Raw genomic sequence first — 72089 nt, forward strand, 5'->3', positions numbered from 1 at the left:
TTTTTATTCTTTTTAATATTGATAGTATGTCAATTCTTAAATCCATTACTTGCAAAGTTTTATTTGAAATTACATCTTGATATGAAATTTTCACGCTTGAGATATTACTAAAGTACCGTTGTATACTGCTGTGTTAACATACATTAATATTTCATTTTCGTTATTTTAAAAAGTAATTAAATATTCTTATTTTTAAAATAAAAAACTCATAATATTTACACTTATAGACAAAAAAATATTTTTTTAATGTTTCTCTAAGTGTGATACCATTGTTGAATTGATTTTTTGTGTCCATTACAGATCTGGTAAATACAATTTTACTGTCACCTTTAGTTTTAAATAAATTAAGATTAAAAAGAAATTAAGGGAAAATATTGTTAAATTTTGTAAAATTTATAATTTTTCATTGCTATACCTATATTAGAATGATTTCACTGATGCTTTTCTTTTATAAATAGCCTCAGGAACATCACGAATTAATGCCCAACAGTAATCGGCTAGAAATTAGTGTTACATTTCCCTTTATAGCGGCTTTCCGTCATCGAAATGTCTTGGTGGAAACGTTCACCGTGTTCGTCACTTACCTCTCCGAGGTTTTCCGGGAAAAAATCCAGATGTGAGTAGAGGAAATGTATTTTTAAAGACATATTACATCCCATAGCTCTGTATGAAATAAGAAGTTGATTAAAAATATCCTGGTAATTGTCAGATTTTTGTTTGCCGAGAAAATCTTTGCAAACGTCTTTAAATGAAGCCCAAGCTGCACTTTCTACGTTACTTAACATCGAGTTAAATACATCATCTTTGGTCAACTCTCTTATTTGATGACTAACAAATATTCCTTCTTTAATTTTTTTTTCACTTACATTCGGAAATTTCTGCTTGATGTATAAAAATCCGGGACTATCCTTCTTCATTTCTTTTAAAACATTTTTCATAAGTCCTAGCTTGATATGGAGAGGGGGTAAAAATATTTTTTTGGGTTCAATTATGAGCCCTTAATTGAATAAAATTTTTCCCATTTGGAGTTAAGTTGTCTCGTTTCTTCCACTCTTTAGTAACATAAAATTTATCCCTAGCTGAGCTGTCTCATTCGCAAAGAAAACACATGTACTTTTGTATAGGCTAACCGCATGCCTAATAAAATAGCTATAAATTTCAAATCACCACATATATTCCAGCTATGTTCTTTATAATTTATTTTTTCAAAAACGTGTTTCTTCACATTTTATGTCTCTTTCAAATTAATATCATAAGCGATTGGTATGGAAGGATATATTTGTTACCGTTGTGTAGTAGAATCAGTTTTAAACTATACTTGGAAGAATCTATGAAAAGGCGGCAGTCCTGAGGTTTATGAACTTGTCCTAAGTGTAAAATAAGCTCATCAATATTTGTGCAATAAACCAATTATTTTTATCAATAAAGCACTGAGAAAGTTCTTTTTGTCGGCTTAGACAGCCCGAAATTTTTGTTTATTTTTTAAAAAGTAAATTCCAACTTTGCAGCCTTGATCCTAACAGTTCAGCTTGATTTTTTGATAAATTTAAATCCCTAAGTCGTTTAATTCATCTTGTGGTATAAGATGTGGTTTATTGGAAGTAATTCATTCTTGTCTTCTTCAGTACTGCCTGATTCTTTATAGCTGCTTTCGAAATATACATTCACTGGTGGCTCAGGAACAGGAATAATTTCACTGTGAGGTATAAGCCTGATTGCAGGTTGCAATGAAATATATCTTACAGTGTGTTTAGATTTTTTAGAAATTCCAGACACACTTGTTAAACAAAAGTAACAATCGGTTACATGATTCTTTGGTTCACGCCAAACCATAGGTACATGTGTGAGAAATGTAGTGAGTCCCTATGGAAAAGATGGGATATATATTCATGCTACTACTATTTTACTAAAGGTATCTATAATGATAAATATTAGTAATAGCATTAAAAGAATTCGGTAGAGAAAGGATTGTAATATTGTATGTATTATGCTGTTATTTAAATGTTGATTAATTTTTATAATATAGGTAATACTATAAGATGGACGAAGCAGGAGCGATATAAAATGCCGAATAGCAAAAGCTAAACGAGCCTTCAGTAGGAAATATAATTTGTTTACATCAAAAATTAATTTAAATGTCAGGAAAAGATTTTTGAAAGTGTATGTTTGGAGTGTCGCTTTATATGGAAGTGAAACTTGGACAATCGGAGTATCTGAGAAGAAAAGGTTAGAAGCTTTTGAAATGCGGTGCTATAGGAGAATGTTAAAAATCAGATGGGTGGATAAAGTGACAAATGAAGAGGTATTGCGGCAAATAGATGAAGAAAGAAGCATTTGGAAAAATATAGTTAAAAGAAGAGACAGACTTATAGGCCACATACTAAGGCATCCTGGAATAGTCGCTTTAATATTGGAAGGACAGGTCGAAGGGAAAAATTGTGTAGGCAGGCCACGTTTGGAATGTGTAAAACAAATTGTTAGGGATGTAGGATGTAGGGGGTATACTGAAATGAATCGACTAGCACTAGATTAAGAATCTTGGAGAGCTGCATCAAACCAGTCAAATGACTGAAGACAAAAAAAAAAAGGTAATACTAATGCTAGAGGTACATCACACACTTGTTTACCTTTCTCATCTGCTTCATGCAGCAATTATACGAAGCTTGAATTCGGGCAGAATTCTTTAAGCTGAAAATTAAGCTATAAAATTACCCGAAGATGTTGAACTCTGATAACCTAATGATGTTTTTATCATTTATAATAATGTGTACATTTATAATTGAAGCTAATTTATATGTATTAGTTTACAAATATAATTTAAAATTAATTAAGAATTAATTTATAATTAGTACAAGCATCTTTATCTAATTATGTTGAATCTTGAATAATATTACCAGAATTTCAATTTGATCGTAGTGACACGATATCGTTTTATGTGACGTTTATGTTTCCTTCTTTTTCCTGTTTAGCCTCCGGTAACTACGGTTTAGATAATTCTTCAGAGGATGAATGAGGATGATATGTATGAGTGTAAATGAAGTGTAGTCTTATACATTCTCTGTTCGACCATTCCTAAGATGTGTGGTTAATTGAAACCCAACCACCAAAGAACACCGGTATCCACGATCTAGTATTCAAATCCGTGTAAAAATAACTGGCTTTACTAGGACTTGAACGCTGTAACTCTCAACTTCCAAATCAGCTGATTTGGGAAGACGGGTTAACCACTAGACCAACTCGGTGGGTACGTTTCTGTTTCCACTTATTCCTTATCAAACTTCTTGAGTGAAGGCTATTCTTAATCACTTATGCTAAATATCATATTAATTTACTAAATATCTTTTATCGACTTTTCCAAGAAAATTACGATATTTCTTTCGGCGTATGGCACGATTGGGTAAAATGAATTTCTTTACATTTTCATGTACGAGGAGTACGAAAATACCATTCATTTAAAGTGTAATTTCCTTTTATATTCAGTATATATATATATAAAAGTTAGAATATTGTGTTTAGTTTATGCAAGCACTATTACTGAAATGTGTTCCTGGAAATTAATTAATTCTAAGAATGGTTAGTATGTTGAAGCCTTTGTTTGTCTTTTCTGTAATTTTCTTCAGTCCTGCACTTACTTTGTTAAAATGAACATCTGACTCAAGTCTTGCATTCACTTCGTTACAATGAATATGTAATAAAAGTTTCTTTGTTAGCATGTATACTTATCATTGTATAATAATTTTATTAAAAGTAATATCTAATAATAACATTAATATAATAATAAAGTGTATATTTATTTCTGTAAAATTTATTAAGCATAATAAATTAAAAGTTGTTTTTAATAATCATCATTAAGGATAGACTTAACTTAATATATATATATATATATATATATATATATATATATATATTAAGGTCTTTGTATAAAAATTGTGGCTTAAAAATTTCTAAAACTACTACTGAAATTTAGATATGCTGTAGCAGTGTATCTGAAGTTTTGCTTATGAAAATTTGATGAAAATTGGTTGAGTTGTTCTTGACTTACGTTCAGTCTAAGTTCGGAAAAATTTGAGTGGTGTAAGACCCGTGTTTCATTATGATGCTGGAACTTGGAACGTTGATGTTTCTTTATCAGCGGTATAGATAGTTAGCAGTATTAAATCAAATTAAAAAGAGCTGGGAATACAATATAGGACATTCTCGCCACGCAGCTTTTTCCTGATGGACGGCTTACACACACATACTCACCCACACAATTCAATTTGAAATATTTATCATTTTATTTAAATATAATATTTTTTATTTTTTGCGTGATTTTTTTTTTGACGCTAGTACCACCATTTCGCACGGTTGTGGCGGTACTAGCGGCCAATTTAAATATATTATTCATTTATTTAATTCTACCGCTCACCTGTGACGTTAAAGCATAAAAGATGACTACAGTAGTTACACGTCTGTGCTACACTAGCACTCCTTGTGGTGTGATGAGTGGGTGTACTGATGACACACTATATCCACTTAGCCACTAGTTTATATAGAGAATTTTTTTGGAGTTGGGGTGATTTTGTAAAAATGTTTTTGAAAATATTATTATTTTTTGTTAAAAAATGTGCCTAACAAAAATAAGAGCTTAATTAGGCGAATTCTCGAGATTCTGAAGATGAACTTACTCTACAGCCTTATCCCCTTGACCTTTTAAGTTGAAAATTTAATGGCATCAATTCCCCATATATAGAAGTAATCTGCCCAACTAATCTGATCTAAATCGGTCGAATAGTAATGGAGATATAAGGTGATTTAGGGTGCGACATCTAAAACCGAACACACACACACATATATATATACGAAAATCTGGAAAATTTCCATCCGGATTTTTGGTTTTGGGTTCCTTATGTTTCAAAAAGTAAAGATCCGGTGAAAACCGCATATATCAAAATTGGACAGATTACCATAATTTCCCTTTTATAGCTACAGCGCTAGGCGAGAGAGTAAAAGTATTAAAATATTAAATTAACGAAAAGTAGTCGTCTTGAGCAAAATTGCACAAGATTTTTTTTTTTTTTTAATAAAGAAGTATCTGAGTAGTAACGTTTAATGATACCTGCCTTCTGTACTTATTTTGATATTTTTATAATCATTTCTGTTTTATGACACAAATTTTATATTATCACTATTTAAATTACAAAACCATGAATGTTTTCTAATAAATATTAATCTGTATTATTCAATTTTCACTTATAATTATTAAATCATAGGTTTTAGGTAGATTTCATAAGAAAGGTACCTATTTTAATGAGTACCATGATTCGACTTCCGGAAAATTTCGAAATATCTTCGCGTTTCACATCCCCTAGACCCCAAAAACCCCAAAACCACCTTCAGGTCAAAAATTTATATATATTATACTTTTTTTTTCACTTTCTAGTGGATACGATAACTGCCGTAATTTTGCACCAATCGAGTTAAAATTTTTCCTTAAAAATAACTCATCCCATAATTTCGGTCGAGTTTGTTAGCGGCCAAAATCTGACCATGGGAGTGGAAATGGGGGCTTTTATGAAAAACAAATTTTGCTATAACTTTCTTATTAAGTAAAATATCCAATTACTTTAAAGTTCCTATTATTCTTTGGATAAAGGCCTAAAACTTATCAAAGTAATTTTTTTTTTATATCACTACTGGCCCAGAAGGTTGAAAAAATTGGGTTTTGAAGACAAAAAAAATCATATCTTCCTTAATAGGCACAGTATCGAATGGGTTTAAACTAGTCGTTAGTCTTCTAAACATTATCTAAAACTTTTGTCTGAAACAATATATTATATAAAACTTATATATTTAACTTTTTCTTTTTTTTAGAAAAAAGAATGTATTTAATTTGTCACTCTGTTAATTAAATTATGATTTTGAAACTTACAACATTTATAAATTTTAATTTTTTTTTCGACTTTTCCCAGCTAAAGAAGTTAACAATTTTTATTATTTTCCTTTTTTTCTTTTTTAATTTTCTTCAAATGTTTTCATTATTTCTCTGGGTTTTTCTCTTTTTTGTTGTGTCCATTTTGCTCCTTCTCTTTTGTTTTTGATCATCTTTATAAATTTTTCTCTATTTTAATATGTTCTATGGTTATTTTTAAAAAAAATCTTTAGTGATATATTAAATGAAATTATTTGATGTTAATGAAGTAATAAGTTGTAGGCTGTATTTCATTTGAATAATCAGCAATCTAATAACTCCCTTTTGATTAACAATAAATTGATATGTTGAAAGATTTGTAACATATAACTTGGATTATCTTTGATTAAAGAATGCCACAATAAATGAAATCTTCAGATATCCGTCGTACGGAGCACCAAAAATAAAAAAAGATTCTAATAACTTCATTTAGTTCATATTTATATTTAACATTTTTTGATAATTAAGACAAATGAACTAATTCATAATGAACAGAGAAAAATTAATTAGACAGAGAGAATCAATTAAATCTTCTATATCAAGAATCGATACATTTATTGAAGATTTATAATTCATTACTATTTATTATTGTATTATGTACAACCCGATGTGAACATAATTTGAAACTATTGATTCAATAATTTAAGTATAACCGATATGTATAATTAATTTTTTCTGATATTTATATCATACTAGCGGAGCCGGCAATGCTTCGCTATTGCTTGATTTGAGTATATATATATATATATATATATATATATATATATAAATGAATACAATTGAAAGTTTGGTAAAACATTAAAAATATTAATATTAACAACTTCATAAAATTTAACCTTTCACTTTATCTCTTTTTCCCTATTTCCCTTTCAACTTTTTTCTCTTTTTACCTTTTTCCCTTATTTACCTTTTCCCTTCTTCTCTTTTCCCTATTTTCCTGTTCTTTTTTCTTTTCCCCATTTCCCCTCTTTCCTTTTAAATCGGACCAGTAGCGTAAATCGGTCTAGTAGTTTATTAGTCTATAGCAGAAACACATACGAACATTGCCTTTTATATCTATAGAAGAAGAAAGTCTGTTTGTATATTGCTTTCTTTGTTTCGTAAATATCTCGACACCGGCGCCACCTAGCGGGTATAGTTTTTTCAAAACTTTCTCTTTTCGCATAACTAATATGAGCCAGATTGGTCCATAAATACAATTTCTCAAAATATCTCAACTCAAGCTCCACCTAGCGGGTCCATTTTTTGTAAAAATATTTCTTTGCACGTTACTAATATATATTCTAAATATTAACCAAATCCGACCATAAATTTTCTCTAAATATCTCAACCCCAGCGCTATCTAGCGGGTCCATTTTTTGCAGAGGTATTTCATTCCATGTAAATAACACGTATTCTGAATATGAGCCAAATCGGACCATAAATACAATTTTTTTAAATATCCCAACCCCAGCGCCACCTAGTGGGTCCAAACTAATTCAAAAATCTTCGTGGGTGTGCGCAGAACAACTTACCAAAGTTTCATCGCAATCGGATGAATGGTTTAGGAAGGCATAAGAGACATACAGACAAACATTCATTTTTATATATATAGATTGTATAATAAACATTTAAAATCATTTATTATTTCATGTTATTAACTGTAACTTTTCTTTAATAATCATGTTATTATATATCATCTTGGATTATCTTTCTTTGTACAATACAAATTTATAATTATATTGTTAAACTTACCGAGATTACAAAGATTATTTTTATCATTTCATGTTATCACATGTAATATTTCATTACAATATTATAAAAGAAAAATCCTCGGAATTTTTGACGGGCACCTATGTTCAGTTTCATGTCATCCTTATTAATGATAAATGAACTATGCAACTCTTTTCTTCTTACTAATGTAAAGCATATAAATTTGTTATCCTGGCTGAGTTCAACAGCTTTTTTATATTATATATTTTTTTCTTTTCTAATAATATATTTAGTCTAAATTAGTTAGTAAAAGATGTAACTTAAAATGTTAACATAACTTTATATACATTGATTATAATACTCTTTAAATATTAATATTGTACATGTACTCCATTTTAAACTTACCAATGTGAGATAATCTACTAATGATAATAATATTTAAATAAGTGAAAATGTATCAAAATGTTTTATAAATTAAATATATATAAAATATATATTGATCAGACCAACAAGGACTTTATTTAAAGATATTAATGATCCAGCGGCTTAAGTTCTGAACAATGAAATGTGCACTTAGGCACAATTATTCGAACCATTTTTTTTTCTGCAAACCATCCCGATCTTTCTATTTGCGAAGTGGTTGAATTTTTTTTTTGTTAATCTGTTATTATTATTATTAATTTCATAAAGATGACCGTAAAACTACAGTCTTTTCATGTAATTATGAAAGTGAATTTTTCAGTTTGTCCATTTAGTTTTTCATTATTTAGTATTTTCAGAATATATCGGTTTTTATAGATGGGAAGATTTTCCTCAAGATTCTTCATTCATACTTCTCTATTTTTTATACTAAACTTTTATAAAATATTTATTATGGAGGTTTATATTATTATAAACCTTCTGTTTTAACAATGTATTATGATGTTTTAAATTTGCATATCTGGGTAAGAATATTTTGTTAAAAAAATTTTGGTTTGTGCATTGATTTTTTTTTATTCATTCTTCTACAGCTTTCTTTCTACTTTAGTTTTCCATAGCTACAGAGGCGTGTCATAGGCACGCCCTCCGCAGATAGGCCCTCCGGGCGGGTGGTGTCTGGAATTGAATTATAGGTGTTCAAAATTGATTACCTCTTGTGTAAAAATATTTTTTTTGAATGATGAAAACTGATATAACGAAAGTTAAATTAGAAATTGATACTAATGAATCGGGATTTTCCGTTAGTGATCGGTACATTCCGGTGCTAAGCTAAGGGGTACTGTCTCACATACAGACCCATATACAAATGCCCCTTTAGTAAGGTAGGATTGTTTCACCAATGTATTTGAATCGACTACATTTTTATTGGTGCGATTTTAAAGTTGTCATATATTTTAATATAAATATTGTATTTTTTTTCCTATATTTTAATATTTTATGTTTAAGTATTCTTTTTTTATTATTTTAATCTTATGTATAATGGGTTACATTTACATAAAGTTTTAGTAAATTGGATTACATCCCAAATCATATGATAAGGAGTCCTTGGGGAAACCCTCAAAAATTACCACACTAGTGTAATGAAAGCTTTTATTCCAAACACTTATATTTAGCAAGTATAATTGGTAATGTTTTTTCTTGTTTCTGATGTACACCCATTTAGCTACCAGTCCGACAATTAAGTATCACTCAGTCACCTGCCTGTTTCGCCCCCTGTAGAGGCATCCCACCGGGGTCTCCCTAGCATCATCAGGATACACCAACTTCCTCTTCTGGATAGCCAGCCCATCCCACAGCTGGAGAGCTACCCTTACCGTACATAACCTACGAAGCACCAGGTGTGCGTTTCGCACATCTGGTGTTTATCCTACGCACCCGTACTTTCACATCTTGAGGGTCCCCCATACCATTATCGGGTAGCTCCAACCCCCCCCACTCTTGCACGTGGGTGGACCAGAACACCATAGGCATGGGGCTACGTCCCTAGCCCTAGTGGTCGTTACGCTCCGTCCCAGGCTTCATTATTTTAGTACATCCCCTCATGAAAGCAATAGATGCCCTTACCACAAGACTAAGCAATAGTCAGCCTGTACCCCACACGCTGTGTAGGGTAAAATTGATGAACCACGAAAAAAGAAAGAAATATAAAAATAACATTTTGAAATTACAATTCTAATTGATAATGCCCAATACCTACACTCCCAGTTAACCATCTACATATTAAGACGTTACAGTGGTATTTAGGTCTAAAATGTACAATTAGTTCAATCTTCTAATGTCATCCCCATTGTCAAGTAAGTTTACTGCCAAGCGATTTGGTGAAAAGTAAGACGGCGTGTTGGTACTTTGAACTGACACGTTGCATCTCCTCTTGGACGGAATATTTAAAAATTTTAATTTTGTTTTTTATTTTAAGATATTTAATCTGTAAAAATTACATTACAATTATATTAATGATATTTTTAATAAATTTGAAATAAGTGATTTTTGCAGATTTATCACGAATTATTAATTTTGGAAAATAATTATTTTTTTACTTTTATTATTTTTTAAACGATATTTGTTAAAAATAACGATCTATAAATTCTTAATAACTAATCGTAATTTTTCTCAAATTGATTTTATTTTATCTTGTTTGTAGAAGGAAAATATCTTTTAAAATAAGCTTTCAAGTAAATAAGGAAAAAAATAATAATTGTGATGAAACTCCTTTACTGCAAGTTTTTCTTGAGCGGGTATTGATATAAATTCTTTTCCCTTTTCCTTTAACAAAGTAGATATCTGATTGGTTTACTCAGAAAATATGTTAGTATATGTTTCTGTGATATATATAAAAAAAAATTATATACATATATATATATATATATAATTTTTTTTCAAAAAGAAGCGACAAGCTAGGTTTAGTTTTCAAGTTATTCTATATTTTCATGTTGGTATTACTGAAGAGAGCTTTTACTCGTATAAACGATATGATTAGCTTAGATCGTATTTTTCAAATGGAAGTCATATCGTATATTACTTTCATATAGTACCCTATAATACTAGTGTAATATATTCCTTTCTATTAACGTTCATTATACATATATAAAAGTCATGTTTGAAAAAGGAGTAATTCTTTCCTTTCAGTGAATACATGAAGCCTGTTTGTTTTACTATCCTACATAAAAAAAAAAAGAACATTCTTCATCCAATCAACGGATTAGATTTAAATTATGTTTTACTCGTACTCAGGTTTAGTTCTACAATTTTCACGATATTTTTTGCAAATTAAAAAAAATATAAAAAATTGATTGTTATCGTATAACCACAAAAGAAAACAAAATTTAATGTTATTTCTGATAAAGGATGTCCTTTATGATGAAACAAAAAATATGTAACAAAAAAATTTAGTGTATTTGATATATTTTTAAAAATCTCTAAGGGTTACCTCCCCAATTTATGAAATTCATAGACAATTGAACTTCAAAGAGTGAAAATCGTTATAAATTTATAAATATTCTACATATTGATCAGCTTATTTAAGTTAATCATTAAGATGAATGCCGCATTCATCTTAATGTAACAGCCCCTGTTACAATGAATACTTTTAAGTTTATTTTCCTCTGATCCATGAAGTTTTGTTAATTCGCTTAGCGGGGAGATAGGATCAATTCAGTCAATCAGTAGCGTATAATTGATTGGCTATTTAATTGGCATATCATTTTTATTGACGTGGCAATGGTATATTTAATTATGGTACTCGGCACGGCTGATAAATTTTGCACATATATGAGTAGCATAGTAATGAAAAGAGATATTGTTATGAAATAAAAAATGAATAAAAGTACAATATCTTGGCTACAAAATGCGTATTTATTTTTAATACCATCCCCGTTTACACTGATACATTTTTTCCAACGTGTGACAAGTTTTTGCATTCCGTCACTGAAAGATTCTTTCTCGGATCCAAGTGGCCACAGCTTCCTTCATCTCATTGTCAGTGGTGTAATGATTACCTTTGAGATCTCTCTTGAGATGAGGGAAGAAGTGGAAGTCTCACGCAGCCAAATCCAACAAGTATGGCGTATGCGGAACAGGCTCAAACTTCAACTTGCGGAGAGCCATAAGGGAGTTTGCGCGGTACCCATCGTGCACAGATTTTACGGTAACCCAATCGCTCGATAATATGGCCTACTCGTTCTTTAGATATGCCTAACTGAATATCGATGCGGTGCTGGGTGATTCGGGGGCCACTTTGAAGAAAATCTTTCATCTCCTTTCGATGATGCTCGTCACTTACAGAAATTGGTCGTCCGCTACGAAGTGCATCCTCAATTATCGCTTTACCAGCTTCACATTCGTGAAATTTCAAAGCCCATTTATTCACAGTATTCCTGTCAATAGTTTCACCACCGTAAATCGTTTTTAAAGGATGAAAAATATTCGTAGTATTCACATTTTCTGCTGTTAAAAATTCTATCATTGTGCGCGGTTTTAACCGTGTTAACATATTGGCCGTACTCGACTCCATTTTACTTGCTACTGAAAACAGACCGGTTAACGGATTTCAACGCATTATCACAGATTTGTAAAGGGGGACTTAAGCCTTGCCCAGTTCGATAGTACCTTTTGTCTCCGTGTAGCACGTTAGTGTGCAAAATTTATCAGCCGAGCATCGTATATTTAATCAGCAATCATTGACTGTTTGTGAATGTTACCCAATTGTAATTGTTATTACACAGGCAGGAAGGGAATTTGGTTGTTGGAGGTGGGTGAACGCTAATGGTTAGGCTATAATTATGCTTAGAGTTTCAAAGTGCCGGGATATTCTATAAAATCAAATAGCACGTATGCTCAGTTTTTTTATGATAACCCCGTATTCCAAATCTCCACTCTTAAAATATTGATATGGTTAAAGCCATTAAAAAGGGTGTTCTGCCTAACTAGTATTAAAACTAGAATAACTTTAAAAAACTATAAATATTTGATAGATCTACACGAACGCTCACACCCACGCACACACACACACACACACACACACACACACACACACACACACACACACACACACACACACACACACACAATCAAATTTGTGCAATAAGTTAACAATTTTCTTTTAAAATTTTAATTTTATGAATGATTAAAAAGATCTACAACTTTGTTTGCTTGTTTTAAAATAAAAAAAAAACCTTTCTATAATATTATACAGTGAGGTGGGAGTCCACTATTGATTGGTACGACCCCAATCATAAATCATAAACTTTTATTGATACTAAATCTAACCTACAGGCCAAAACGATAGGTTTTTTTTTGATTGAAGATATCAGTTTTCTCCTGGCTGGTTAAGACACGGAGGCTTGTTATAGATGGAAGCCTTGTTCAATAGCCATATATACAACAGAAATTCATTTTTAATAAGACAATAATAATAAAAATTTGTGCTAAAAATCTTTACTTTGTTTTAATACATTATTTAGTTGAATTAAAAAAAAATTATATACATATATATATATATATATATATATATATTTTTTTTTTAAAGATTAAGAACAGCAGCTAAATAAATTAAAATGAAAGTGTAACGCCTAATTTATGTAGAAAAACAGAAATTATTTTAATAGAAATAAAAGTGAAAAAATTAAAAACTTTAACAAGGTTTTAATTTATTAACTAGTAAATACAATTTATTACGTAACTAAAAACAAAGTTTTCGGTAAACATAATTTTTCTTTGTCAAAACTTTTATTTTACTATGTAAAATTATCTTCTTAAATTAAAACAAGAATTGTTTTCTCTTAAACAAGAAATTAATTCTACTCTCATAATTTCTTTGACTATTATAATATACCGAAATTCCTATTTTATTTTATTTTTATTTTTTTGTTTAAAAATAATCGTGCTAAACACTGAAAAAAAGTTATTTGAAACATATAGCCCGAAGATTCTTTTGTCCAGATTAATTTCATCATTAGTTACTATAAAAAGCCTAGATAACACTAGAGAAGTGTTCATGGCAATAAATTAAAAGTTAATAATTGGTTCTTTTATTCTCCTTAGAAGCATAAATTATTCCAGAAAAATTAATATTCTACGGCAAGTAGTGTCTATTTTATGATAAACCCACACAGATTTTTTGAACTAAACATTTTATTCGACAAACTAATCGAAAGCCGCTCTTCTAAAACGTTATCGTTTTTATTAAGCACTTAACGTACTTTTCGGTGAGTTTTTTATATTTGTCCACTACCAGTTCTTTGAGATAAATAGTCATAGTTTTATCCAAGCCTTTAACAACCTCAAACGCTTTCCTTCCAAAAAACTCTTTCAATATATTAAACAGATAATATTCACTACAAGCCAAGTTATAGTTAGGGGTTGGATGATTGAAAATTTCCTTACTTAATTTTACGAGGAATTCATTTCTTTCTGAATGACATGAGCCCTTGAGGTTTCATGGAGGAGCAACAGGCCCCCTACATTCTTCAAGGCGTGCTACGAATTTTCAGTGCGTGCCTGTAGTTTATTGTATGTAGCTATCGAGTAACTTTTCTAGTAAAGTCGGTTATTTTTACACAGATTTGAATACTAGATCGTGGATACTAGTGTTCTTTGGTGGTTGGGTTTCAATTAACCTCACATCTCAGAAATGATCAACCTGAGACTGTGCAAGACAATAATTCACTTACACTCATACATATCATCCTCATTCATCCTCTGAAGTAATACCTGATGTTGATTCTTGGAGGCTAAACCGAAAAAAGGAAAAGCTATCGAGTAACCAAACAAGTCTGAAATTTTCTAAAAAAGACATAAATTAAATTTCAAACTGTTATAAAGTACTTTGTTTTGAAAGATTTAACTCAGATGGACGTACGAAAAACAATTATGTTTCACTTTAAAAAATTATCCGTTGTTTACCCCTGTAAAAATATGGGTTGTTGAATTTCATTCTGGTCGAACATCCATTTAAGATGATGAAACCCGTAAAACTGCTACGAACGACGAAATCTTTACAAAAATCCACAATGGTGTATGGAATGATTGCCAATTGAAGGTACGCGAGTTTGCTGACATCGCAAACATCTCGATAGACTGTGTCCTACATCCCGTTGTGACTTGATTTTACGTGTTGGTTTAGGTATGATAAAGATTTTCGCTTAAGGGATGCCACATTTTTTTAAATTTCTTATCCAAACCTCATTTAACTGAACATTTCTTAAGCGTGATTAGATCTATTTAAACACGATTCCACTGAGTTTCTTCGACTTTTTATAACTGAATTGAAACATGAATTTACCAATACAGATAAAAAACTAAATAACAGTTCAAGAAATAGGTGGGATCAGATAAAAGTACGTAAAAATGTGAAAACGGTTCCAATTTTCGAAAAAGTCATGGTCACGATTTTTTGGGATTCTTGTGGTGTGGTGCTCATAGACCACCTAGAAACAGACAGAACCATCACCGAGAAGTATTACACTTCACTACTGGACCAACTGAAGGGTCCTATTCAGATTAAACGTCCCCATCTGGTTAAAAAGAATGTGTTCTTTCATCACTATAATGCGTTTGAAAACACGAACGGGTTTTTTCCCAAAACCCCATGACCTAAGCTTCGATATACCTCCGTATGCACAATATTTGCCAGATTTTAATCCAAAGATTACTTTCTTTTTCAAAATCTGAAGAAATGAGTGTTCGACGAAGATTTACTTAAAATATTGTGAAAACGCTTATTTTGCAGGGTTAGACAAATGTCATAATAATGAAGGTATTACAAATTTGATAATGTAGTTGGACTAAAAGTATTGAACTGCATAGGGGGCTGTGTTGAAAAATAAAAATTTTGTGATAAGCCTTCTGTTTATCAGGCTGAAAACTTTCAAAACTGCCCTTTACTAATAATATTCTTCTTTGAAAAAATTCCTAATAACTTATCAGATGAAATACGTCAAAATCAGTTTAACAATTCTTTAAATTTCATAAGTATTTTATTAATTAATAAATCATATTCCCAAAGATAAATCTTTACTTTGTGTTTTAAATTGTTCATTTGAAATAAATTGGAAAATTATAAAACCTTACAAAACAGTTTTCAAGATTTTTTAAAATCAAAACCTGGTCATTTAGACTTTTAAACTATCATCATCAGGAGTAGATAATAAAGAAGTAATGTATATAAAAAAAAAAATAGAAAAAAAAATTAATGAAGAAATATAAGTACAGGAATAAATACTTACGAGACACCTCAAAAATGAATATTTTTGAATAATTTTTTTATAAAGTAAAAGTAAAATATACTGAAAATTGTTGATAAAACAAATTAAAACCCTAATCGTGATAGTTTAGCCCGTTTCTTCTTTTTTCTATTTAACCTCCGGAAACACCGCAAGGTATTGCTTCAGAGAATGAATGAGAGTGATATGTATGAGTGTAAATGAAGTACAGTTTTGTACTGTCTCAGATCGACCATTCCTGAGATGTGTATGTAGTTAATTGAAATCCAACCACCAAAACATACAGATATCCACGATCTAGTATTCAAAATTATAAAAGTAACTGCTTTTGAAGCTTAGAACTCTGGACTTCGAAATAAGATGATTTGCGATGACTAGTTCACCACTAGACTAACCCGGTGGTTTAATTCAACCCCTATTAGGGATTATGAATATCTAATAAACTAAATATAAATAGCGTAATAAAAATATAACATTACACAGGGTGGCCACTGAAAACTAACGTGTTAGTTTTCAGTTTTAAATTTTGTTTTTCTTTGTAGCTTTATAGAGCATCTGTTAGGTATTAAAATGCATTTTTATGATGTTTAGAAACGAGTAAAACTCGCTAATTTTTTCTATTCCAGTGAAATATCAATTATTCAAACTCAAAGAAAATACTGGCAACATTTTAATGTCTGAATATCTCTACAATAATAATATGATTCGGAACCTAATCGCCCTGTTTAAAAGAATTGGATCAGTCGACGGTCTTCCCGGAAGAGATCCTAAGCGTACTGTGCACACTAACGAAGCCGAGGAAGCTGTACGGCAGAGTGTACTTGAGGCCTTTACCCGTTGTCGCTCAGCTCGACTAGACATTATCAGAACTCGCTTCAGAAGATTCTGAAACTGGATTTAAAAATGCTTTCAAAAATGATGCAAATGGTTGAAACTTTACCACTCCAGGATACTCAGAAATGCCTGTAGTACGCCATTCGATTTCAATAACTAGCCAGAGATAACGAAATATTTTAACAACTTGATAATGAATGATGAGGTCCATTTTCATTTAAACAGATACGTCAACAAACAAAACTGTAGATTTGGGGTACTGAAGATCCAAGAGAATTACATCAGCATCAATTGCACCTCAAAAAATACACTGTTTGTGCGGTGTTATGGATAAAAGAGTTATCGGCCCCTACTTCTTTGAAAATGAGGAAGATCAGTTAGAATGAATCGACGGGGTCCTATAGCTTGAAAACCTTTACGCCCAGAGGTTGAATATAATCAGAAGGTATGGTCCAACAGGATGGAGCTACTGCACACACTGCCAGGGCGACAATGAATCTCCTGGAGAAGTTTTCGGTGAAAAAATAATTTCAAAAAATGCTGAATTTGTTTGGCCTCCGCGTTCAACTGATTTAACGGTATCAGATTTAATTTTGTGGGTTTTTCTTGAAAGAATGGGTTTACCTGAATAAACCTTGAATAATTTAAGAACTTAAGAAGAACATTCGTGCCGAAATCCGACGTTTAGAACCTGAAACCTTGCGTACAATCATAGAAAATGCTGTGGAAGAGCATTACTTATAGTGTTCAAGGATATTTATAATAATAAACATCATGATTACATAATAGGCCTATACACTACAAATTATAACAATTTATTAATAGCTTAGTCATTTTATAGGTATTCATAGAATAGCTAAGTAATTTTTTTTCGAATTGACATATATATATATATATATATAAGTCATATATATATATATATATATATATATATATATATAGTCATATATATATATATATATGACTAATTCGATACTAATGTAAATTTTCATTTTCTATAATCTGATTTAGTTTAATTCTTGGCGTGTGCCAGTACGAACGGTGTAGTTTCCTTCTGTAATTTTAATATATGTTAGTTGATGATTTGTGTGAATCGTATGTATTTGTTAGTGATTTTTTTTGCAATGACAGAATTTAAATCTATCTAAATATCATAAAATGATAATATAATATTGTGTATAAAAATATACAAATGTAATGAAAACAGGGGGGTGATGGTCGTAGTATTTTATGATATTTTAATACCTAATGACTTAAGAACCTAAGGTTATTACTTGTTGAAGTGACTTGCTTTTCAATTTTGTTTCATTTGTGTGGATGGAAGGTGGATAGATCGTGGGCGGAAAGTAAATGGATGGTGGGCAGATTTTGAGTGGATTTAGTTGGAAATCCTGAACAAATTTAACATAATTTATTGTACGCATTGTTTTATGGAGAGAATAAAAAGCTCCGTAATCGAAATCGTAAATAGTTAATAATGTATACGATTTTATGATGAAACAGTCATAAAGTTAGAAAAATTCGAAAATGACGAACATTTATTACATTATGTATTTAAAAATGTGAAATTTTGATGAACATTTGTTTTGTTAGTATGAGGATAGTATATTTGGTGTTTAAAAACGCAATCAAGGAATGATCTAAATGTATAGTTTAACTGAGGTTAGATGTAGGAAGAGTTTTTGTGTGAAACCTTCGGTGTTAGAGAGAGACGCAGGGATCCGTGCTTCTGCGAATCGATTAATTTGATAGTTAAAAGTTGTAAGTTATGGTAGGTGGTAGTTGGAAGAGTTTATACGAAGGCGATAGTAGGATGTGTAAATACACTAAAGAAATGTCTGCCGAGGCATTTGCATCGGTTGCCTCCTGACAGAGGCCAAACTGATGACTGTGTTTTGTTATAAAGTTTAGATAGTCTAAAAGACGTTCTCCGGTAAAACCTATCAGGGCTAGCCAAGGAGAGGGTGGTTTACGTACAGCAAGTATGTTGCGTACGTCCTGATCTCCACAAAGGAAGATACCCGCCTTGTGACAATCCCGATCGACACACCACTCCTTCCCTTCCCTAACACGAATATCTTTGTTTAGCTGGGATACAGACATTTGAACATTTTTTCGCGTTGAGGGATTTCTTGAAAGGACACAAAGCGCAAACAAGCTTACACTATAGCAACTCAGTCCTCGATTAAATAAGGTGCTTTAGAAAAATACAATTGAAAAGAACGAAACTATATTGCACTAAAGGATGAACAGTATACAACTGATAACAACAGATGGGAGTAGTAACATACACAACCGGTAGAGGCGCTGGTAGTAGCAGCAAAGATAGCCGTTTTAAAGATTTCATTCAAATAATTGCAGTTCGAGCCGGCTTGGTTAGGTATTAAGTTACTCGCTCAGTATTTTAAAATCTAGAAATGTCATATATATATATATATATACACATAAAATATCCTTAATTTGTTTTCAACATGTTTTCAAAATAAGGTTGTATAACTAAAGAAACTGTTATCAAAACAAATTATTATCTAATTTATTTTCAAATTGTTATCTAATTTAGTTACTAAGAATGAGCATCCTGTTATATTTATAGTAACTCAAACCTTGAATTTTTATTAAATATAGTAAAAAGAATGTACGGTTTGCTTTCAACTAATTGTAATGTAATGTAATGTTTCATGTTAATTTTCTAGAAAGTAATACACAAAAGGTTTACTCCAGTCTGTTAACCCATAGATATAAATACAATTAAAATTGTTGTTTAAATTACTTGATTTTGGTTTTTTAAACATTAAAACAACTCATAATGGGTATTCTTCGTTACAATAACAACAATGAACTTTCCGTAACGTAAAACAAAAAAAAAAAAATTAAAATAAAATTATTAATAAAGTAATTAATCAGGCTTTGTTATCGTGGTCAGATGTTTTATGTTAAAATTTTCAACATCCTAATGGATTAATTAGCACCCATTACTCTTTGTAACTTCTCAATTTTCTATTCCTCTCCTTCTTTCTCTTTCTATTGATATCCCTCGGTTTTTTTATTATTTTTTTTTTGTTTTTTAAGCAATTTTACCCACTCCTTTAAGACGTATTCTCAAGTTGCTGATAAATGTTCTTACTTACCGAACTTGAACTCTTTTCATTCTTTACTCATATTTCCTCTTTTTCATTATTATCAATCTTGTCACCTTTTGACATTTTTTAATTAAATCAAAAATCTTTTTCTTTATTATTATTATTTATATATATATATATATATATTATCGTATAATATTACATTTTTAAATAAGCTTTACTTAACAAATGAAAGTTATTCATTGACATTGTTCATGTACTTTTTTTAATATTATGTAATTATTATTTTTACGAAGAGGAATTGAATTTATCAATTACAGACAAAATTACTTGTTTTAATTTACGTATATAATAATCAATTCATACATTTTTCTACAAAAGTTATAAAAAATCCTATTCCTGAATAATAATAATAATCAACGTTTTTTATAGCCTTCATATCTCCCTTTTTAGCCATCCGTAAAAAATTAAATTCTGGGAAGCTGGAATAACCTAAACAGGGAGAAATGTCTAACCTTAAACAGTTTAAACCTTAATATGTTCAAAAAAAAAATTATAAAAATATTATTTTTTTGTATAAAACAAATAGAAAGAAACGTATGACACGAAAAAAATATGTGTAAATGATCTGAGTACATTGTCTAATTGAAGTTAGATACGGGAATAATGTGTGTAAAACCTTCGGTATTGGAAGAAGGGGAATCGCGCTTCCGCAAATCAGTTAATTAGATAGTTGAAGTTTTTAAGGTATAGTAGATGGTCGAGGGTGAAAGAAGCTAAACGAAAACGATATTAAGTTGTGCAAATTAAAAAATTGGCGAAAATGTCAGCCGAAGCATTTGCATCAGTGGGATCCTGACAGAGGCCAAACTGATGACTGTATCATATCAAGTTTAGAGGGTCTCAAAGACGACTTCCGGTAAACCCCATTTAGGCTACGAAGGGAAGGGGTGATATGACGACCGAGATAGTCACAAGGCGGTCTTCCTTTGTGGTGGGGAGGAAATACACAACATACTGACTATTTAAAACATATAACAGAGCCGTAACGCCTGTTCCATTATTTCTAGTCTTAGTTTTTTTTTAAAGATCAATAAAGCGAACCGTATGAAGGACGAAAAGCGTTTTCATGTACAGTATGACCAGGCTAGACGCAATCATGCTGCATTAAAGAACGGCGGAGCGAGGACGACCCTCTTATCGTCTTGTTCGTGGCGGCTGCGGTCACCGTCGACGGGTTCGAACCCGAGAACGGTGACCACACCTGCTTCAGAAAACGCCAGAGAACGGTATTCGAGATGTTTGATGAACCGGAAGGTACGTTGCCCCCCCCCCCCCCACCATATAAACCACATTGACATCGAAGAGAACTGGAGTTACGTTCTCGACGGTAAAGCGAGGTCTGTCTCAAGTCGAAAACCACGTTGGAGTTCTAACGGTCTATCCAAGAACAAAGTTTGAAGTGGAAAGGAATCAATCAGTACGACTTCCGGAACAAAACTTTACGCATTATTAGTCCTATAAAAAAAGTTTTTGTATTACAAACGGAAAAAAATTGTTTTTTTGAAAATAAACATTTGCTTTTTTAGGTCGGTTATGAAAAATACTGATGATGTGGTTCTTTAACCATTTTTGTTCAATTTATCAGGTTAAAAATCATAAGAAACCATCAAGTCTACCTCTTAATTTCGGTTTCTATAATTTCAATATGGTTTTTTTTCTCTTTGCTAGGAAGCTTGACGAAATCTTATGCTAGCCGTAATTCGCTAACGGAGCGTTTGCGAACCCATAATTATATATACTTTTTTCTTTATTTTCAATAGTAAAATGAGCTCAGAAAGCGCCATTAACACTATGCGAGTCGCTCTGTATATCTATATATAGTGCGTACAACGAAAACAGAAGCTTGTATAGAGAAGGTCGAGACTGCATTACTAGCGAACCTGAAAATATTTTCACCTATATTGTACGACAAAATTTATGCATTTTTAATTTATATCTAATTATTATTTAACTAATAATTTATGCCGTTTAATTTATTACTGTTTTCATGTTTTATTAGTTGTAATTCATTATTAAGTGATAAAATTGGCCGCGACGGAAACGCAAGTTACCGTATAATGCGCGCGAAGCCGCGACAGGTATGCTAATATATATATATATATATTCTATTGTATACGTTGCAATTTGTTCAACTAGTGAACAATAAGCGACCCTTCCACAGTCCAATGAGATATGTATAACATGTAAATGACGTGCATTCTTGTACAGATTCAGGCCAACCATTCCTAAAACCTGTGTTTAATTGAATCTTACAACCAAAGTTCACTGGTATCCCACTGTCTAGTATTCAAATCCGTATAAAAACAATTAACTTTTACTAGGATTTGAATCTCTGAACTTTTGACTTCGAAAATCAGCTATTAAACAATCCATTTGCGACGATGTTTTAATCAATAGATCATTAAAATAATACATATATATATATATATATATATATATATATTATTTTAATGCGTTAAACTTGGTGAACATTTTATTCTTTACTTATACAAACCAAAGTAACAGACAATTTTTTAATGAAAATACTTCTTCTTTTCCTTTTCAAATAGCCCATTTTGAGGGCATGCTTAATCAACTTTTTAGCCCATGCTTATTTCGTTTTTCTAGAGTGGTGCTCTTTGTCTTCTTGAGTCCATTTTCTCCCTCTTCTACAAGTAAGTTTTTTCCTCTCCTGAAACTCTAATTCCTGTATTGTTTTTCTGAATGTTGCTCTGTCTTTTAAAATGTCTGAGTCTATTGACTTGTTTACTAGGTCATCGTCTATCTCTTTAAGCCAGGTTATCTTGTTCTTATGAGTGTTTAGTAGGGTGAAGATCTGTTAGTCTGGTGTTCTCCATTCTGTATATGTGTCCGTAGAATTGCAGTCTTCTTTTTCTGATTACATCTGTTATTTTTTCTATTTTGGAATATAGCTCTTTGTTTGATCTTTGTTTAAAATCTTGTCTTGTGTTGTTTCTTGGGCTTAATATTTTCCGTAAGATTCTTCTCTCTATTTTTTCTATTCTCTCTACGTTCTGTACTTTATGTAGTTTTAGCGTTTCTGCCGCATATAGTACTTCTGGTCTAACTACCGTTTGGTAGTGTCTTAGTTTGGTGTTCCAGGAAAGGGATTTCTTGTTGTAGGTATTCTTCGTGATATTGTATGCTTTTTCTATTTTGAGTAATCTATTTTCTGAAGCTATTTTTTCACTATTGTTTTGTGTTATCCATTCTCCTGGGTATTTAAAACTGTCAGTTTTGGCTATTTTATTATTAATACTTATTATAAAATACTCATTTTATTATAAAAAAATTATTATTTATTAATGTTATTAATCTAAATTTTATTTTAAGGTAACAAAATTTATCTTACTTTTGTTATTTCAAATGTACTTTAATTCTAGTAATTAATTTCTACTTGATATTTTTTTTTGCTGCCATCATTAAAACACAATATCAAGTATATGCGGTCACTCTACGGTTTCTAAAATCCTTCATTTAGATCTAGTAAGGGTTTAGCTCATTGAATCCATAATTAATCCATTAATAGAGAGGTCTCAGATTGATGTTTTTATTTTACAAGGGTAAAAATATTTTGGTTTTTAAATTAATTTTTCAGTACACATTTTGAAGGGTAAACATGTTCGGACTTGCTAGACAAATTAAAACAAAAATTAAGTTAATAAAAAAATATGTAGATAATTTTTTGTTTATAATTATTTTATAAATTAAACGAAAACTTAAATTTTATTATAAAATTTAGTTTAAATAAGATACCGCAAAATTCTTATTATTCTTGCTAAAACTTTAAACTTAGGCTGAACTTTACAAATTAATTAAATAATTGTGAACTTAATTTATAAACATAGATTATAGATATTAGATCTTACGTTTATTTAATAAGGGTAAAAGTTGTTGAAAGTAAAATTTCAATATTTTTAGAAAGAAAAATGTTGACAAAGCTTTCATATATAGAAAGTAAAGGAAAATGAACAAGGAATAACATTACTGTAGGAATTTACGCACAACAGAATAAGAAATTCTTAACTTTGAGATTAACTTCTACTAAGAGATAGAACTTACCGTTCTCTTGCGGTATGATTGTTTGTGGAAGGAATGTAAGTTATACTGAGTGTTAGCGGGATATACCGAACTGAGTATACCGTATTACTGAGAGGCAAGTTACAGCGTTATACATAAATCACAAGGGAATTTATATTCGATTCAGTTGACGACACCTTCATAAAGATGAGATTGTGGTAAACCAGTAGAGGGTGAATTTTATCAATTACTTGAATTTGTATGAGTAAGGAAACAAAACGATTGCTAAAGAAAAAGACAGGTAGAGAGAGAGTAAGTGAGAGAGAGAAAGTTAGAGCAAAAAGATGAAACAAAAGAAGGTAAAATCGTTTTCGTTTTTACCTTCTTTTAGATATTATTAATAAAAAGAAAAAAAATTTATTTCTTAGTCTTAATAATATTTTATTGAATTCTAACTTTCTTCATTAAAAATATTTTTTGATTGCAATTTGAAAAGCTTTAGTAATAGTGAAGCGAACCCTGACCGACTAAACATCCCCAGACCGCGACAAGCAACGCAAGTAACCATCGCGTGGGCGAAGCTGCTAGGTCTGCTAGTGTATATATATATATATATATATATATATATATATCCATTTAATATAGATTGATATATATATATTCTTTTAAAACTTAGGAAATATTTCTACCTTAAAACGATCTATTTTTCCACAGTAGGAGACTAATACTTTTTTTCTTATTATTTAATCCTACCTCCCGGAAACAGACACCCAATTAAGCATGAACACGGTTCCGTGAGGTGCCTTCGTTTCTAGCCGCCAGACAAGGATACCAGTCCCCACTATACCGTTCCCAGCCACCATTACCCAGCAATCGGGACTCGGTTCTTTATGCTTCGCCTCTAACGGGCACACCCCCGAAGCGACGGCCCCGCCGAGACTCAGTCTTTTAGCTCAGAGGCTCGAGAGACCCACATTTCATCACCACCGCCCACCCGTGCAAGCACAGGCGAACGGCAGGTCCGTACGGAGCTGTCCCTCACCCCATCGCTTCCCGATATTTCATTTGAATTATTTCCGACACAAAACCCGTCACAGCGTCGAAGTCCACCGGACTGCGTAACATCATTCCTACCACAAGATGCCCAGTTACGGCAGCACAGTCGTGACGTTTTTCGTCCCACCGTGGGCACTGGAATATCATGTGCTCCAGCGTGTCTAAGTCTCGACAGTAGGGGCAAAAGGGGTCTTCAACTCTTCTTCGTCAACACAGGTATAGGAGATTACTACTTGAAATGTACTATAGATACTCGTACTTTTAAAATTAACTGTGAAATAAATTGCATACTCACCATTTAGGTTAGGGTTGTCGTAACCCAATGATTTTTGTTTGTCAATACCCTTTGATGTGTCACAACCCTATACTTTCCATTTAAGAGTTCTTAATTACCCTTTCATGGGGGGCTTGAAAATGTTCTCATACCCATGCTGATGATATTATACTGAAAAATAGATTGTTTTCAGACAGGAATAAAAAGGTTTTATTTTTTTTAGTGTTTTAATGTTGAATAGTTATTTCTGATTTGTTGATAATTTTTGATACTAGCAGTGAAAAAATATTAAATGGTTTCATTTTGGTTAGAGTTGTCATAGCACAGATTTTTTTAATCCAATTTTTTTAATTTATTTCAATGCCCCTTAAAATCTTTTGGCACAATCTTATTTAAAATTTCAATTTAAAATTTTCGAGTTAACAACCTCTATCACCTTCTGTTAACCTTCTGTTGCCTTCTGTATTCTTGGACTGTCGTGGTCTCATAAGAAAGACTAGAATCACTTTAGGGTAGGAGAGTTTGCTAAATCTAATTTTTCTTCTTTGAAAAGTTATTTAATGGTTGCAATAATTTATGATCACCCTACCACACACACACACACATACACACACGCACACTCGCACATGATCACCCTACACACACACACACACTCACTCTCTCTCTCTCTCTCTCTCTCTCTCTCTCTCTCTCTCTCTCTCTCTCTCTCTATCTATCTATCTATCTATCTATCTATCTATCTATCTATCTATCTATCTATGTATGTATCTCACACACACGCGGGTGAGCACACACACAGTGGGTATAATATATTTTTTAAAAATTAATAGTACTTTTAGTTTAATTTTCTTTAGATTATTTATCAGTTTGATTTTCTATTTTAATTAATGAGACTTTTTTGGGAGGAGGGAATTTGAAAGCATCAGATTATCGAAGCTGTATTAGTTATTGATAACCTAATAATGAAGTATCAAAATTTATTGAAAATTTCATAGAATTGCATTATTAAAATTTAATTTTAATTATTATTTTTTCTATTAGCCATAGATTACTTTAGAGCTGTTTTTAAAAATATTAATAGTTCATTTTAAAAATCCCAGTAGTATTTTACAATTAAAAATTTGTAAATATATTATCTGATATAGTTATAAAATGTATTTTAAAATGAAATGAACAATTTCATTATTAAACTTATTTGCGATATTACTTCATCGGAAATTTAGTTTACAGCCATGTATATTGAATATAAATTAACGTACAGATTAATGTAAAATTCATTAAATACCTTCAAACATCCGTTCAGTTGTATTTTAAATTGTTAACACCAGTGTTAACCATTCATTCAATTAAATTTGTAATATACACGACATATATTTATTTTTTAATCTTGTTAAAAAATGTCATTAAGATGATTTTATTTGTGTTTAATGTAGGAAAACAATAGAAATTAATGACATTTTCTTACAAAATTAAACAATTAATACTCATAAATAAATCAGATGAAAAAATTAATATAATTAACATTAAAATAAATAAGGTATTATTTTTAGTGTGGGTTTACTACAGTTGGCATTTTTCCCATTATTATATTTTTTAAAACATTTGAGTTTAGGAGATGGAAGAAATCGTCCAACCGGTTTACTGCTAGCCAATAAAATTCATTTCTAGATCTGATCAAAACTAAATTCCGCCTTATCCCCTTACATTATTCCGATAAGGTTATTATTTTTACACTGAGCTTTCCAGCAAAATTTTCCAAGCAGATTTTCTTCATTAATAAGCTTTACTGCACACACAATTCAACTAAAAAACATAAATGTACCATGATTTTGCGAGTATCACAACAGGCTATTCAAATAGAAGAGCTTCATTAGACATGATAATGGTTGTCAGATAGAAGTAAGACGTTAGTTTTGCGTTGTTTTATATTCAAAAATATTAATAATTTATGAATTTTAATAAAAAAATAGTTAAAATTTTAGTAGTATAATAAAAGTACAATATACTAAAGGAAATATTAACAGAAGTTCCGGCTCTATTTTAATGCCACGTAGGGAATGTTATTATTTCAAATTATAATTTAAAACGATATAAAATTTTAATTACCGTATTTCTTTCTCGTCCGTACGGCTATATACAGAGTGTATTACGTAGTTTTCCTGAGGCTTTCATAAACTATCTGACTCGTAAAAATAATGCAAAAATTTCATATAAACATATGTCCTGAAATGTTTCGTTTGCTAGTTACGGCTAGTGAAAGATTTCGCTCGGATTTTTACTACTCCTATGAAGTGAAATCGTACTAAAATTTTTAGGACGTTAATTACGGGACAAAATTAATGATTTTTTATGGTTTTTGACCTGAAAAATTTAATAAAATATGTCCCACAATCATATGTCCAGTAGTTTTTATGAAAACTGAGATGAAAACCAATAAATTGGGGTTAAAACACTATTTTTTTTTTTATGTTTGACGTACAATTACTATGTTAAATGAGTAACAAATATAGAAAACTTGTAGAGAATTTAATTCTGAAGAAGATGGTTAAGTAGGATAAAACATTGAAAAGTTAGAAAAATTCGAATTTTAGTTACAAACAGTACACTAGACCAAAGTGTTTATACGTACCAGTTTATAATGTGTTCAAAACTGAACCAGCTAATTTTAATACATTGCTTGGCCCCCTATGGAACTACTTTTGTGGCTCTTTTTCTTTTCTTTTCTGTTTATCCTCTGGAACCACCGTAAAGAATTACGTCAGAGGATAAATGAGGATGTTGTGTATGAATGTCGATGATGTCATGTACAGTCTCTGGTTGACCATTCCTGAGATGTGTAGTTAATTGAAATCCAACCACCATTCTTTGGTGGTTGGATTTCAACCACAAAGAATGGTGGTTGAATACTAGATCGGTATCCACGATCTAGTATTCAAATCCCTATAAAAGTGACCTTTACTAGGATTTGAATCTTAGAAATCTCGACTTTGAAATCAGCTGATTTGCGATGACGCAATCAGCTGATTTGGTCATTTTCTAGATCAAATTGGTGGGTCTTTGTTACTATTTTTAGTTCTTCTAAGATGTCCTTCAGTTGCTTAGCCTTATCCATAATGCGGATAATTAATTCGTCACGAGAATGAATTTTCGTTTTGCATACAATATTCTTCATCCATCCTCAAGCAAAAAAATCTAAATGTGTTGGATCAGGTGATCTTGGTGGCGGTTGGTGGAATGTGAACTCCCAACAACCGATCCATTTCTGAGAGAAATGCTGATGATTTAAGTGAGTGGAAACGGGACAATATATGTAGGGTGCATGCCATCGTGCTGGAAGTATACATTGCATAGTATTTTAAAACGGATGTTTATATGAACTTTTTCCATTACTTTCACAAGTAGAATAAGAAATGAAAGTCCCGATATAACTTCGTGATACACTCTGTATACACACACACATATATATAGTGTGTCTCATTTGAAATGCCTTATTTTTAATTAACTGTATCTCTTAAAATATTACATATATCGACATGAAACCAAAATTAAATTAAAGCCTGTCTTATCAAGTTATAACAAAAAAATCACATCACTTCCACATGTGCCCCACTAGTCACACGAAGAATTCCCAGGTAATTTCACTCCATGTTCGTTGAAGCATTTCTGGTGTGAAGGTCGAAATGGCATTTTGAATGCTCAAATGCAGCCCCTTGATGTTTGCTACATTTATCATATACACCCTGTCTTTTATATAACCCCAGAAGAAGTCAAGAGGAGTTATCTCTGGCGATCTGGGTCGCCAGGGAATTCACCACCTCTTCCAATCGACCCAAGAGGAAACGTCTCATCCAGCCTTTTCCTTACCTCAAGGAGCCAGGGTGTGGAGAACCCCATCTAGCTGAAAGATGATTTTTACGCTCAATTTGTGGGAACGCAAACTGCTGCAACATGTCAAGATATAAATGCCCGTTATAGTACCTTTGGGAAGAGAAAGGGTTCTAAAAATAGGGCTTTTTAAATGGAATCCATCAGTTTTTTTTTGACAAATTTCGTCGTTTCACATCTTAAAGAGTCCATTTAAATCAAAAAAGATTTTTTCAGAAGGATAAATACACGTTCTTATGTATGTTCAGAATGTTCCTTAAGTTTCCACAAATAGGAAAATAAACATTTTTTTATGAAGATATCATGGTGCATCAGGAAAAGATATAAAGTATAAATCATTTAAAGGAACGGATCCCCAACGCCATTACAAGCATAACTTCTGTTTTATTATTTTTAAAAAAAGGGAAAGTTTGTTAATTTTGGGAAAATACTGTATTTTTTATGCATTTTTAGCATATTCCGCTTTAAACAGCTTTCTATATTAACTAGATACCGATATAATATCATTCAGGCTTTCTCGTAACCATGTTACCATGTTTGTGTGTGTGTGTATGTATGTATGTATGTATGTGTGTGTGTGTGTGTGTGTGTGTGTGTGTGTATATATATATATATGTATATATATATATGTGTGTGTGTGTGTGTGTGTGTGTGTGTGTGTGTGTGAGTTTGTATACTGTGTAAAATAGAATAAAATCACAAAATTCTGACATCTTTTTTATGATCCAGAAATCTATCGTTTTTATAAGATTCTGCCACTAATTTCACAGTTTTTCAGTTTGTTTTAAAACATCTTTTACTCGATTTCCATTAACTTAATTTGTATATTTTTTTGCAATTCAATTCTTTGATTTTATTCCTTTTATTTTATCCGTACTTCGTTGCCATAATGCGTACACCATCCCTCACAATTAAAAATAAATACATATTATTCACAATCATATTAATAATTTATTTTATTTTTTTTATTCATGAAAGTTTGTTTGTGCCAGTGTAATTTTTCTTTCCTTGTTCTATACTCGTTAATTTAAGTACCTAAATCACAAACTATCTTGTATTTCTGATGTAATTTTAATATTTATTCTTGTTACTTCTATTTTGGTATTTACTTTATCATTATTTTCCTTTTTATCATATTCCATTAGCTTTGTATTCTCTTGTTTACTTTTAAAATGAAATTTTTCCCCAGCGATACATCCGTATTATTCGTTATTGTTTGCATAAGTTCTTATCTTCAGTAAAAAATAAAAAAAATAATATATTTTATTTTTTTTACTACTCTTATACCTACTTTTCTTTTACTTCGTTTATTTATTCGTCTATAATAATAAAAAATAATTAGTATAGTTAGCTATTAATTATATATCGTTCCTTATTTTAATTTTATTTATTCCATCCTTCTTCATTTGCATAATTGTTAATATCCTGTTTATCTTTTCATTGAAGTATTCAAGAATATGGGAAGGGGTTTATAACTCCATATAACTAGTTAAAACCGGGTTGGAACCGATTTTAATGACTAAAATTTGATTGGACCGATTTTAATAAAATTGGTATTATTAAACTTTTTTCCTGTTTAGTCTCCGGGGATTACCGTTCAGGTATTACTTCAGAGGATGAATGAGGATGATATGTATGAGTGTAGTCTTGTACAGTCTTAGTTCGACCATTCCTGAAATGCGTAGTTAATTGAAACCTGGCCACCAAAAAACACCGATATCCACGATCTAGTATTCAAATCCGATAAAAGTAACTGTCTTTACTAGAACTTGAACGCTGGAACTCTCGACTTCCAAATCAGCTGATTTAGGAAGACGCGTTCACCATTAGACCAACCTGGTGGGTTGGTATTATTAAACTTAATTTTTGTGAATGACATTATCAGAATAGAATATTTGTTAAAAATAAATGGTGAACGGCAGGGTACAACTTCTTTATGAATTGTTTAACATTACATAAAAAAGAAAAATTATTTTCCACACGTAAATAGAAGGAACATCGAACTGAAAACAAAGAAGTAATTTCATAAGTTCATTGTCTAGTAATACTGTAACAAGAACTTGGTATAATATTAAAATAAGCTGACATCAAAGTTGTAGGACTTTCCCAACACGCGGTTTTTTTCTGATTCACGGCTTACATACACAACTTAATATAAAATATTTATCATTTTACCTAAATATACTTTTTTTTCTTTATTTAATTTAATGTTTCTAACTAAAGTGCAGGCGCATACCGTAATGTGGTGTGACTTCACTAGCTTCACTAACCTATTGAATACAATTTGTTTTCCTTCGCGTGTATAAACATTACACCACATTGAACTGTTATTACATACATTGAAAACATGTAGTAAACTATTATATTTAATTTTAAAAACTTTCTAAATTTAAAAATTATAACTTGAAACCAAATAATAGACTGAAATTTGCGATCCCCAAAAATAATTTGAGCGACAAGTTATTATAAGTTGAGCGATGGAATAACTTGCATCTAATTTGGGTGACAAAACGATGGAGAAAGTGTTCCCGAGTCGTTTTTTAAAATACAATAATTATTTATTACATACTGTTGTGATTTAGAATCTTCCAAAAAAATTTCATCCCCCCTCTTGCCTCTCGAAATTAAATTTTTGAATAAGGTGAAATATTTACATCTCTGAAAGAAAAATCTAAATTCCAAAATTCACGACTGCAAATTCTTCAGTTTAATATAATTTCATGAAAAACTTTATATATAAGTATTATATATTTTTTTTTTCAAACGAGTGTTTAAATATAAATTTTCATGACTAATATCTCCGGTTTCTGAACTGTCAAACTTTCATGAAATCCTCGCTCCCATTTTTTATCCCCACAAATTGGATTTTAAAAAAATAGTGAAACACATGTCAGTACTATTTCCAAATACTAATTTTCACGACTATGACACTAACACCTTCGGTTTCTGAAATATGAATTTTTATTAAAAAAATTGGCTCACCCTATTCACCCCCTTATAGACGGAGTTTTCCAAAACTTTTTCTTAGTGAAAGCCAATGTAATAGAAATAATATAGCTTCCAAAATTCAACTACCTAGTCTAAGCGGTTTCAGTTATGCACTGATAATTCAATCAGGACACTGTTTTTATATATACTAACATTCCCGTCACGGCTTCGCCCAGGCAATATTGTTACTTGCCTTTCCCGTCGCGGTCAGGATATATTTAGCCGATCATGATTCGCCCTTCCCGACTATCGAAAGGGCTCTGCCCGTTGGACCTCGCTGTGTTCATTAAACTGATGCTTATGAAAATAATATAGATAAATAAAAATTAAACCCTGTTCAATTTATAAATAAAATCAGTATATTATGTAGATTTCATAAGAAAGCTACCTAACATAATGAGTATCATAATCCGACTTCCGGAAAATTTCGACATATCTTCGCGTCTCACATCCCCAGAAGACTCCAAAACCACGTCAGTCCAAAACTCTCTCTCCTCTCTCTCTCTTTCTCTCTCTCTCTCTCTCTATATATATATATATATATATATTTCACTTTTTTGTGGACACGATAACTACCGTAGTTTAGGCCTATAATTTTCAAATTGATACATAAAACATAACGACAAAATTCTCGTTCAAGTTCATGTTAATGGGTATATCGGACCATGGGTATGGAAATAGGACGGCTTTTTCGAAAGAACAAAATACCACTATAACTTTCTTATTAAGTAAAATATCGGATTCGTTTATAGTTACTACTATTCTTTGGATAAGGGCCTAAAACTTATTTAAATAATTATTTTTGATATCGCCAACCATTGGCCCAGGGAGTGGAAAAAATGGGGTTTTGAAGACAAAAAAACTCCCTTAATAGGCACAATATCGAATCGGTTTAAAGTAATCGTTAGTCCTGTAAGCAATACTTAAAGATTTTCTTTGAAACAATTATTGATATACCAACTCTTACGGCAAGGGATGACCAAAACCAAAAAAAACAAAAAAAAAACAATAAATACAAAATATCGCTAAAACGTTCTTTTTAAGTAAAATATCCGATTCGTTTTAAGTTCCTACTATTCTTTGGGTAAGGGCTAATGGGTAGAACAAATTTTAAGAGAATGGGGCTGACCGTATAGTAAACATGAGAAACGTCTTTTCACATGCAACCATTGTATTAAGTAAATTTGAAGTTTTTCTTAACTTCAAGGTGGAAATCTTTTTTACCACCTAATTAGCACTGGTGAAATCTACCTCCGCCTTCCGTCTGCCAAAAGGAATATTTTGTAATTTTTTAGAGTAAAGTTTGATCAGTACAGGACCCGAGACTTTGAGTGATTTAAGAATGTGAGTTTTATAACAGTCGGCCTCCATCTTAAAAATATTAATTACAACTGGTTTAATGTACTGTTAAAAATGTATTTTACTCGGTACTTAGCGTTACCCGACAAATACCATTAGGAGGTGAGCGTACTTCGTTTGTAATTTTTTAAAAATTTTTTAATTAATTTTATGTTTTTTAGTCAAGTTACCCGAAGCAAGTGCAGCCAGTTGCGTCCACATACAATAACTGTAATGGTTAAGCCGGCCGCCCAGTACACCGTCGCACCCCATAAAACCGAATTTCAAAAAACCCAAAAATGGTTTTCAGATATTTACCTGAAGAGTATTTGCTAACCCCAATATAGTCAATATTTTGTTTAATATAGTGGGAAAAAGGGGAAACTTGCAAACGCCTTTCTAATATTTTTTACCTTTCTTCACCTCTTTCAATCAAGGTCCAATTTCGAAAAATCTAAAAATACGTTTTTGGAAATTTATATGAAAATTACAGACCAAAAATAAAATTGATATCTTCATGTGTTACTGAGAAATTAAAAAAAAATAATCGGGTTTAAAAAAAAAAATTATCTAAATCCATTTTAATCCTTTAAACTCAAAATTTCAAAAGATATGGAAATTAATTTTTACATATTTACAAGAAGATTACAGATATCAAAAATCATGTTATCTTTATTTGTTACTGAGCAATAAAAAAAAGTAAATCTTATTGTTACTTCATTTTAACCCTTTAACTCAGAATTTCAAAAAAAGACTTTCTTAACATGTCCTTATATCGTAAGAAGATGTATAAACATTTTCATGATTTTATCATCTGTAGTTTTTAGTTATACTGAAATGAAACGACTAGCACTAGATAGGGAATCTTGGAGAGCTGCATCAAACCAGTCAAATGACTGAAGACAAAAAAAAAAAATTTTTACTTGGCGTTAATGAATCAGACAGGACATGTTTTTATATATATAGATTAGGATTTTGTGAACTCTCAATATCTATTTATGTTCTAGAACAGTGGTTCTCAAACTTTTCCGAGTCGCGGCGCCCTTTTTCAATTAATAATTTCCCATGCCGCCTTAACCTAAGTAAAAGTATGACTACTCGTAAGTAAGAGATAAAAATAAATAAAACTCGTGTATCTTCATTATTTTTTTTTTTTTTACTTTATTAATATTAAATTAATAGTTATAAATGTTTTGGTTTAATTAATTATGAAGCTTTTACAATATTTCGCGGCGCCCCTGTGAAGAGGCCGCGGCTCCCCAGGGCGCCGTGGCGCACAGTTCGAGAATCACTGTTCTAGAATATCAAACCGTTAGATATTAGATAAAGATCAGTTTTTACGATAGTATTTTTATTCTACCCTTTTATTGATTAATATATATTAATATCTCAGTACTCAACCATTTTCTAGAGAGAAAATGTTAAAAAATTTTGAAATATGAGATGTGTTTAAAAATAACGCAATTTTTTCCTTAATACGGTAAAATTTAATCCTTCATAACTCCTTACTTGTATATCCTTTTAAGGAGAATACGGGTAAAAGGGGACTTTAATACAAACAGGATTTACGTTGAATCCTTGGAAACGGTATTGTGGTAGTAAGAGGAAGATTTCAGGGATATGAAGGAAGAAACGGGTGGAAGGAGGGACTAGTAACACGATCTAAGATAGATGCTATACAAAGGGTGGCTGTCCTGCATATATATGAGTATATAGCAAGATTGGTAGCGGTAGCCGACGCCAAGCTTTCTAGTCGTGGTTGGCTGTGGTATCCGCATTTAAATTGAGGGGAATTAGGATGTATTGTTGCTGAGTAAAGTCTTTCCACCGTAATGGACTTAAATTGAACTAAAATCCACAGATCCACAAGATTATATATGTTACATAGAATTTATTTATTACAAAACGTACTTAATTTTACTAATTGATATAAATATTATTTTATTTTTAAAAATGTAGTTATAATTTTTATAAAGCTTTTAATTCTTTAAATCAGATTTTTAAATATTAAATACTTATAGCCAGTTTTCTGATTTTCTCTCTCCTGTTTTACTTTGCTTTACGTACATTATTTTAAAATTAAATTTTTGTTTTTACAAATACCTTAAAATTATATCACTAGGGAGAAAATATTATTAAAAAATTATTAGTATACATCTTTTTTCATAAATAATTTACTTCTTATAATACTATATTAGACACAGCATAAAAAATGAAAATGAAAGGAAACTACTTAACTCCTGTATACTGAATGTACGTGACAGGAAAGTTTGCTGCTGTTCTTAAACATTTGTATGCCACTTATAATTACGTTTTTTTTTTCATTTAACGTACAGTCAACCCGGTTTTGTACAAATTGGTTTAAAATATCTGTAACTTTATTAAATCGCAAAATTATGCATCGTTAGCTGAAATAAAAAAAAATCTGTAGGTCAACTAAAAAGATATTAATTAATAATGTCTCATAATTATATTTATTTCATAGTTTTTATTTCGAAGTACTAAATCTTCTTTTTTTAAAGATAAATAATGGACAGGATTAAATATAACAAGATGATAACCAAAAAATGTAATATTAAACTATCAATTAGGATACACATCTACACTTAAAAAATCTGATGTGGACCCACATCAGATTATAGGCCCCTTGTACGCCTATTAAATTTCAAGTAAATATATTTTTTTTAAATGAAAAGTATGTAGATTCCTATTTCATTAATAACTTCTAATATTTTTTTATTGAATTTTTATTTATCGTAAAAGTTTTTTTATAATCAGAGGTTAATAATTATTAATAAATCAATATATTTAAATTAAATAATAAAAAAGTTGAAAAGAAAAAAAAATGAAATCTGATTCGAACCGTTATGCCCGTGTAAGATCCAAATATTTCATTAATTAAAATTTTATATGGGTATAACTCTGGAACCAAAGAAAATAAGGACCACTTATGAAATATCGTTCAAAAATTCTCAATGAGGGCTTAATACTGCAGTTAAGGAAAAATCCAAAATCCATTTTTTTTTTTATTTTGGGCTTTTTTAAACACTTTTAGTTCAGTCGATTGAAATCAATAGGGGAGATTCCGTTACAACAGTCCGAAACCCAAAATTTCAACATCCTATGGTTAATCGTTTTAAGTTATGCGAGACATATGTACGTATGACAGACGTCACGCCGAAAATAGTCAAAATGAATTCAGGGGTGGTCAAAATAGATATTTCCGTTGAAATCTGAAAATCATAATTTTTCGCGATCACATTACTTCCTTTACTTTGTACGAGGAAGTTCTTTCTACAATACTTGTAAAAAATGTAAAATATTTTTATTTTTGAAATAAATATTATTAACGATTTATTGATTAGTTATGGAAGATAACACTAGTAAGGTCAAAAAATTGAGTTTAAATGTGATATACCTTTAACATAACAGTTATATCATCATATCCTATACATTTACATATTACAGTTTTAATTTAAAAAGTAATTAAAGAACTTTTAAGTTCATAAAAAATGAAATAAATTCATTTTATTTTTTTAGATTGTTAACAAGTTGAGAAAGCTTATCAAGTTAAACTACGTGAGCAGTGGAATGGTTGGTTATCAAACTTAATAAATATGCTTTTGCATTTCGAGTGAACACACACACACACACACACACACACACACACACACACACACACACACACACACACACACACAAATGGCGGGATAATGGCTCAATTTCAGGTAAACTCTATAAGTCGATAGGTGTTCAGCAGGAAACTAGAAAAGTCTTCTTCTTTTTTTTTTTTAATAAGTGTATGAAATGTACTATGCTCTTTCTAAATACCAATTACCTAGACCCCGTAAATTAGAGATCAAAATTGTAAAAAATCTTACTACCTGTATGTTAAAAGTAAAAATAAGTTTTAAATACAGATTTTGGAAATAATTGGTTTGTTTAATTTGGTTTCAAGAATTCAGCGCTGTGATTGGTCTGTTATATATGTTGTGTTCAGATTGCTAAGAAGCATTCAGCTTTATGATTGGTTAAAATAGTTCGATATTGTGATTGGTTAAGAGACAGTGTATTTTGATTTTATCAGAAAAAATTCTGTATTGTTACCCATCGAATGACTTCCATATTTCCGGCAAAATTACAATGAATGTCTAATTTATTTAATCTGTTTATACAATTTTTTAATTGTAATTAATACATTTTTTTTAATGTCATCTGTTTCAATTATTATTATTTTTGTACTTTAATATTTCAATTTTATAAGTCAAGGAAAATTCAAGTGTTTTTAAACGACTTATTGTATATTTTCTATATCGTAATGACAATTATTTAAAGTTATTTGATGTTTTAAGCATTTATATACGCATAAAACTTTATATTTCGGCTGTTATAGACATATCTTCATATTTTTAAGAATTTAAAAAAAATGATAGATTCTGTTATATTTTCCCATTAATTCTAAGCTTAGGAAAAGTAATCCCATAGAATTACTAGACGGTTGTTTTTTTGTACATGAATTCGGCAGTCTTTCTAGAATTATTTTTGGCTTGGTGCTATCTTCACATAAGCTTAAAAAGCTTGTGCGTGAGATATGGAAATGGAATTTTGTAGCGTTTGAAAAATGACATGCCTGGCCGGATTCGAACTCGTGAGTCTTCAAATAAAAGGCCGAGACGCTACCACTCCGCCACGAAGATTCGCTGATTTACTACTCCTAAAAGGCTGTTTTAGATGGTAGCTTATCAAGTTTTTTATGAATTTTATCCATTAAATACGATTATTGCACGATTGCGTAATATATTTTTATACATGAATTGGAATTTTTGTGTGTAATTTGTTGATATTTGCTTTAAACTGAAGAACTGGTAGCCCGAATCTTTCAACTACCTTTTAATTTTATTTGGAATATAAATTTTTTATGATTGTAATTTTTTTTTAGGTAAATCTAAAAAAAAAACTTGAAATTGTAAGCGGAATCCCACGAGTCAGTCCATTGTATAATCTCGGTATGGTAAAATTTTAAATATTGCAATATATCTGTATCACGAAAAAACGAATCTACATGACAGTATCTTCTAAGACTTTAATTCCAAGAAATTAACATTTTTTACAAGAATATTTATTTTTTCTCTTGAACATGAAACGAAATTTTAATATTTAAACCGTTCTACTTCAAATCAAATTGTGTTTCAGAATTACCATCATCAAGATACCACCCATTCAGATGTTCATGGAATTTAGACTGTTTTGTATCTTTTATACTCAATTTTACATGGTGTGTTCTAGGATGAGCTTTGTTAGCATAAAAAACATGCAGTGAACTTAGTTTAAAAATAGATTCTACGATTTAAGAATTGATAATAGATATCTTTGTTATTAGGTAGATTTCATAAGAAAGCTAGTTATTGTAATGGGTACCACGATTCGACTTCCGAAAAATTTCGACATATCTTCGCGTTTCACTTCCCCCAGATCCCAAAACCACCTTCAGTTCAAAAGTTTATATATATAAATTGCAAAAATATCGCAAAAAATTGCACTTTCTTTTTTTTCACTTTCTTGTAGACCCAATAACTGCTGTAATTTTGTGCTAATCACTTTCAAATTTTTACATAAAATATAACGACCCAAAATCTCGGCCGAGATCGTTAATGGGCAAAATCGGACGATGGTTGTAGAAATGGAGGGCTTTTTCGAAAAAGAAAAACCGAGTATCGCTATAACTTTCTTATTAAGTAAAATATCGAATTCGTTTAAAGTTCCTACTATTTTTTGGATAAGGGCCCAAAACTTATCTAAGTAATGTTTTTTGTACCACCAACCATTGGCCCAGGCTGTGAAAAAATTGGGTTTTTGAAGACAAAAAAAGTCATACCTACCTTAATACGCACAGTATCGAATCGGTTTAAAGTGGTTGTTAGTCCTGTAAATATTACCTAAAAGGTTTTTCTGAAACAATTTTTGATATGTCCAACCGTTACGGCAAGGGATGGTCAAAATATTGCTGGAATTGTAAGAAAATGGGGGCTTGTATGCTTAACATGTGAAACTTTTTTACTTTTAACCATTGTCGTATTGATTAAATTTGAAGTTTTTCTTAACTTTAAGGTGGATACTTTTTTATACCCTATTTAACACCGGTGAAATCTACCTCCGTCTTCCGGTGTGCCGATAGGGATTCTTTGTAGATTAATTTGTTTTAATCTAAAATGTTTAGATTAAATCTCTTTTTTTTGTTTTTGATAATATAAGGTGACAGGTAACTAACTATATTGAAAAACTGTATATTTTTACATTAATTTTAATTTAATATTGTAGAAATTCATAAGAATAAAAACGAAATACATGGAAAAAAATTTAATTAATGATAAGAAAAGATATCTCTTTAAAAACTTTAAACATCATTATTAGGGGAAAAAACTTACAAAACATAACGCATACGGTTTTATTTAACGAATTGCTTCCGTTTTCCTTTGGCTAATAAAAAAATACTTATTCGAACTTAAGTAAACTTATTTCAAAGTTTTTAATTAAGTAGTATTAAAAGTTTGCCCTTTCAATTCACTTTTTTTTTTCTATCTCTTTAACCTTCTGTTGCTCCTTCCTCTTTTAAAGATAAATGTTTATCAGCAGGTAAAACGAAAAAGAAGAAGGCACAAGGAAGATGAAAGAATTAAGTTTAGTTTGAAAAAATTAAAAAAAAAAGGTTGAGAGGGAGAAGTCCCTTATCGCGCTGGACCAAGTAGATTCTTTTTTTAATGTTTACATTTTTATTGTTAATATTATTTTTAACGACTTATACGGTATTCTTTCATTTTAAATTACTTACTTTGTTTTCGGTTTTTGTTTATCTTTTATTTTTATTTTACTTCCATTTCTTCTTTTTTTTTCAATGGTATTGTTTTTGTATGTTTATGTGTGAGTGTGTGGCTGTATTATTTTTTTGCTAGTTGTCATTGAATGTAACGAAGACAAAAGAAGCTTTTAGGTGATTGTCTACCTGAGCAATAACCGTTGCACTTGTTTACCCACTGGATGACCGTTTTTATTCTTACTCGTTATAATTTCTATACGCATGCACGCACACGAGAACGCACAATTGCTTACTCATTTATATACCAGATATACATGATAAATATGTTATGTTTTTATACGTAGCTTCTATATATTTTTTCTATGTAGTTAAATATTAGTAGTATAAAAATTATATTTTTGTAAAAGAAATAAATTTTACAAAAATAAATTTTCGTGTTTATATTGCGAAAACAGTAACACAAAATATTTTAATTAGTGAAACCTGCTGGTAAAGGTAAAAGGGATGTTCAGTGTTGCCTCTTTCTTTTATAAATCATCTAATGATAGTATATATGAAAAATACGGTGTTTAAATAGTTGCAGCCTGTCCTTTTCTTTTCTTTATTGACAACTAAGAAAGGCAGCTGAAATGTAATGATCACTGGAATGTAACAGGAGACACAAAACGATAGCTTTCATATATCTATGTCTAATATCTTGTAGTTTCATTCCCCTTCTACTAACATGCAAAAGCTTGTTGATCCAACGCCATCTCATTTTCTATCAGTTGCCAATGTTACGGGTTTGAGTCCACCTGTTTTTTTCAAGTTGTTTAAGGCAACGCACAATGTTGACTTTTCAACAGTGGAGAAAGTGAACGCTAATGAAATTTATTGTCGTTTAAAAGCCGTTTATGGTAATTAAACTATTCATTAAAGTACGTAAGTTGGTGGCAATATAGTTTCGTGTATTAGAAGCTGGTAAAAAAAAGTTGATTATCAAGTGATCTAATAGAAAAAATTATTGAATGAATGTGATACCGTAAAATTTGTTCCCAATGGGTGCCTTGCACTCACAGAACAGATTCCAGTGCAATCGCCAAGGTTCTTGTGAAGTTGAAGTTTGAATCTATTCAACACTATGCATACTCACCAGATTTGGTGCCTTGAGGCTTCCCACTTCTTTCCAAAATTATTTCACCATAATTTCACCATGATGTTGAACTGAAAGATAATGAAATGATGATGAATGACGCACTGAGATCGTTGATCAAAGTAAGACCACCAGGATTCTTCTTCATTGACGGATTGGGTAAACTTGTTTACCTTTGGAAAAAATATTTAGCTGTATATGGTGACTGGGAAAATAAAATGTATTGACTGTAGCCAATAAAATGTGTTTTTATTCCATACTAGCTGCTTATTCCACACTATTTTTCTTCTACAGCTAGGCCGTCCGGGCGGGTTGCCCTGGTTGGCGGCGTCTTGGAATGGAATTATTAAGTGTCCAAAATTGATTACGTCTTGTGTAAAATATTTTTTTTTTTGAATGAGGAAAAATTGATATAACGAAAGTTAAATTAGAAATTTAACTCTAGAAATTGATACTAACGAATCGGAATTTTCCGCTTGTAATCGGTATATTCCGGTGCTTACTTTTTGGTTATAGTTCATTATTTTATTAAAGAAAAACTAACAATTAAATAAAATAATATTATTATATATATTATTAATATATATTTAATATACTATATTAAATATATTAATATATTTTTCTCATATACATCGATATATCGATAGGTAATAATTTAACAAGTATACATCTGACAGCTCTTCTTTTTTTTTTAACCTCCGAGTCCACAAGTCCACAGTTAAGCATTACTTCAGAGGATGAGATGAATGATTTGTAGCGTGTGTGAAAAATGCCATGCCTGTCCGGGATTCAAACCCAGGACCCCTGGGTGAAAGGCCGAGACGCTACCACTCGCGCCACAGAGGCCGGCATACATATGACAGCTACGAAACATGTACTAAACGAATCGGAATTTTCCGCTAGTGATCGGTACATTCCGGTGCTAAGGTAAAGTGGATGGACACACACACACACACAGACCCACTTACAAATGTCCTTTATTAGGGTAGAATTTTCTTCATTTGATTATTTCTTTTGATGTATGAGTTACGTGCGACTGGATATTACATTTCATCCACCCATATTAAAAGTAATAATCTAACTTGTCCTGACTTACAATAAAGAAATTACTGTGTTGTTTGTTGATTCCATAGTTTTCCTGGCAATTTTAATGTTTTAAATTATTATCATAATTATTCTAGCTTACTTGTAAACCGATGTAAAATATTTCAAGATAATTATCAAATGAACCAAATAATTACTTTATTAAAAAATAAATTTTTATGATTTAATTTCTGCTTGAAGTATTGATTTAATTATAACATTAAATGTGATATTATCTTATAATATTTTAACAATAAATGCATAATTTATGTATAAACCATAGATTTAAACAATTATATTTTATGATTTATTAAAGAAAATATTTGTCATTTTAAGGTTATATATATATATATATATATATATCATACCACTTTACGGGAAAATGGATTTTTATTATACATTCAAATTTCATATTTCTTTGTGTATTGTAAACTGCAGAGCAACTATACATCAAACTAAGTGACGTTTTATTAAGTTAATTTTTTAAAAAACTAAATGTATTTTTCTCTATAATGAAATTCTTAGCTTTAATTTAACGTCTTCTTTTATTTCTAACCCATTATAAATTTAAATTAGAAAACTACGTACATACAAATCAGCCATTCCATTAAAATACAATGAAAAAATGAGTTTTCTTCACAAATCATAAAGATATTGGAACTCTCTACTTAAATATTTTTGGATTATAAGTTAATATTTTTTTTGTTAACACATATAATTCAGTAAAAAAAACCTATATAATCATTCGAAGATCGAATTTCTACATTAATTATACGCCTGAAGTATTTCAGTCTGTACACCTCAAAACACGGCTACTTGATATAGATCTTGAAAAATAGGTAATTTTTATCACTTCCCATTGGATAAAAGTGTTGCGGCCAAGTTGTTTAAATTTAAATCAAAGATAGATTAATGTCTTTTGTTGAAATATTTTTTTGTATTGTAGTATTATTTAATATATAATGATTTTATTATTTAAAATTTCTTGAGTTAAAATCTTTTATAAGATTTAATCTTTTATACATTTTTTTATGTTATATGTATATGTATATATATATATATATATATATATGTATCGCATCATTAGAAAATAAATTATAAATATAAAAACCGATTATAAAATAAGAAATACAGGTAATTAAAATCCTTACTTTAAAATATAAACAAACCAAATAAATTTAAGGTAAATATACTAAATATAAAATATACTATAAAAAATTCAAAATTCAGAAACCTATAGAAAATTAACTTTAGCACATATTCATTTACAAGTTGAACAAGATGCAGATAAATCATTTTTTAAGTTTAAAAAAAATTGAATTCCTATATTTTAGTGGAAATTCTATAATTCTTATAACTCAGTTTGCTGTTCTTTCAAAGGTCTTTGAAAGGCTTTTCCTTCAAAAATTATGGCCAGCCTTAGAGAAGGGTAACATTATCCCTGATCATCAGTTTGGCTGCAGAGGTGGCTATTCATCTACTAAACAGGCCCGCAGAATTTTTAGTGTGATCATTTTGTTTCTTGAAAGAAAGGAATACTGTTTAGAAGCCTTCCTAGACGTTCATCAAGCAACCTACCGGGATGGTCTAGTGGTTAACGCGTCTTCCCAAATCAGCTGATTTGGAAGTCAAGAGTTACACCGTTCAAGTTCTAGTAATGCCAGTTATTTTTACAAGGATTTGAATACTAGATCGTGGATACCGGTGTTCTTTGGTGGTTGGGTTTCAATTAACATCTCACATGTTAATTCATGTCGGGTCACACTGACCCGACATCTCAGGGTCGAACTGAGAATGTACAAGACTACACTTCATTTATACTCATACACATCATCCTCATTCATCCTCTGAAGAATTATCTAAACGGTAGTTACCGGAGGCTAATTAGGAAAAAGAAAAGCAGATGATAGCTAAAGTCTCCTTGAAGTCTCCTTGAATGAGGATGATATGTATCATCCTCATTCATCCTCTGAAGAATTATCTAAACGGTAGTTACCGGAGGCTAAACAGGAAAAAGAAAGACGTTCATCAAGCATTCGACAAAGTCTTGCTTTCGATTTCCTTTTCAAACCGAAGTCTTTTCTTTTTCTGAAGTCAGGGCTGTCTCAACCGGTTTATTGTGTGTTAGGGTGTTACCTAGATGGGCGATTTTCACAAGTCAAATATAACCAGAAATTGTCCGTCTACATAGACAATTTATCAGGAGTTCCACAGGCTTCTTTTTTAGGTCCGACTGTGTATTTTATATATACTGCAGATCTTCCAAGTACAAAACATGTCACAGTTGCGTTTTTCGCAGCGATTTTGGTGATAGATAATGAACCCGATCTTGCCTCGGGCAAGCTGTAATTAATCAACGAATGGCTACGTAGCTGGAGGATGAAAGTCAATCCTGCTAAATTCAATCACGTGACATTTACCATGAGAAGGAGTAATTGCCCAATTGCCCTCCTGCTTAACTGAATAATACTCTTATCTCTGAAGCGGACATGTTAAGGTACCTGGGATAATATATACGAGGTGTGTGAGAAAAGTAATGAGATTGGTAACACAGCGAACGATCTGGCAACGCTGTGTCTACCGGTCTGTGCAAGAACGGTTTGTTTATCCCTTCCACATGCTCAGTACGAGTTTCAACTCCGTTCAGCCAACACATTATTTTTGACAGTGCTATCAGTGAAGTTGTGTTTTTGTTGTGTGTTACGAAAATGGAGCATCGGAATTTAGAGCGACGTTGTGCAACCAAGTTTTGTGTTAAACCTAGGGAATCCGCGAGTTTCAACCTCGCTCAAGAAGACCTTCAACTTCAAAATCTGACAAAAACGTTGAGCGTGTGAGGGTTCTTGTGAGATCAGACCGTCGTTTAACAATAAGGTTGATAAGTGAACAGTTATCGATCCTGAAACAAAGGGGCAAAGCGAAGAGTGGCATACTCCGTCATTTCCTCGACCGAAAAAATGTCGAATGAGCAAATGAAAGATCAAAACCATGCTGATTTGCTTTGTTGACAGTAGAGGTATCGTGCATAATTTTTTCCTCCACGACAAACTGTCAACCAAGTGTTTTACAAAGGTGTCCTTGAAAGGCTCAGGAAAAAAGTGATTCGCGTGAGTCCAGACTTTGCAGACAAGTGGATGCTTCATCATGACAATGTTCCGTGTCACACGGCCATTTGCATCAGGGAATTTTTGACCTCAAAACGCATTCCTACGATTCCTCAACCTCCCTATTCACCTGATTTGAGTCCTCGTGACTTTTTCCTTTTCCCGAAATTGAAACGTGTCTTAAAAGGACGTCATTTTGGAGAATATTCAAAAGACTGTGACCAACCAGTTAAAAGCCCTACCAGTTGAAGTCTTCCAGCCCTGCTACCAGGAGTGGGAACAACGACTCCGATGTTGTATAGCTGCCTACTTTGAAGGGGATAATATTACTGTTTGAAAAAAATAATAACTTTGTTAAGTAAAAAGTCAGTGTCATTACTTTTCTCACACACCTCGTAGATCGTTAATTGAACCAGAAGGAACACGTCAGAGAGAAGAGAAGACAACTGAATGCTAAACTTGTACAAATGTAATGGCTCTTTGGTAGACGATCTCATTTGTCTTTGATGAATAAATTATTTCTGTTTAAGGTTTTTCCTGAAATCAGTAGGCGGTATGGTGCATAAGTATGGAAACTACTTGTAATAGTAACGTTGAAATCATATAACGGTTTCAGAAAAAAAGTGCTCAGATGGTATTCGGGGCTCCATTATTCGATAGGAACGATGAGGTGCACAGCTATCTTAGAATGCCACGTGTTCGTGAGGAGATACGAGGACTAGTATGGACTACATATTAAAACTAAATAATGTGAATCATCTGGCGCTGTATTTACTTGTTAATTCTGATGAAATATTGAGGTTACATGTATTGGAGCTCGGTCATCTTTGAGGACATGAATGATCATTGAAATGTATGACCCGTGGAATGATACAGTAGTTATATTAAAAATAGTATAAACTTTTAAAATCTATATTATTTTTATCTGCTTTTAATATTTATGATGGATGACTAATGTTTTGCGAGTTAATTATTATCTGCTTTTTTCTTGACTTTATTATTCTTTATATGTTTACCTTTATTATCTGTTATCTTTGTTTTTATTAACTAATTACATCGTGTGTGTCATGATAGATGATGCATATTGTTACTTTTCTTGTACGAAGTAAAGGAATTATTGTGATCGCGAAAAATTACAGTATTCAGATTTCAACGAAAATATCCATTTTGACAATCCCTAAATCCATTTTGACTAGTTTCGGCGTGACGTCTGTACGTACGTATGTATCTCGCATAACTGAAAAACGATTAGCCGTAGGACTTTGAAATTTTGGATTTAGGATTGTTTTAACATCTAGTTGTGTACCTCCCATATTGATTGCAATCGACTTGACCAAAAATGTCCAAAAAAGCCCAAAATCTAAAGAAAATGGATTTTGGTCTTTTTCTTAACTGAATTAATAAGACCTCATTGAGAGCTTTTCAACGATATATCATAAGTAGTACTTATTTTAATTGGTTCCAGTATTATACCTGAATAAAACTTTAATTAATTAAATATTTTGATCTAACAAGGGGGTAGGTACATCGGTTCGAATTCGACTTCATCTCCTTTTTTTTAATTTAAATATATTGATTTATTAATAATTATTCATCTCTGATTATTAAAAAAATATATATATTATCAGAAGTTATTAATGAAATAAAGTTTTATGTAATTTACATTTTTTTTTAAATGTGTATATGTAATTTAATAGGATTACAAGGAAGTCATGTGGTTTCCACATTAGCGTTTTATTATTCTGTTTGAGTTGGGCTGCCTTTTCTTTTGACACGTTACTCTTCGTCAAAAAACATCTAACTTATGGTCGTAATCCTTTTGCCGACTGATTGTAAAAATATGTTGCTTAAAAAAAAAAATAGTTCGTCAATTTATAAAAAAAAGAAATGGCGACGGAAAAATAATAATTTATTCTTTATGGGATAAATAAATTAAATAATAAATAATAAATTTAATAATATAATAATTTATTATTCGGCTTTATCGTAAGCCGAATTATTATGTTGAGTTTTGGAAAACAATTACTTTTTTTTTATAAAGATGGATATTGTTACAGAATAAATGACCATTTATGTTAGCAAAAATTGCACATTCATAAAAGAAACACTATCATAAATATAAACACAAGGATAATTTGTACATACAATTTGACATATAATTGATAATAAACACGAAGTTAATGATGTAGTAATTGATGATATAATATGTACATGAATCATCACCAATCAACCAATCACCAATCAACCGTATTACAGATCTAATCATACAATACATTCTAATTAAATAGTTCTATTCAAGAAGATACTGTAAACAGTTTTACATTACATTTTAATGCAAAATAATCTTTTGATAAAAATTAATTAATCTGATGTTTTAAATAAATTCATTAAAATATTGAAAAGAAGATGGGGCAGTGGTACATTTATTCTGTTTTCGAAAAGATTACCTTCCAAAAAAGTAATTTTTTCATACTTGCACACTTTTCAATTTAATAATTTTTATAATATAATATTATTTTTCTTGTTTTTCTTTATTAAAATTTTGAACTATAAAACGAGATTATGAAACGTTAATTTTATTTTCATACTATTTCGTATCTGTAATGAATAATTTTTACGATAATTCGTTTTTCTCTTTAGTACAGTGATAAATTGAAAATAAAAACAAAATGAAAATAATAAGAAAAGAAGGAAAAAAACATTCTTATAGAAGGCGACGAGACTGTTAGATTGAAAGTTTCTGTATGGGATTTACGAATATATATATATATAAAATAAATTTTGCACACGTGAATTGTTTTAGCTGACTTTATATCGCTTAGAACGCCTTACTTTAGACTTGATGCTTTTACAATCTTAGATTGTACCATTATTATTTTATTATTGATTTTATGATGTAATTTTATTTCTATTTTCCGTTTTTGAACGATTTTGGTTTGGTTTTATGTGTCATAAATCTACTCTTTTCATTTGATATTTTTGAGCTGTTCTTTATGGTGCAGGGGGAGGGGTCTCCTGGATGTTTGGATTGTGGTGATTTTATACTGAAGAAATATGTATGTTGAAAAAAAAACAACATATTTTAATAAATACGAATAATTGTTAAAGTTAATGTTTCTGTTTAACGGTTAAGCATTTATTATGGATTACTATACTTTATGAAAACTATACCACATTCAAGAAGAATTTACATACATAAAGTGAGTTAAAAAGTATTGAAACCCCATTGTAATTTTGGAGCTGTTTATGATCGAAATTTGAAAAGTTCAGGAAAGTTTGTGGTTACTTAATCAATCTATTCGAGTCGATAATGAGATTTTCAACTTTTAAGGGAGGAATGGGACACAACTCAAAATTTTATATATTCATTTGGAGATACGGCAGAGACAGATCCTTTAGGTAGATTTTATAAGAAAGCTACCTATTGAAATGGGTACCGTGATTCGACTTCCAGAAAATTTCAGCATTTATCTTCGTGTTTCACAACCGCAAAACCACTGTCAGTTCAAAAATTCATATATATATACTCATATATATATATTTCACTTTCTTGTGGTACGATTACTACCGTAATTTTGCACCAAACACTTTCAAATTTATACATAAAATATAACAACTTAAAATCTCGGTCTAGTTCGTAATTGGGAAAAATCGTACCATAAGGGTGAAAATGGGTGGGAGGCTTTTTCAAAAAAAAAAATATATTGCTATAACTTTCCTATTAAATAAAATATCGAATTCGTTTAAAGTTCCTACTATTCTTTGGATAAGGGCCTAAAACTTATCTAAGTAAAGTCTTTTGATATCACCAACCATTGACCCAGGAGGTGGAAAAAGTGGGGTTTCGAAGATAGAAAAAATCATACCCCCCCCCCCCTTTATAAGCACAGTATGGAATCGGTTTAAAGTGGTCGTTAGTTCTCTAAACATTACCTAATACTTTTGTCTGAAACAATTTTTGATTGACCAATCTTCCCTAACGGCAAGGGATGATCAAAATATTGCTGGAATTGTAAGAAAATGGGTCTTGTCGTATGCTAAACATGTGAAACATTTTTTCATATGCAACCATTGTCGTATTGAGTAAATTTGAGGTTTTTCTTGACTTTAAGGTGTAAATCTTTTTTTATTCCCTACTTAGCACCGGTGATATCTACCTCCGCCTTCCGGCATGCCGAAATGTAAGACGGATTTTTTAAGGGATTTTACTTAAGATTCATTATAACATTAACAAAGCAAGGATGTTTATCGTCTTATAGCTAACTAAAGTTTACTGAATTCCTAATTTAAATCTCTTGAGAGAGTAAAAATATCAATTTGTTCTTCTGAATTTACCAATAAAAATAAAAATTAATCTTACAAACAAAAAATTTATGAAACAGTTGATTCATACCAAATAATCAGCTGAATAACAGTCAATATGTACATTTAGCTTCAATTTGGTACCATGATATTATTATATTATTTTGGTCCATTTCTAGTTTATATACATATAAAAATACATACATATATATATATATATATATATATATATATATATATATATATGTGTGTATTTTTTTTTGCCCCAATGTTTAATTCACAATCGATTCTAATTTACAGAAACCATAAGAATACAAAGAAAAAAATGACATGAAGACATTTAAGGATTCCACTGAAATTCCTATGAGAAAGATGTATGTATACAAATTATGTATAGTATACATAAATATGTACTATAGAATTCAATGGCGGCTCGTAGCTAAAATTAGTGGGTGTGCTGCTCCAGAAAATTTTTAGCCTTTGTTTTAAAATTGTGTAAAAGGAAACTAACATGTATAAAAAGAAAATTTATTGAAAAACTTGATGTAATCCTAAAAGAATAAAAATCAAACATTTTTTTACTTACTTTATTCTAGATTGTGACAACCATTGTTAAAGTTTTCTGTAAAATAAAGGAACCGGGGAAAAAATGAATCAAATAGAATAACTCGAAGCAGGCTGATGGTCTAATTCTACATTTATCATATTCAAGAATACGGTACACGATTTTTAAGCACAACACACGCGGAGTAAAAATAAAAAATTACCTTTCAACTGCACGCCACGGTCGGCACTGCAGGAACAACAGTACTCTCTCCCCTCGCAGCCTTTCGTGAAGCTTCCTATTTGCGCATGCGCATAACAGCCAAACACCACGCCATTAGGAACTGTGAAGTGCACAGTTCCATACAAAGATATCTTTTTCATAAACTGGGGGATGGCTACTGACATTAAGCTTAAGGATTATATATTGTACAAGTATAAAGAAAGTATTATAGATAAAAGGATTCATTATATTAATGTTATCGATAATATTAAGTGGAGATAGGGATTGCTGCACTTCCACAGTGCCTATACGCGAGCCGCCACTGCGAGTAAAGATAAATAAGATTATACACAGTTGAGTCCAAAGAACATTAATCAAAGTCCAAAATTCAGAACATAAAAAGCAAAGAAAAACACCAAAAAATAATCTTATCAGTCGCACAAAGAATAACTAAGAAACAGTGAAACAAACAAAGAACAACAAAAGTAAGTGGCGAAACGAAATGAAGAGTTTTGATGATGGACAACAACGTAGGGTATGAAATCTCGGAGAACTTACAGATCTAATATAAGCAGTCATTATAGACGCCTAACGTCCTCGCTGTTTTTCAGATGTTTAAACGCAAGTTGGTTAACATGTTTGTTCAGACATATTTTTTATCTTATACGGAATCGCCGTATCTCCTCACGAATGGTTACCAATCCCAGAAGCTCCGTGGTTTAATAAAATAAAAGTTATTATTCAACTGGATTATAATTTTGTTCTTCTTTCTCGTGTGCGTTTTTAATTCCTGGTACGAAGTAAAGGAAGTACTGTGATTCCGAAAAATTTCGGTTTTCAGATTTCAACGGTAATATCCATTTTCACTATTCCTGAATCCATTTTAACTACTTTTGGCGTGACGTCTGTGTTCGGACTTAGGTTTCTTTAATTTTTAAATACTCTTTACATATTTATATTTTGTTATTATCGTTTAAATGTTGGAGATTTAATGTATTAATAGAATTTTTAATTTAAAAATTTCGGTCGGATTCATTCGGATATTTACAATACACTCGCTCCTTTCTTATCATTTGGCTGCTGACGATTCAGCGGCTCCTTACACGTCACTCGGCTCCTATAGGATTCAATCGATTCCTGACGACATCACTCGGCTCCTTTCAGATACATTTGGTCCTGACGAAGCAGCGGCTCCAGAAATTATTTAAGCAAATCCGTCGTCATTCTTGTGGTCATTCATTATTCATTTTTCAGTCGTCACTCTTGTTCAGTTCCAGTTACAGCCGATCAAGTATATTCAATTTATACATACAAAAGTATTTTCAAATATAATAAAGAACATGATAACAATATCAACATAACATCAACTTATTAATTAAAAGTTATTATTTTATTTATCAATTAATTAATTACTATTAATTAATTACTTATTTATTAATTATTTAAGAATCAGCGCTGAACTTCATATGTTCATACGTACGTACGTATCTAAATATGCATCTCGGGTAGTTCAAAAACGATTAGCCGTAGGATGATGAAATTTTGGATTAGAACTGTTGTGACATCTACTTTTTGTTCACCTCCCCCATTTTGATTGCAGTCGACTGAACCAAAATTGTCCAAAAAAGCTCAAAATCCAAAAAAAGATTGGATTTTGGACTTTTTCTTAACTCCCTTAATAAGCCCTCATTGAGAGCTTTCAATGGTGTATTATAAGTGACTTATTTTCATTAGTTCCTCAGTTATAGCCAAATAAAGTTATAATTAATAAAATATTTGGATCTTACAAGGGGAAACCACATCGGTTCGAATCCGACTTCATCTCCTTTTTTTACTTTTTTTTTAATTTAAATATATTGATTTATTAATAATTATTAACTTCTGATTGTAAAAAAATTACAGTAAATAATTATTCAGTAAAAACAATAAAAAAAATTTTTTTTTTTAAATATATGAATTAATATCAGAAGTTATTAATGAAATAAATGTGTATCTACTTTTCACTTAAAACAAAAGTGTATTTGTCATTTAATAGGCATACAAGAAAGTGATATGTGTCAAAATCAGATTTTTTAAATCACTTCTATTTGACACGCACTTGATAATTTTTAAATATTTTTGTTGTCAGTTTGATAAAAAATTACTATATCGTCTACCATTAAAAGTTTTTTATTATTATTTTTTTTTTAATTGTCATTCAGTATCACTTAGGTTATTAAAATATATCGTTTGACACCTAATTTATGTTTATTGGTTGGTGTAACCGTTATCGAGATAAAGATAAAATATACTCACCAAAATCATTATACCACTTCTGGTAGAGTTTGATAAAAGTTTATGAGTTGGTGCGGGTGTAAATGTAAAAATTTATAATTTGTCAAATTGTTATAACTAATGATGAGTTTTTTGTAGTTTGTATTCAGTTTTTCTATTTTGCAAATAATTACAAATAACACAAAAAAGATTAGTAATGAACACAGATGATAAATTTACAGCTTACCATAGTATTAGTACAGTACGTCTGATCTTATGGAGGTAATCACTCAAGACGTATGTCTGATAAAGAAATAGTTCTACTGAAACAGTCTACTGTATAATTCCAACAAAACACAAATCATTAATCTTCGCACAAAATATTGCGCCAACAGTCTTACTACAGTTGTCTTAGGAAGCTTTGTAATATTGCGTCTGACAATACAATGTTCTAAACATTTTTGATAGATAGATAAATTACTTGGTTCATTCTTATTAAATTTTCAAAATTTAATACAGAAAGAAAAAATAATAAAGTTGTAATATCGTAAAAAAAATGATGTGGAAACCACATGACCTTCTTGTACGCTAATTAAATTACATATATTTTTTTGTAAAGGTTAATAATTATTAATAAATAAATATATTTAAATTAAAAAAAAAGAAAGTTAAAAAAAAGAAAAGGAGATGAAGTCTGATTCGAACCGATGTGCCTTTCCTGATAAGATCCAAATATTTTTTTATTAATTAAAATTTAATTTGATTATAAAACTGGAAACAATAAAAATAAGTACCACTATGATATATCGTTGAAAAGCTCTCAATGACTGCTTATTACTGCAGTTAAGAAAAAGTCCAAAATCCAAATTTTGTTTTGGATTTTGGGCTTTTTTGGACACTTTTGGTCTAGTCGTTTGCAATCAAAAGGGAAGGTGCACAACTAATTGTTACACAGTTCTAAATCCAAAATTTCAACATTCTATGGCTAATGGTTTTTGAGTTATGCGTATGTACGTGTACGCATATATTTTGCCAGTATTTGATTTTTTTTTTTCTTTTAGCTCCGTAACCACCGTTAGGTATTGTTTCACAGGATGAGATGAATGATTTATAGCGTGTGAAAATGCCATACCGACCGGTATTCGAACCCGGAACCTCCGGATGAAAAGCCGAGACGTTACCACTCGCGCCACGGAGGCCGGCAGTATAATCTAATAGGCATAGAATGAAGTCATGTAGTGTTCACATCAGATTTTTTGCATTCAAATTTACATATGGTTCCGTTAAACTGGAACCGATTCTAAATTAAACACTATGGAAAAAAAATGTGTTATAATGATGTAATTTACTGTGGTTTTTGTCTTAATTTTTTCAGAAAATGTTGTTCATAATTCTTCTTTTTAAAGTAGTTTATTTTATGTCAGTCTACTGAATTTTATTGATTACTATCCGGTATTTGGTGTATTATACATATATATTTGAAATACTTTTGAAATACATTTTACATTTTGAACATACATTTTTTTACTTTTTTTTACATTTTGACATACTTTTGTTATATGAGCGTATGCGAGTAATTATGAGTTCGAACATGTGCGTATTTACTACTTTGATCTAGCAAAGCTCCCTGTTCCATCGGATTGAAAATGATATTGTTCTGTAGATTTTGAGGCGCAACGGCTACAAAGGTATTTCTACCCTTTCATTAAACAAGAAGACCTCTAACTTTTATCCACGTATCGCAACCTAGCCAAACTGGGAAACATTTCATATTAGTTCTTCTCTGAACGTACTTTACTTACGCAAATAAATATTCTTTCCCTTTAAATGGATTTACAGTTTTTTAATTCTATTGCTTTCCCATTTTCTTTTAAAAATTTTACTTTTTAACAGTTATAATCTCCATTAAAAAATTATAGGTTGTTTGAACATTGTATTTTATTTCTGTTAATCTTATGTTTGCTATTTAAAATAATATTATGGATTATAGTAAAATATTATACTAAATTCGAGATTTTATCTATAGACCAGAGAGCCTATGAGTACGTATTTCACTTCATTCAGCCAAACAAAAGTGTTCTTTCTACAATCTACAGATCACGTCTAATCTTCAAAACAGAAAAATATTTTCGTGTAATTAAACACATAACTTCGGCTCAAGAGAAATAATCAAGAATCTTAATATGCTTCAATCACCGCTAAACCATTTCACAAAATTTTTCCATTAATTTATTTAAAATAAAAGATATTTTAAATATAAAAGACGTTTTTTGGCGGTGAATTTTTAAATAATGTTAATTAAAAAAAAATTTAATGTGGACAATACATGATTCCTTGTTCGCCTATTAAATTACATATACGCAATTTTAAAAGTACATGAAATTATATTTCATTAATAATTTCCGATATTTTTACATATTTTTTTTTTTAATTGTTATTGATTGAATTATTATTTATTGTAAAAATCTCTTTACAATCAGAAGTTAATAATTTCTGATAACTCAATATATTTAAATTAAAAAAAAAAAAAACAAGTTAAACGAAGTCTGATTTGAGCTGCCTCCCCCTTATAAGATCCAAATATTTCAAATCATTTTTTTTTTTATTTTGGGTTTTTTTGAACTCTTTTGGTGCAGTCGATTGCAATCAAAAGGGGAGGTGCACAACTAGATGTTACAACAGTCCTAAATCCAAAATAAAACAGTAATAATCGATGAACATAAGAAAGAAGCCGTAATAAAAAAGCGAGTCCGACTAGGTTGTTTTCTATATCCGTTAATTTTTAATCTTTACATAGAACTAGTAGTTTATGATATTAAAAACAATTACATCCGGAATAACAGTGCAAGGTGAAAAGATAAAGATGCTATGATTTTTGCTCTGCGATTAAGGCATCCTGGAATAGTCTCTTTGATATTGGATGGACAGGTGGATCGGGAAAATTGTGCAGGCAGGCAAAACTTGGAATATGTAAAACCCTAAATTTTAGGGCTGTAGAGTTTATACCGAAATGAAGCGACTAGCACTAGATAGGGAATCTTGGAGAGCTGCATCAAACCAGTCAAATGACTGAAGACAAAAAAAATCCAAAATTTCGGTATCCTACGGTTAATCGTTTTTGAGTTATGCGGGATACATACGTACGTACAGATGTCACGCCAAAACTAGTCAAAATGGATTCAGGGATGATCAAAATGGACATTTCCGTTTGAATCTGAAAATCGAAATTTTTCGCCATCATAATACATCGTTTACATCGTACAAACAAGGAAGTAAAACTGAAATTTTTGTATTTTCTATTCAATGAGCACGTAAGTACGCACTCAAATAATTTTTACTCACACCAACTTAGTAAAAATAAACTAAATCACAGTAATTGTGAAATAAATCACAATTTATTTTTAATTCCCGGCTATAGGGATATATGCTGCTCTAGGCATAGCGGAATACACTCATATATAAATCTGTAAAAATCATTAAAAAAAACTTGTCTTTTCTAAGTTTTGTGAATTATGAAGAAATTAAAAAAATTTAACAAAAAAAAATATATTTAAATAATTTGTAAGTAATCTGCAAAAATAATTTTTATTCCATTAATCCCAAGTCAAAAAAGTGTTTATTGTCAGAGGACGTTTGTGCGTATTTACGCATGTATGTTGGCCTGTGTTTGGTCTTGTAAATTTGGATCCCGTTAACCGATTTTCTTCAAACACAAGTACTATGTTTGGAAGGACAAATGTAATAAATTTTTGTAAAAATTGGAAAAAAAGGGTTGGAAGTATTCTGTGTTTGACTGAATTAAAATATTAAATGTATGTTGGGGCACATTAGCGAAAAGCCTTTCTGCCATATACATAATTCAACCATCCCCCGTTTCATTTTCAGCAGTTTGTAGCCTGTTAGGTAACAACCCAAAAGTTAAACATAACTTCTGAATTTTTCAATACCAACTCTGACAAAGATGAAACAACATGCAATTTATTCCATCACATGCCAAACTGGTAATAAGTTGTGAATACTCTTTTCGAAATCAAAAACTTAAAATTTAGATTTAAAAACTTGTTTTTTAATAGTTGAAGGAGAACTTAGTAGGTTTTTGCTAGTTTATCTGACAAGATGCAAAAAACTAAGACATATAATATTCATTTATTCCTATACGCAAAGGAAAACTGTATGAAAATTTCAAACGGCTAAATTATAAATATTTTTTCCGTAATTACGGGCTAATGACCCGTAATTACGGGTAGGATTATTGGTAGGCTTTATATGCTGTTAATTTTGTTTTCAACATATGTACCGAGCAGGGAGATAAAAGGGTTTAATTGAGGGCGCAGTTTTGTATACACCTGTCTTAACGCGTGGCTCATCAATCTATTTCATCTCTGTATATAATTCTTTGTTTATGCACAATATTTCAAAGGCTTTTTGTTTTTCGTATTATCACATTGTTTCACTACTAGAAAGCGCTGTATGCTGCAAAATTATATTCCAAAATTTCTTTCTAATTTTGATACTAGCACATGCCTTTTTTGACATGAAAGTTTCCCTTGCTTGTGCCACTATGGATTTTTAAGTGTAGACATTTTTATTCTAATTTCTATAAGATCCCCTATTATGTGAAGAAAAGGAAATGTCCGTAACGCATTTTTCTTTGACAGAACGAGGCTGTATTTTAGCAGTGACCATGTTAAGCAACTGAAGTATGAAGCATATAGCAGAGTTGTTGCATCTGAGAATAATAACCATTGAAATCCAATCCTTGTGATTAGAAAGATCATCTTCTTTTGAAAAGATGTTACCTGTCAGGAAAAAATTCTTCTTCTAGAATATTCTCTTCGTCTAGGAAAAAGTCTGGCATGGGATGTTTGTTATTCTTAAGAATAGATATGCTAATTTTGGTGGTCATTATATTTGTGGTATCGTATTCATCTTCTTTTTCTTTCACAGGCGCTTCAGTCTAATGTGAACTTAGGCCTCCTGTACGATATGCCTCCAACATCCGAAGCTTTTCGTTGGGTTTCGTAACATGATTCTTTTCATGTGGTGGGGTTGTTAATCCTTTGTCTAACCCCCAACTTGGAGGACCAGGGAATTTTCTTATAAGAGTTCCCTTTTTTTTAGATAGATCGCTTTCTCTCCCGCTTACAAAGTTCTATCTATCCAAAACTTTGGTCATCTCACTAACCTCTTCCAATCCCTACGTCATTAAGAATGTCTTTCTCTTTCGCCTTCAGGGCCGTTGTGCATCTCCACTGGTTTTTGTCCACCCTGGGTATTTTATTTCCCCAATGCCCTAAAACCATAGTTAGCGAGCGTACCCCAGGGGACGGCATTCGATAGCTGATCCAGTAATAGCTACAGGATCTTATTCATACATAGGAAATAATTTTTACTTTTTGCCCAGCTTAATTGTTTGTAAGCTGAATTACTTTTTGCACGTTAGTGCGGTCAAAGTAAAAAAGAAAAAATATGTATAAAATAGTAAAAGGATGAGTGAATTTCCGATTCATTAAAAGGATGAAGTCTGATTCATAAAAGTATGAATGAACCGATCTCCTTGGCGGAGAGCTAGCGTCCGGCCTTTCATCTAGAGGTCTCGGGTTTGAATCCGGGTTATGCATGGTATTTTTTGTACGCTACAATTTCATTTCCACATTTCCGTGGACAACCCTCAGCCTTGTGTATGGAATTAATTCATCAGGCCAAAAAAAATAAAAATTTTTTTTCATTAAGGTTAGCACACGTGCGATAGAACCGCTGATGTATTAATAAAACAAATTAATTTTTGTAAGCTAAATAGATTACCGATGAATGAATCATTGCAGGACATGTAGATTATAAATAGAAGCAGTCAATTTGTAATAGAACTCTTAGCTACTACGCGTTGGATAGAATAGAAATCTGTGCATTGCTAGTAGTAACCAGCTGCGCTATTGCTTTTCCAATAACAGTGTAAATGCTCTTTGCAATCCATTCATTGCTCTTAATTAAAGCTGTTTCCTTCTTCCTACTTTCTCAATCGATACAAAAAAACCTTCTGTTTCTCTCTAAGCTTATCTTTTTATCTTTTTCTTTCCTTCTACACGAAACCTTTTTTTTAATACCTAATCCTTAATTAGGCTTGATAGAAAGTTTCGTATCTTTTTTTCTTAACAATAGAAGAACATCACAATTAATTCTTCACTGGTTTCCTTAAGCAAAACATTGAATCGAAGATATATGTATAATTTATGTGAGAAGAAAAGGCAGATAAAGTGGGATAGAAAATTTGTAAGAAATTGAAATAAGGAAAAGGAATGGCAATAAATAGGTTTTTACCGCTAAAACATCTTTGTTACTTTGTTTTTAATAGCAAAATAAACTCTTTTGTTATTTATTGAAATTTATAAAGGTCACTTCAGCAATTGTTCAAAATTATTTAAGCCTTTTACAATCACTAAAACTTTGAGATTTACTAAAAAATTATACTTTTAAACAAAATGAATACTTTTATTGATCAAGGTACAGAAAATTTATTATATGAGAAATTTAATTTTTTTATATTTATATCCGTTTCTAGATTAATAATTACATAACGAATTAAAAAATCTGATGGGGACATCATACGACTTCCTTATACGCCTATTAAAGTGCATATACACATTTTTACTGAACTTCATTTAAACTTATTTCATTTGAAAGTGATACGATCCTCCAATTCTTTAATAAGCTAGACAGTTACACAATTGGTAATTTATTGGTTTTTATTAACATCATATTTATACAATTATTAATTCAAAATTCTTACCTGAAATATTAAGATTGAGTAAAAGTCCCTTTATTACTTTTTAAATAAATGTAAGTCTTTTATGTATCTAATACTATGTTTTTTAAATTATTATGATGTAACCATCAACAAAGTGAAAACAAAAACGAAAGAGGTGAAGGTTACTAAATTTTATAACGATATTTCTTATCAAATAAACTGAACAAATGATTACATAAAAATAATACGATTCTAAATTATAATTTTTAATTAACATCAAATAATCAAATGTTTCACCAATCTGATGGAACACTACATGACTTCCTAGTACGCCTATACACATTTTTAATAGTACATAAAATTTTATTTCACTAATAACTTCTGATTTTTTCATATTTTTTTTTATTGCTATTATTTAATTATTTATTGTAAAATATTTTTACAATAAGAGGTTAATAATTATTAATAAATCAACATATTTAAATTTAAAAAAAAATTTAAAAAAAGAAGTTGGATTCGAACCGATGCCTTCCCCTTGTAAGAGCAAATATTTCAGTAGGCTATAACTCTGGAACCAATGAAAATAAGTACCACTTATGATATATCGTTGAAAAATCTTAATGAGAGCTTTTTACTGCAGTTAAGAAAAAAGTTCAAAATCCAATTTCTTTTTAATTTTGGGCTTTTTTGGATACATTTAGTTCAGTCGATTGCAAAACTAGACGTTACAGCAGTCAGTACTAAATCCAAAATTTCAACATCCTACGGCTAATCGTTTTTGAGTTATGCGAGATTTTTTTTTTTTTTTTTTTTTTTTTTTTTTTTTTTTTTTTTTTTGACAAACGTCAAGCCGAAACTAGTCAAAATGGATTCAGGTCAAAATGGGTATTTCCGTTGAAATCTGAAAACCGAAATTTTTCGCGATCACAATACTTCCTTTACATCGTAAAAGGAAGTAAAAAATTAATTTTGTGGTTTTATTTTATTTTTTTTTTTATGAGATATGAATTTGTTATTTTATTTAGTGATCATAGGTTAATAAAATTATATTAAAAATTGCAATGCTGTAAAAATAGTTTTTTTTCTAAATATATTATGTAATTCAAACAAAATTTGCTTCAAATATTTTTATATTAAAAAGAAAAAAGTAATAGTAATATTAATAATTTGGTAAAGTAAGTTTTTATAGACGTGTAACGGGTATCAAAAAGAATGATCCAACTTCAAAACCATACATTTATGTAATCACGCATGGTCAGAGAATGAGATCTGAACCATTAGATATTCTGCGCCTTAGAGTCTCAAATACCGGCCACCAGTTTGCAATACTATCGCTCAAATGTTTTCTAACCTCAATCGTAAACAAGATCTTTGCAAAAGAAGGCGGTTTTAGAATTTAGCAAAACAAAATCTCTAATAACGGTTCAGCGTGCATTTCGAAAGCGTTTCAGGAGTGATCACCATTTGTTAAGAACATTCATCGCTGTTATAAACAATTTGAAAAATCGGGGTGTTTATATATAAGGAGAAGAAATCAGGCCGACCATGCACTTCAGAGGAAAATTTATAAGAAATTCAAGAGGTTTTTCAGCGAAGCCCGTAAAAGTCTGCTTGACGCGCTAGCAGAGAACTTGTGATCCCTCATATATGACTGGCATGTATTAAAACCCTGCTTGAATTTCAAGCAGGTTACAACCGGTACAAAGTCTTCGTGTAAGTGATAAAAGTAAGCGTAAAAATCTGTGTGTATGTTCTTCTTACTAAGTGTGAAGGACGGCAGGTTCTTACCGCGGTTAATTTTTGGTAATGAAGCAAAATTTAATTTAAGCGGTTTCATGTCACAATGTTCGTATATAGGGACGTAAAAATTCGCACGAGATTGTACTGCAGTGGTAAGATTCACCAAATTTAAGGTCGTTTGTGCGGTTTCGTTTACAAAAATTGATAACTTTCTTTTTTGAAGGATATAGATGCTGCAGGATGGCTTTTCCATATCTAACTGAAACTCTGAATAATTCATTTTTCAGCAAGATGGGGCCCTGCCACATTCGGGACATCCCATTTCATCGGTTTCTAAATGAAATATTGCCTCAACGCTGTAGGGTCGAAAACTTGGCATTGCGTTCTTGGCCTCCGAGATTCCCAGACATTACACTTTATGATTTTTCTTGTGGGAATATGTGAAACAAAGCTTTAATGTTCCACCATTATCTCTAATTTGGATGAGCTGAAAACGAGGATCAGAACTGCAGTAACTTCATTCGATGCGGAAGAATTCACCTACGTCTTGATGTTATCTGTGCACCAGATGGAGGGCACCTATAACGTTTATTACTTTGCAAGTGAAATTTTTAACGTTTTTGAATAAACAGTATTTAACGTGTAACTATAAATCATTTTTATTATGAAATATATCTGTTTGAAATCGGGTCATTCTTTTTGATACACATTGAATTTGAAGAAAGATATAATACACCAGGTCATAAGAAAATTATAAATAAAAATCCTTTTGCGTGTAACAAGAATTATTTTATTGTTTATAACGATGAATTCATTGAAATATCCGGAAAAATATTATTAAATTCATTTCTAATATCGATAGTTGAGAACGGTTGAATAAATGTACGATTTATTAAAAGAAGGGATGTTTACATCTAGAAGTAAACACCTATTCTAAAAGACAGAATATAGTGTATGAAATACACTATGTATTTCATACGCTATAATCCTATTATAGTTAAACAGGTAAGGATTTAAAAATTAAATATCATCCTGTTTATCTTATTTTAAAGGTTCAGGTTTCCTCGTAGTGATGATAAAGATTTTATTCAAACAACTGTCCAGAAAATGAGGTTAGAATTTTTTAAAAATTCATACAACCGAATTTAAAGTACGATTTATGTAAAATGGGAATTCTCGTTTATAAAAGGCAAATAAATAATATATAACAGAATGACAAGACACACTTCGTAATCTTTAAATTAAATTTTGTCCGGAATTTGGCTTTACCAAAGCTATTTGAGTCAATTCCACAAAGATTATTTTAGATATATATGTAATCTATATACATAATAATATTATACAAACTGTTGTGTAAAATTTAGGAAAAAGGGGAAGTTCCGTCAGCCAAAGTATTTTGTCATGATACCAAAGAAAGCAGGAGTAGATAAATGTGAAGAATGCAGAACAGTTAGCTTAATTACTCATGCATCAAAAAAATTAACTAGAATTCTTTACAGAAGAATTGAGAGGAGAGTGGAAGAAGTGTTAGGAGAACACCAATTTGGTTTCACGAAAAGTATAGGGATAAGGGAAGGAATTTTAGCGTTCAGATTAATAGTAGAAGGAAGGTTAAAGAAAAACAATACCAACATACATGGCATTTATAAACTAAGAAAAAACATTTGATAACGAAGACTGGAATAAAATGTTCAGAATTTAAAAAAATTTAGCGTTCAAGTATAGAGATTAAAGAACAATTGCTAACATTTAGAGAAACCAAACTGCAACAGTAATACTCGAACATAAGAAAAAAGCTGTAACAAAAAACGGAGTTCGACAAAGATATTCCCTATCCCCGTTAATAATAGAACTAGCAGTTAATAATGTAAAAGAACAATTTAGATCCGGAGTAACAGTACAAGGTGAAAAGATAAGGATGCTACGATTTGCTGATGATATAGTAATTCTAGCTGAAAGTAAAAAAGATTTGAAGGAACAATGAACAGCATGGATGAAGTCCTTCGCAAGAACTACCGCATGAAAATAAATAAGTGCAAAATAAAAATATTGAAATGTAGTAGAAATAATCTCGATGGACCACTGAATATAAAAACAGAAAGAGAAAAGATTAAGGAGATGGAAGAATTCAGTTATTTGGGAAGTAGAATTAATAAAGATGGGCGAAGCAGGAGCGATATAAAATGCCGAATAACTCAGGCAAAAAGAGCATTCAGCCAGAAATATAATTTGCTTACATCTAAAATTAATTTAAACGTCAGGAAAACATTTTTGATAGTATATGTTTGGAGCGTAGATTTATATGGAAGTGAAACTTGGACGATCGGAGTACCTGAGTAGAAAAGATTAGAAGCTTTTGAAATGTGGTGCTATTGAAGAATGTTAAAAATAAGGTGGGTGGATAAAATGAAGAGGTGTTGCGGAAAATCGATGAAGAAAGAAGCATTTGGAAAAATATAGTTAAAAGAAAAGACAGACTTACAGGCCACACATTAAGGCAATATTCGGTTTGATATTAGATGGACAAGTAGATGTAAACAATTTTTCAGGCAGGAAAAATTTGGAATATGTAAAACCCTAAATGTTAGTGATGTAGGATGTAGGGTGTACACCGAAATGAAACGATTGGCACTAGATAGGGAATCTTGGATAGTTACATCAAAGCAGTCAAATGACTGAAAACAAAAATAAAATTATTTATATATATATATATATATATATATATAGTTATAAGAATATGGTAAATTCCTTTTACATTTATTTTTTCAAAATGAGACCAAAAAAAGGTGAAAAAATTATTATTTTTTGATAGTATTGGGTTTTGTAAATAAAAATTGTAATTTATTACTAATTAAAAATATAATTTTCTTATAGGTTGCAGCAGGAGAACAAACTCCTTTTTAAACGAGAAAAATAAATATCACCTTGTGATACGTTGGCACAAGTTTAGTCACCTTTGACTTACGAAGTAGAATAGAAAAAAAATTGTTTATTATCCAAATGTATTGGATGCGAAATAATGGAGTCCTATAAAATTAAAGAAAATAATTGTTAAAAGTTAACTATATATTATTAGGTGAAAGTTTATTTACGAGAAGCAAGAATATTTTTTTTTTTTTATAAACTTCTCTACTCCCTTATTTTTCCATTAATATTATTATTTTCACTAATTTTTTTTTTTTTTTTTGTCTTCAGTCATTTGACTGGTTTGATGCAGCTCTCCAAGATTCCCTATCTAGTGCTAGTCGTTTCATTTCAGTATACCCTCTACATCGTACATCCCCAACAATTTGTTTTACATACTCCAAACGTGGCCTGCGTACACAATTTTTCCCTTCTACCTGTCCTTCCAATATTAAAGCGACTATTCCAGGATGCCTTAGTATGTGGCCTATAAGTCTGTCTCTTCTTTTAACTATATTCTTCCAAATGCTTCTTTCTTCATCTATTTGCCGCAATACCTCTTCATTTGTCACTTTATCCACCCATCTGATTTTTAACATTCTCCTATAGCACCACATTTCAAAAGCTTCTAATCTTTTCTTCTCAGATACTCCGATTGTCCAAGTTTCACTTCCATATAAAGCGACACTCCAAACATACACTTTCAAAAATCTTTTCCTGACATTTAAATTAATTTTTGATGTAAACAAATTATATTTCTTACTGAAGGCTCGTTTAGCTTGTGCTATTCGGCATTTTATATCGCTCCCGCTTCGTCCATCTTTAGTAATTTTACTTCCCAACTAACATAATTCTTCTACCTCCATAATCTTTTCTCCTCCTATTTTCACATTCAGTGGTCCATCTTTGTTATTTCTACTACATTTCATTACTTTTGTTTTGTTCTTGTTTATTTTCACGTGATAGTTCTTGCGTAGGACTTCATCTATGCCGTTCATTGTTTCTTCTAAATCCTAGAATTCTAACCGAGGCTAATTTCACTAATTATGCTATACTTATTAAAGAAAATTTATAAATATCCTTCCAATTACTGTCATCTTTTGTTCCTATTTCATGGAGTATTTCTAGTAGAATCAATGATTAATCTTGTTATTAAATTAATCTTTGTTTCACAAGAAATTATTTTTTTAAACTCTTAATGGAGTGTGCATAAGGTGTCTTCATGAAGATTTTTTTTCATTTACTTTAAAAAGAAAAAATCGTATCGTAACACTTTTATTTCCTTTTACGGTCATCATTCGTGACTCGTAAAACATTGAAGTCGTACAACGTTACATCGTTAAATATTATAATGTTAAATTTATTAGGTTTGGTTGGATTTTCATTGATTTGAGGATACGTAAAATAAAAAAATGGGCCTGCAAATAAAAAATGGATTACAGATTATAGTTATATAAAAATGTTTCGTTAACATTTTTTAAACAGAAGTATAATTTTTGACGTGAAACCTCATTAAAATCACACTGAAACATACGGATACTAGAACAGAAATTTGTAGCGTAACGAAAAGGTCTACATCGTCCTACCTTAATAACTCCCTAACTATTAGTCTCATAGACGTAAATGCGGTGTCATTTTATAATTTACGTGATCAACTCGCCGATACGACTTTAAGTTTACGTCACTGGCAAGCGAGCTAGCAGGGAGGGGAGCACAGCGCAGATTGGCCAAAACTGGCGCTCTCGCTCATTTCCATTCAGTGTAGCTCACAACTTAGACGGTGATTCGCGTGTTTTAGTTTAAAGTGTGCCGAGATAAATCGATTTAAGTAATAATAAGTGTATTTTGTATAATATTTATATGTAAAAAATTAGTCATCTAAAAAAGTATAAAAATTCAATATGTCAGCTTCAGCTCGCGCAAAAGCCGGGTGGAAATACAAATTACGCATGTCGTTGGAAAGGGATGTTTATGGGCCACAAACACAGAGGTACTCCAATGTCCGGTGCCGAGCGAGCAAGTGTTTCAGAAGCCTCACAAAGCTGGTACGGCTCGCTCAGTGAACGACACCGATAGCGCGAGGACCTCTATCGCTGCTTAATATGCCTTATGTCTCTTACTTCTCATATCACAGACCAATGTTGAACAAAATTGTCGTCGAATATTAGTCGAAATAAATATCAGGAACCACCTAGTGTCTGTTTTATGTTAAAATTAAATTTAGTACGCAGTCAATGTGTCGTTTTATTTCAATCTAATACACTAAAAGTGATTCGCAGACATACAGACCGACCAATTTATCTGTAGAGTTGGACAAATGAAGGAAATAAAATTTTCCATTGGAAACTTTCAGTTTTGTTCAAAACAGATACGATGGTGGCTCTCCCATTTAACTGTACAGATAAGTTGGTCGGTCTGTAGCTCGGAGGACCTTCATCCAAAGTCTCTAACGTTTCACGTTAAACCAACGGCCGTACGCCGCGATACAGCCCCACCCGATTTTTTTGTATCTCGAATTTTATTTTTTATTATCTCTCATATTTATTTTTATTCTCTTGGAAACTACTGGCCTACTTCAAATTACAGCAATCTTATTCTAAAAGAGATACATTTATCTCTGAAAGAGATATATTTTGAAGCATATGAAAAAAATGACAAGCCAGACGGGGATTCGATTCCAGAATTCCGCTTTGCAGGTCAGTGTATGTTAACTGCAGTAACTGGTATAAAAGCTTCAAACTTATTTTACTTCAATAGTTATTTTAAACATTAAAAAACATACAGAATAGTAAGTACCAATAAGATATGTTCAAATAAGATATCACATATTATATAAATGAACCGATCATTTATTTACATTTTAATACCACCAAAATTTAGAATAAAAACGATCGAAAGAAAATTATGCTCTATCTTATCTGGGTAGCGTAGTTATTAGAAATGAATACGGAGTGCCATTGGTGAGAAGCCCCACGGTTGGTGGGGAAGCTCCCGAACACGGCAGAGGCTTGAATATTCTCATTGGAGTAATCCGATGTGGGAGGGTCTATTCTTGGACCGATCTGATGATCTTATTTCTATTCAGTAGCTGAAATATTAGCCTAACCGCTGGAGAGTTTAATTTATTAAATAACATACAATCATATACCACTGGTATTTTTTATTGATTATGAAAAGAAGCATTCGCCTATAAAACTCCTCATTTTAGCGCTCAGAAAAACAAAAATTGGTGATACGAATGAAATAAATTATAAAAAAGATAATTATATTGCAATTGTTTGATGAAATGAAAATAATTTGTATGTGTAAATAGATTATATATCTAGTAAAGTTTAAAATTAAAGAACGTAAATTGTTATCACTCTTTTAAATCATGAATATCCCAAATGCATTTTGAATGAGATAATTAAAGCAGGAAGGACCAGTAAATTTTGTAAGGCACCTGTTGCCTACTGCCGTACAGATAGTAGTAGGTAAAGAGGAAACTGGGACGGAACCTAACTGGTGTTGGTAAAGAGAAGGAAGGGTGTAGATGTGGGAAGTAGGTCAAAGAGACCTGTTGCTTTTATCCTACTTTATGATATAAACTTAATGTCATATATTCTAGTAACCCTATTCTGAATCGACGGATACAGTATTTCGAAAACGTTACGGTATCATTTATTTTACAGTGTTTTCCTGTCGTACTAATGTATTACATTTTATATCGTGGTAATATTAATCCTTGCCTATAGCTACGTTGATATTAACTGTTAAATTATGAAATACCATCATTCATTATTTATAAAAAATCGATACATTCATAAATAACACAAATTTATAAAGTTCTTTTTTAGGTTAATTAAAGGCATCTAAATTATTGAGCTAGAGACGTAGCCAGAAGGTAAAAGATTAAGCTATAAACTCAAATAAAATGAAAGATGATAAAACTTTTCCCTTTTCTAATTGAACTTTCTCCTTTTTAACTGTGAGCGCAAGCAACAACGAAAGCGAAATTATTCCGGCATATCTTTGATAGATATGAAAGAAATTTTTTTGAAAGCTAATCCACCAGGTTGATCTGGTGGTGAATTTGTCATCGTAAATCAGCTAATTTCGAAGTTGTAAGGATCAAATCCTAGTATAGGCAGTTACTTTTATACGGATTTGAATACTAGATCGTGGATAACGGTGTTCTTTGATGGTTAAGTTTCAATTAACCACACGTCTCAGGAATGGTCGATCTGAGACTGTACAAGATTACACTTCATTTATTGTCATATATATCATCCTCTGATGTAATACCTTACTTCCGCAGAATAATCTTGGTTCCGGAGACTAAACAGAAATGTAAAGAAATTTTTGGAAGGTATCGATTAAGTTTCCCGTAGCATTACACTATGCAAATATCGATGTCTGGAAACCTTTGTTGAAATATTTCCTTCACGTATTCTGTGTGTACATAAAACCACAACGAATCGTATTTTAAACCAAAAAAAGTTAGCTTGTCACAGTCAAAATAGAAAAGGTAAAGAAAAGCTTCAATGAGAAGGAAATGAAAAGTTAAAAAGTATTGTCTGGCTCCTTTGGTCAGTACTTATATAAAATTGGAAAAAAGGCTAACCGCAGTGTGATTACTGCCAAGAGATAGACAACGCTGAACATACTATTTTTGTTTGGCCCAGATGGGCACGCAACAGAAGTGAAATCTCTGCAAACAGGCTAACACCGGATATTTTAATCAACTGGCTGGTGTTCAGTGATGTAAACTGGAATTGGTTTAGAAGATTCGCGGGTGAAGTTCTCCGATCTAAGGAAAAAGAAGCTAGAAGACGGGAAATGTAGTAGGGATGGGAGGACAGTCCCTCCGTGGAGGACCCGTATGCCGAGGTGTGCGGGTTCCTGAGAAGGAAGGGAACTCCTGGGAAGAAGTTGGGTAAAAGAAAGACCGAGTCCCGGCCGGCGGTGTCGGCCCTGCGGGTGCCCTGGCACTCGGTGGGGTCGGTGTCGCCGGTTTGAGGCGTGGCATAAAGACCGAGACCCGGTTCCCTGCTGAGGGGGTGGGGGGCGGCGTAGCTAGCGGGCGGGAGACGCCTCCTTAGAGAAATGGACACTCTCCCCACAACTGAGTTATACTTAATTGGATATCCGGTTGGGGGGAGAAGGGAATATTAAAAAAAAAAAAAAAAAAAAAAGTATTGTCAACAATGAAAGATGACAATTAGCTCAGACCGAAGTCAGCTGTTAATTTCACTGATGAAAACGAAAAAAAATCTGATATGGACAAGAAATGACTTATTTGTGCGCCTACTAAATTACATATACACATTTTTTAAAATGAAAAGTACATAAAATTTTATTTCATTAATAACTTCTGATATTTTTTAAATTGTTATTATTGAATAATTATTTATCGTACATTTTTTTTACAATGAGAGGTTAATAAATCAATATATTTAAATTAAGAAAATATTAAAAAAAAAGGAGATGTCATATTCGAACCGATGTGCCCTTTTAAGATCCAAATATTTCATTAATTAAAATTTTATTTGGCTATAACTCTAGGACCAATGAAAATAACCCAACTTATGATTTATAGTTGAAAGGCTCTCAATGAGAGCTTATTACTGCAGTTAAGAAAAAGTCCATAATCCAATTTTTTTTTTGTATTTTAGTTTTTTGGACATTTTTAGTGTAGTCGATTGTAATCAAAAGGGAAGGAGCACAACTAGACGTTACAGCTCTCCTAAACCCATTATTTCAACATCCTACGGTTAATGGTTTTTGAGTTATGCAAGATAAATACGTACATTTACGTTTGTACTACGTACATATGTCACGCCGAAATAGTCATAATTGATTCAGGGATGATCAAAATGGATATTTCCGTTGAAATGTGAAAACCGAAATTTTTCGGGTTCATAATACTTCCTTTACTTCGTGCAAGAATATAAAAAGAAGTTTTAAATCATATTTTATTCACTGAGATCGAAATGCTTTTTTTTAGGTATATAGTTTAATTTGTGTCATCTGGTATAATAAGAAGATATATCTTATAAAAAACTATATTAAAAAATGGAAACGGCTTCATATTTTAAAACTGAGGGATATTAGAAGGTAGAAACAAGTGTGGATCTACAAAGTTACAAAATTATTTTATGGTGTGTTTGAAATTAATTTTTATCCACCATCTTAGATCTGCCACATTGAATCAAACTTTTAATTATTATTTTTAAATGGGAAGGTAAACATATGATACATGATTTTAATGTATAATTTTACGAGAAAAATGATGGCGAAAAGCGTATCTAAATAAATGCCTTTGTTTTCGAGTTACATATAATTAAATTTTCAAAAATATAAAAATCGCAATAGTAATAAAAAGAGGTAAAACCCCTGTAACAAATTTTTTATTTCGTATTACCTACAGGATTACAACTATTAATAATCTCTAAACAGTTAATGTTGAAATTAATTGCTCAAAAACTAATAATAACAGCCTTTACAATAATAAATAATACTAATGCTAATAATAATAAACAATAACAATTTGCAACACTACCACGAATTAAATGGCTAGGTCAACTGATATTTCTGATATTTATTTTAATTATCGCAATATTTAATTTTAATATTTGGTTAAATATTTTCCTTCCTAAGTTTCTTAACACAATGAATTTTGAAAGCATACCGTTTTACAAGAACTGTTCAAATCGCTTTCCTCTATAGGTTGACAACTTGCTAACCATACATAATATTAATTTATCACGTGTTTCATGTTTGATGGTATACGTGCAATTCGTCAATTACATGTCCACAGTATTTTCTATACATTAACCTCAACGTACAAGTACAGGATTTGATTGTCTTTAAATTAATTACGAAAATTAATTTTTTTAAATACTACATCCTTTAAGTAAAACCGAAGTAAAACTCTGTTGATGATGTACGGGCACGCTATTAGAGTAAGTAATACCTCTAATTGAAGTCCTCGAAGAGAAATACCTCTAAACTGTGACCTCTTGTAAAGGTATGAGTCTTTACAAGAGGTATGTGATTTATTTAATAATAATATTCAATACAGAGAAACGATAAATAAATCGACTGTGACCAATCTTTTATTTATTTATGAAAAAAAAATAAATAAATAAAAATGAATTGCTAAATTACATCAATAAATTAAATAAAAACAATTAAATTGAGAAAGAAATAGATTATATTTCATTAATTTTTATTTAAAAAAAAAATTATAATAAAAAATAATACAATAGATATAGAATTGAATTCTACCGTAAAAATAAAAAACAAACGGGATAATTCCATATACTTGTAATCATCAATCATTCTGGAATTAAATAGATTAAAAACCGATCATTTAAGAGAAAGAATAAAAAAAGATCGTAGAAATAAATTATTACTATAACATATATATGTATAAAATTGAGATGAATAACTAAAACAAATAAAAATATAAAAATAATCAATTTAATAAAATAAATGGTAAAATTTATTGATAACTACAGACAAACTATTTCAGAACAAATATGTAATAGAATAGGTTATTTAAAAAATGAGGTAAGATTTAAAAGTAATATAAAACAATACCTATAAACAGAAACTGAAAAAAGAATAATTTATATAAAAAAAAGCTGACAACTGTGTGTTGTTTCTGATGCACAACTTACACACTCATACATACACAACTTAATTTAACATATTTATTATTTTATTTAATTATAATATTTCTTCGTTTATTTAATTCAATGATTTTAACCAAAGCGCGCGTCCATATCGTATTTAATTTGCTCGGATGTGGCGTTACTAGCGGCAATGTTCGGCACTAACTTTTTTCCTGTTTAGCCTCCGGGAATCATCGTCAGTATTATTTC

Source organism: Lycorma delicatula, chromosome 7, assembly GCF_047948215.1.
Source record: "Lycorma delicatula isolate Av1 chromosome 7, ASM4794821v1, whole genome shotgun sequence".
In the NCBI taxonomy this organism is placed as follows: Eukaryota; Metazoa; Arthropoda; class Insecta; order Hemiptera; family Fulgoridae; genus Lycorma; species Lycorma delicatula.